Source organism: Hylobates moloch, unplaced genomic scaffold (genome assembly GCF_009828535.3).
Source record: "Hylobates moloch isolate HMO894 unplaced genomic scaffold, HMol_V3 SCAFFOLD_22, whole genome shotgun sequence".
Lineage (NCBI taxonomy): Eukaryota > Metazoa > Chordata > Mammalia > Primates > Hylobatidae > Hylobates > Hylobates moloch.
This window is the reverse complement of record NW_026652297.1, coordinates 42,942,521-43,013,898: the sequence shown is the minus strand read 5'-3', so window position 1 is coordinate 43,013,898 and position 71,378 is coordinate 42,942,521. Positions and strand designations below refer to the sequence as shown.

Here is a 71,378-nt window from a genome sequence, read left to right as displayed (position 1 = left end):
GCGGCGGGCTGCTGGCGGCTGAGGTCTAACTGCGGGGGAGAGTTTCGAGTGTCCGTGGCGGAATGGGCTTCGAGATCAGTTTCTAGTATCCGTGACGGAAGGGGCTTCGAGATCAGTTTCGAGTGTCCGTGGCGGAAGAGGCTTTGAGGCGGCCCCTCACGTACGCGGCGGGAAAGTCGGACTGATCCTCGGGATAAGCTGCAGACCCTACTAGTGCGCCAGGGGCGGCGCGGTGACCACTGGACGCAGGGACGCCGCGGCCCCGGGATCAGCGGACTAGGGCGGAGGGCGCAGCCACAGCCGCCCCACTCCTGGCCTCTGTTTCTGGGTGCTGAGAACGGGTGTCACTGGCATTTGCCAGGAAAAAAGGCTTTGGCCCCTCCTCCGTGCATTTATTATGATTTAGAGGTTACCAAAGAGGTATCCCTAAAAAATGTAGAGGTGTCGGGCGTGGTGACGGCGCCTGGATCTGAGCTACTCAGGAGGCTGAGGCTGAAGGATCGCCCCAGCCCATTGGTGCCAGCTGCATGAGCCCAGATGGCGCCAGTGCACTCCAGCCTGGGTAACACTGCGACACTAGTCTCTAAACAAACAATAAAATTTATATATATATATATATATATATATATTTTTTTTTTTTTTTGTAGAGGTAACCTTAACAGGATTTAAAAGATGCCAGGGAGGTTGGAGATGAGATACTGCCGTCCAAACAGGAAGACATAACTGAGGTGAAAAGTTGAAAGGGGCTGGACGCAGTGGCTCACGCCTGTAATCCCAACACTTTGGGAGGCCAGGAGTTCAAGACCAGCCTGGCCAACGTGGTGAAACGCCATCTCTACTAAAAATATAAAAGTTAGCCGGTGGTGGTGGCTCGCGCCTGTAATTACAGCTGCTTGGGAGGCTGAGGTGGGAGGATCACTTGAACCCGGGAGGCGGAGGTTGCAGTGAGCCAAGATCGCAGCCACTGCACTCCAGCCTGGGCAACAGAGGGAGACTTCATCTCAAAAAAAGAAAAAAAGAGAGAAATTTCCCGCAGTCATGAGGTCGAGTACAGGCCCTGCCCGACTCTCCTTAGTATTTTATTTTAATACCTTTTGGTATTTAAAAAGATATTTTCCTATATTCTAACTATAGGGCAATGAATTCGGGAATTTTTTTTCAGTTTTTGTTTTTTGTTTTTTTTTGTTTACTTGTATTTTTTTTTTTTTTTTTTTTTTTGTTTTGTAGATGAGATTTTTGTATGTCACCCGGCTGGAGTGCAGTGGCACGATCTCGGCTCACTGCAACCTCCGCCTCCCGGATTCAAGCGATTCTCCTGCCTCAGCCTCCGGAATAGCTGGGATTATAGGCATGCGCCACCACGCCCAGCTAATTTTTGTATTTTTAGTAGAGACAGGGTTTCATCGTGTTGGCCAGGATGGTCTCGATCTCTTGACCTCGTGATCCACCTGCCTCGGCCTCCCAAAGTGCTGGGATTACAGGCATGAGCCACCTTGCCTGGCCTATTTCAGTTTTGTTATTTCTTCACAAACAGAAAAAGAAAACAAATTTTTGTAACACATTTATTCTCTTTACAAATTAACAGCCACACACAAATATCCCCAAGTTAACACCTTCCCTTCAAATTTATTACACTTAGAATAGCTTCTGCAAGGCCGGGCACGGCGGCTCACGCCTGTTAATCTCAGCACTTTGGGAGACCCAGGCAGGCCGATTTAGCAAGGGGTGGAGCTAAAATCACGAACCCACACAGTGTGACTTCAGAGTCTGCACCTAAGTAACTTGTGTAAAATCAGTCAGGTCTAAGTGACAGAACTGGAACTTGAATTTAGGTTTTCTATCTTCAAATCCTGTGGTAGCCTCTATACCAGCTGTTCTCAAATTTGGAGGGCTGTCTCAAAAAAAAAAGAAAGTGGATTGCAATGTGTAGTTTGAAAATATATCAGTAAACTTTTCATATTCTGATACTATTAAAATCCATTGGTCTGTCTTGCACTTTGTTTTATTTTTGTTGTTTTGAGTAAAGTGAAAGCAAGTTTATTAAGAAAGTAAAGGAATAAAAGAATGGCTACTCCATAGGCAAAGCAGCCTATCTTGCACTTTGAATGGATCTTTTACCCATGTGTGACTTAAGACATGTATTGTTCATTTGGCAAAATAACAGTTCACTGAGCTATGTAGATCTTCCAAATGTTAATGTATTTTATTATACATTTTTAAAAAAATTACCGATCTCATCAGAAAAGTCTTTAATATTGGTAAGCTGTCAAGCTCAGAGTAGCAGGTACAAGTTTTCCAATATTCTGCTTTTTTCTTGAAAGGTCAAATTTTATCATTGGCAACAAATGATAAATTGTCTTCCTTGAAGTGACAAGTCTCCTTTGTTTTCAAATACATTTCTGCTAAATACTTACATACAAATAGCTATAGTTTGTCCCTTGTACTTTCTTTTTTTTTTTTTTGAGACAGAGTCTCGCTCTGTCGCCCAGGCTGGAGTTCAGTGGCACGATCTCAGCTCACTGCAATCTCCGCCTCCCGAGTTCACGCCATTCTCCTGCCTCAGCCTCCCGAGTAGCTGGGACTACAGGCACCCGCCAACGCGCCCAGGTAATTTTTTGTATTTTCAGTAGAGATGGGGTTTCACCGTGGTCTGGATCTCCTGACCTCGTGATCTGCCCACCGCAGCCTCCCAAAGTGCTGGGATTACAGGCATGAGCCACCGCGCCCGGCCTGTCCCTTGTACTTTCAAATAAAAATGATGTTGCATGAAAAAAGAGCTTCTAGTTCAGCTTCCAATTGAAATAGTCACTCAAGTTCTTTTTCTTCAAGACACCACCATCTTACTTTTGGTATGCAACAAAATGGTTTTATGGGCCACAGTGACTCATGCCTGTAATCAAGCACTTTGGGAGGCTGAGGCTGGCGGATTGCATGAGTCCAGAAGTTTGAGACCATCCTGAGTAACATGACGAAAGCCATCTCTAAAAAAAAAAAAAAAAATTAGCTGAGCATGGTGGCACAGACCTGTAGTCCCAACTACTCAGAAGGCTGAGGCAGGAGAATGGCTTGAGCCCAGGAAGGGGAGGTTGCAGTGAGCTGTAATCACCATATCTGGTTAATTTTTAAATTTTTCTTAGAGACAGGGTCTCAGTACATTGCCCAGTCTGGTCTTGAACTCCAGGCTCAAGTGATCCTCCCACTTCGGCCTCCTAAAGTGCCCAGCAGGAATCTGCATTTTAAATAGTTACCACACATTATCTGGATGCAAGTGTTTGGGATCCACATAGTATAAATTTTAGTTTCCCCAAAAGTCTGCATACATAGGTAGTTTCAGGCAAATAGAATATCTTACTGTGCCCCTTAAAAACCCATGGCCAGGCGCGGTGGCTCATGCATGTAAAAACTTTGGGAGGCTGAGGTGGGTGGATCACGAAGTCAGGAGATCGAGACCATCCTGGCCAACGTGGTGAAACCCTGTTTCTACTAAAAATACAAAAAGTTAGCCAGGCTTAGTGGCGCGCTCCTGTAGTCCCAGCTACTCAAGAGGCTGAGGCAGGAGAATGGTGTGAACCCAGGAGGTGGAGCTTGCAGTGAGCCGAGATCGTGCCACTGCACTCCAGCCTGGGCAACAGAGTGAGACTCTGTCTTAAAATAAATAATAAAAAATAAAAACACAGGCCGGGCGCGGTGGCTCACGCTTGTAATCCCAGCACTTTGGGAGGCCGAGGCGGGCGGATCACGAGGTCAGGAGATCGAGACCACGGTGAAACCCCGTCTCTACTAAAAATACAAAAAATTAGCCGGGCGTGGTGGCGGGCGCCTGTAGTCCCAGCTACTCGGAGAGGCTGAGGCAGGAGAATGGCGTGAACCCGGGAGGCGGAGCTTGCAGTGAGCCGAGATTGCGCCACTGCACTCCAGCCTGGGCGACAGAGCGAGACTCCGTCTCAAATAAATAAATAAATAAATAAATAAATAAATAAATAAATAAAAACACACTTAATGTTACTGGCTGTTGTTTGTGGTTGTGTATCAGCCTTTTACCAGACAAGCCTTAACAGGTAAAATGTAAAACAATCTCTACTTTCTCCCTTTCAATGTTGTAGTGCAAGAGGCAGCAAACTTTTTTTCTGTAAAGGGCCAGATAAATTCTTTAGGTTCTCCTGGCCATAAGGCTCTGTCACAACTAATCACTTCTCCTGTTGCAGCACTAAAGCAACCAGAGAGGAGATGTAAACTGATAAGTGTGGCTGTGTCCCAGTAAAGCGCAGGCAGGGGTTTAATTTGATCTCAGGTAGTAGCTTGCTGACCCCATGCTCCTAGTGCAGAAGATAATGCTAATGGCCAGTAAGTTGTCTAAAGAGCAAAACCAAGAATGTAGGGGTCATAAACAACTGGATCTTACATCCAAAGCTGGAATAATTGTTTTTAGAGGCAGAAGTCCTCAATCCCAGATTGACATCCAGAGTGAAGAAAACTTCACAGTTGCCTCTGATGCTGACTATAAAATAACAAGACCAGGGCTTTGGGCTCTGACAGTGATTTTCAAACTTTCACCGCTCACTGCAGCTTCAACCTCCCAGACTCAGATGATCCTCCCACCTCAGCCTTCCAAGTAGCTGAGACCACAGGTGTGCACCACCACATCCTGCGAATTTTTTTATTATTTGTAGAGACAGGGTCTTACTATGTTGCCCAGGTTGGTCTCAAACTCCTGGGCTCAAGCGATCCTCCCACTTTGGCCTCCCAAAGTGCTGGGATTACAGGCATGAGCCACCATGCCCAACCCTAAGTAGGTTCTTAAAATGTAGATTTTCAGATCCAACACGATCTTAAATGTAGATTCAGAAACATAGATTAAAACGTAGATTTTCAGAATCCAACAAGATTCTGATTTGACTAGAACATTTAATCAGAGGGGTCCATATTGTGACGGTTAATTTTAGGTGTCAGCTTGACTAGATTAAGGAATACCTAGAGAACTGGTAAAACATTACTTCTGGGTGTGTCTGTGATGTGTCTGTGAGGGTGTTTCCAGAAGAGATTGGCACGTGAGGTGGTGAACAGACCTCTCTGAGGGGGCAGAAGGTGTGAAGATAAATTTGTGTCCCATGTGAATGCTCATCAAAGGGTGACCTCAGCAGAAGAGAACTTTAATAACCAAGTAGATAGGATGATCTATTCTGTGGATACTAGTCAGCCTCTGGCCCCTGCCACCCCTGTCATTGCCCAGTCACCCCTGTCATTGCTCATGAAGAAATTGGCCGTGGTAGCAGGCATAAATGTTTTTGCATGGCTCAGCAACATGGACTCCCACTCACCAAGGCTGACCTGGCTATGGCTACCTCTGAGTGCTCAATCTGACAGCAACAGAGACCAGCACTGAGCCCCTGATTGTGGCACCATTACCTGGGGTGATCAGCCAGCCACCTGGTGGCAGGCTGATTACACTGGATGGCTTCCATCAGGGAAGGGGCAATGTTTTGCTCTTACTAGAATAGACACTGGATAGGATTTGCATTCCCTGCCCATAAGGCTTCTGCCAAAATCATCATCCCTAGATTTACAGAAAGCCTTATCCACTGTCATAGTATTCCATACAGCAGTGCTCTGACCCAGCAGTGCTCTCACTCACTTCACAGCCAAGAAAGTGTGAAAATGGGCTCACGCTCATGGAATTCACTAGTCTTACCATGTTGCCCACCATCCTGAAGCAGCTGGCTTGACAGAGTGGTGAAATGGTCTTTTGAAATCACAGTTACAGCACCAGCTATCTGGTAATACTTGGCAGGACAGGGACAACCTATAGGTGCTCTGAATCGGCATCCAATATATGGAACTGTTTCTCCCATAGCCAGGATTCATACGTCCAGGAATCAAGGGGCGGAAATGGGAGTGGCACCACTGACCATTATCCCTAGTGACCCACTAGCAAAATTTTTGCTGCCTATTCCCAAGACTTTATGCTCTGCTGGCCTAAAGGTCTTAGTTCCACAGAGAGGAATGCTGCTACCAGGAACCACAACGATTCCACTGAACTGGAAATTCAGACTGATACCCAGCCACTTTGGGCTCCTCATGCATCTGAGTCAAAAGGCCAAGAAGGGAATTACTATGTTGCTGGGGTGACTGATCCAGACTACCAAGGGGAAACTGGCCTACTACTCCCTAGTGAAGGTAAGGAAGAGTAAGTGTGGAATACGGGAAGTGCCTTAGGGCGTCTCTCAGTATTACCATGCTCCGAGATTAAGGTCTGTGGGAAACTACAACAACCCAATCTAGGCAGGACTACAAATGGCCCAGACTCTTCAGGAATGAAGGTTTGGGTCACTCTGCCAGGTAAAGAACCACAACAGCCAGCTAAGGTGCTTGCTGAAGGCAAAGAGAATACAGAATAAGGGTTTTCGCTGGTATTTATAACTAACTTATTCTACAAATGGGCAGTAGTAGTTATAAATACCAGCTAAAACCATGTTACAGAAACATGAAACAGTCACATACAGGCTGGGTGTGGTGGCTCATGCCTGTAATCCCAACACTTTGGAAGGCCGAGCTGAGCAGATCACTTAAGGCCAGGAGTTTGAGACCAGCCCGGCCAACATGGTGAAGCCCCGTCTCTACAAAAAAAAAATAATAATAAAATAAGAACAAAAATTAGCCAGGTGTGGTGGCACACACCTGTAATCCCAGCTACTTGGGAGGCTGAGGCAAGAGAATCGCTGGAACCTGGGAGGTGGAGGTTGCAGTCAGCCAAGATCATGCCACTGCACTCCAGCCTGGGCGATAGAGTGAGACCCTGTGTATTATCCTGTTTTCACACTGCTAATAAAGACATACCCGAGACTGGGTAATTTATAAAGGAAAGCAGTTTAATTGACTCACAGTTCAGCATAGTGGCAGAGGCCTCAGTAAACTTCCCATCGTGGCAGAAGGGGAAGCAAATACATCCTTCTTCACATGGCAGCAGCAAGAAGTGCCAAGCAAAAGGAGTAAAAGCCCCTTACAAAACCATCAGATCTCATGAGAACTCACTATCATGAGAACAGCAGCATGGGGGTAACAGCCTCCATGATTCAATTACCTCCCACCGGGTCCCTCTCATGACACATGAGGATTATGGGAACTACAATTGAAGATGAGATTTGGGTGAGTACACAGCCAAACTATATCACTCTGTCTGAAAAAAAAGTCACATGTGTATATTTATTTATACACACACACACACACACACACACACATACTTTTTTTTGAGACAGGATCTCCCTGTCACCCAGGCTGCAGTGTAGAGCTGCATGATCACAGCTCACTGCAGTCTCGACCTCCCGGGCTCGAGTGATCCTCCCACCTGAGACTCCCAAAGTGCTGGGAGTACAGGCATGAGCCACAGTACCCAGCCATATGCATATATTGAGCAAATATCTGTTTTTATTCCTTCTTTATAATACAACATAAGACATATTGACTTTACATCAATATGTAAGTACTGTTAATTTTACATCATAGTATTTAAGTTATGGGATATCAGGAAAAGAGTAAACATCACCCAAGAACTTCACCTTCTCTTCTCGGGATGGGATTAATGCATTTCTCATTGTACATATGATAGTTGCGTCATGGTAGGCAGAAATAATACCCTGCTATTATCTTTATTTTGAGATTAAATATAGTTTAAGGAGAAGCACATGGGTGCCAAGTTCATAAGAGGTGGACTTGTGATGCTTAATTTTAGGTGTCAATTTGACTGGATTAAGGAATACCTATAGAACTGGTGAAGCATCACTTCTGGGTGTGTCCATGAGGGTGTTTCTAGAGGAGACTGGAATATGAGTCTGTGGATTGAGTGGGGGAGATCAGTGTAGGAAGGCACCATCCAATCAGCTGGGGTCTCAGAACAAAGAAGACAGAGAAAAGGGCCGGGCGTGGTGACTCATGCCTGTAATCCCAGCACTTTGGGAGGTGAGATGGACGGATCACGAGGTCAGGAGTTTGAGACCAGCCTGACCAACATGATGAAACCCCATCTCTACTAAAAATACAAAAATTAGCCGGGTGTGATGGCGCGTGCCTGTAATCCTAGCTACTCAGGAGGCTGAGGCAGGAGAATCATTTGAACCCAGGAGGCAGAGGTTGCAGTGAGCCGAGATCAGTCACTGCACTCCAGCCTGGGTGACAGAGCGAGACTCCATCAAAAAAAAGAAAGAAAAGAAAGAGAAAAGGCAATTTCTTCTCTCTCTCTCTCCCCTGGAGCTTGAGACACTCTTCTGACCTTGGACATTAGAACTCCAGGACTTGCACCAGCAGCCTCACATGTTCTCAGGCCTTTGGCCTCAGACAGAATTACACTATTGGCTTCCCTGGTTCTGAGGCTTTCACACTTGGACCGAGCCATGCTACTGGCATCCCAGGGTCTCCAGCTTGCAGATGGCATGTCCTGGGACTTCTCAGCCTCCATAATCACATGAGCTAATTCCCTAATAAATCCCCTGTCATCTATCTGTCTATACTATCAGTCCTGTCTCTGGAGAACTCTAAGAAAATGAATCTATACTTTAATCAAGAATATGCAGGCTACAGCTGTGAGGCAAGATGCTTTGAATCAGGAAACAAGAAGACTTGAGCTTTCAGCTGTACCACTTACTGATAAAGTAAGAATGTTAGAATTAGAAGAAACATTAGAGACAACAGAATGATGTTATCTTCCAGCCCAAAGTCAGTGGTTTTTATAAGCTCATAAACCAGTCATGAAAATGCATTTTATTACTTTACAGCAACAACTGAAAAGTTCCTGCCCTCAACGTGAATAATTTCTCTTAGATATTTCGCTTTGAGGAAGGTGATTTATATTTATGATTTCTCTGTCTTACATAAATGAGGGCCAAATTTGTTTTGAGAGCAAGTAATAGCTTCAGTTTAAGCTGTGCAGCAAGGTGGCTCTCCTCTAGCCCTGGGAGGTTTCCAACAAGCCAAGGTTTCTTCTCAGCTAGGGTTGCCAGACTGAGCAAATGTAAATGTAGCAAATGGAAATATAAAATGTAAAATGTTTAGAAAAAAATAGGAGAAAATCTCCAGGAACTATGGGTAAACAATGAGTTCTTAGAGACTTGACATCAAAATCTCCATCCTTTAAAGGAAAAAATGATAAACTGGACATCATCAGAATTAAAAACTTTACTCTGTGAAAGACCCTCTTAAGAGTATGAAAAGACAAGCTACAGACTGGGATAAAATATTTGCAAACTACGTATCTGACAAAGGTCTAGTATCTAGAAAACAAAGAACTCTCAAAACTCACTAATGAAAAGACAAAAAAAAATGTGAGCTAAATCTTGGTTTCTACTACCAATCTTCAATTAGAGGACACAGGACTCCTTGGAGAAATAACTGATTCTTGGACTGGAATAGGAAAAATACAGGATGAGCCTGGAGCATCTCACAGTAGCAGAAAGTTTAGAAGGGCTTAAAAAAAACCCCACAAAACGATGGGTGTATGTCAGAAGGGTAATGGAATCAATGGAAAGAGCCGGCCAAAGTGGAACAATTTGAGCAACAAAATGAATAAGGTAGCATTAGAGCATAACCCAAAGTATAAAATAAATATCCATGAGTCCATACTCAATAAATAAGAGATTAGGTCAATCTTCCTTGTAGAGAAATTCAAAATAATGTATATAGATATTCCACTCCCAAGGAGATGAAGAATAAGTTCCACACTCCTTAAGTGTACAGCTGTGTATAGTGACTTTCTTCCAGCGTATAGTGTGAAAAATGGACAAAAAAGAGTAACCGTATAGTGAAGAAGTGTGACCAACACTACCTCAGCCAGGTGATTAAGGTTAATGTTAACAGTACAAGTCATGTTGATAGCATATGCCCTTGATATGACTGATAAGAAGGGTAAGTCGCCTCTGTGGTCTTCCTCCCCAAAACCCACAGCCCCCGTCTAATTATGAGAAAAACAGACAAATCCCAATAGAGGGATGTCCTAAAAAAATACTTTGCCAGTACTCGGCAAAACTGTCAAAGTCATCAAAAACAAGGAAAGCCTAAGAAAATGTCAAAGCCAAGAGGCCCCTAATGAGACATGATGACCAAATGTAAGGTGGTATCCTGGATGGAATCTCAGAAGAGAAAAGGGATATTAGGTAAAAACTGAGAAAACTAAATAAAGTATGGCCTTTTGTTAGTAAGAATCAGTATTGATCCATTATGACCGATGCACAACACTGAGTTAAGGTGTTAATAGGGGAAACTGGGTGAGGGGCGTATGGGAATTCTCTGTAGCATCAAGTATCATCAAGTATCATCACAGGTTTTCTGTAAGACTAAACTATCCTAAAATTAAAAGTTTATTAAAATAAACCTAATTAGAAAATAGGCAAAATACTTGCAATATACTTCACAGAAGAGAATATACAGATGGCAAATTAGCACATGAAAAGATATTCAACATCATTAGCCATTAGATAAATGCAAGTTAAACAACAATGACATATCAAAACACACCTATCATTATGGCCAAAATAAAAAATAGTGATAATACCAACTACTGGCAAGGATACAGAGAAACTCATACATTGCCCGTGAGAATGTAAAATGATATAGCCACTCCAGAAAAATATGGCAGTTTCTTTTTTTTTTTTTTTTTTTTGAGACGGAGTCTCGCTCTGTCACCCAGGCTGGAGTGCAGTGTTGCGATCTCCGCTCGCTGCAAGCTCCGCCTCCCGGGCTCACGCCATTCTCCTGCCTCAGCCTCCGGAGTAGCTGGGACTACAGTTTCTTTAAAGATTATATGAACAACTAAAATAGGACCCAGAATTGCACTCCTAGGCATTATTTCATCTCATAAGAAATAAAAACTCTTTTTTTTAGACGGAGTCTCGCTGTGTTGTCAGGCTGGAGTGCAGTGGTGCAATCTCAGCTCACTCCAACCTCTGACTCCCTGGTTCAAGCAATTCTTCCAAGTAGCTGGAATTACACGCACGCGCTGCCACACCCAGCTAATTTTTGTATTTTTAGTAGAGACGGGGTTTCACCATGTTGGCCAGGATGGTCTTGATCTCCTGACCTCGTGATCTGCCCACCTCAGCCTCCCAAAGTGCTGGGATTACAGGCGTGAGCCACCGCGCCTGGCCAATAAATAAAAACTTGTATCTACACAAAAACCTGTACAAGAATGTACACAGAAGCTTCATTCAACAGCCAAAACCTGGAAACAACCCAGATGTCCTTCAATAGGTGGATGCTTAAACTACAGCATATCCATACTACAGATAACTACTTAGGAATAAAGAACAATTGGCTGGGCACAGTTGCTCATGTCTGTAATCCCAGTATATTGGGAGGCCAGGATGGGAGGATCCCTTGAGCCCAGGGGTTCGAGACCAGCCTGGGCAACATAGTGAGACCCCAAATCTATAAAAAATTAGCCAGGAGTTGGCTGGGTGTGGTGGCTCATGCCTGTAATCCCAGTACTTTGGGAGGCTGAGGCGGGCAGATCACCTGAGGTGGGGGTTTGAGATCAGCCTGACCAACATGGAGAAACCCCGTCTCTACTAAAAATACAAAAAATTAGCTGGGCATGGTGGTGCATGCCTCTAACTCCAGCTACTTAGGAGGCTGAGGCAGAAGAATCGCTTGAACTCGGGAGGCGGAGGTTGTGGTGAGCCGAGATCGTGCCATTGCACTCCAGCCTGGGCAACACGAGTGAAACTCCATCTCAAAAAAAAATTAGCCAGGAGTAGTGGTGCACACCTGTAGTCCCAGCTACTCAGGACGCTGAGGTGGGAGGTGGGAGGGTCACTTGAGCCCAGGAGTTTAAGACCACCCTGGGCAACATGGTGAGATCTCAAATCCACAAAAAAATGTTAAAAATTAGCCAGGAGTGGTGGTGCACGCCGGTAGTCCTACCTACTCAGGAGGCTAGGGTGGGAGGACCGCTTGACCCCAGGCGGTTGAGTCTGTGGTGAGCTGAAATCACACCATGGCACTCCAGCCAGGGTGACAGAGCAAGACTCTGTCTCAAAAATAAATAAACAAATAATGATTTATACAGAAAACAATTGAGATGAATCTCAAGATAATTATTCTGATCAAAAAAAAAAAAAGCCAGTCTCTAAAGGCTTACATTCTGTATGATTTTACTTACATAACATTCCTGAAATGACAAAATTTAGAAATGAAGAACAGACTAGTAGTTGCCAGGGTTTTAGTGTAGGGGGAGAGGGGAATCATGTAGTTATAAAAAGGTCAACAGGAGGGATAAACAGCAGTGATGCAACTGTTTTGTATCTTTATATCAATTTCAGTATCCCAGTTGTAACTTTGCAGTAAAGTTTTACATTTTACTCACCAAGGGAAACTGGGTAAAGGGTACATGAAATCTCTGTAGTACTTTTTCTTTCTTTTTTTTTTTTTTTTTTTTAGAGACAGTTGCCCAGGCTGGAGGGCAGTGGCACCATCATGACTCACTGTAACCTTGCAGTCCTGGGCTTAAGTGATCCTCCTGCCTCGGTCTCCTGAGTAGCTGGAACTACAGGCACATGCCACATAACGCCTGGCTAATTTTTAAATTTTTTTGTACAGACGGGGTCTCACTATGCTGCTCACACATGTAAGCCACTGTGCCTAGCCTCTGTATTATTTCTTAAACTGCATGTAAATCTACAAGTACCTCAAAATAGAAACTATAATTTAAAAAATACAGCGAAGTGCAGTGGCTCACACCTGTAATCCCAGCACTTTGGGAGGCTGAGGTGAGCGAATTGCTTGAGCTCAGGAATTCGAGACCAGCCTGGGCAACATGGCAAAACCCCCATCTCTAAAAAACAATACAAAAATTAGCCAGACGTGGTGGCATGCACTTGTAGTCCCAGCCATTTGAGAGGCTGAGGTGGGAGGATTGCCTGAGCCTGAGAGGCAGAGCTTGCAGTGAGCTGAGATCATGCCACTGCACTACAGCCTGGGTAACAGAGTGAGATTCTGTCTCAACCAACCAACCAACCAAACCAAAAACAGTACTCCTAGTTAAATTTGAATTTCAGATAACAAATCATCTTTTAGTGTAAGTATTTCCCAAACATTGCATGGGTCATATTGATATTAAAAATGATTCATTGTTTGTCTGAAATTCAAATTTAACTGGGAATTCTGTATTTCATCTGTCAATTCTACTCTTGGTCTTAGCCAATTTTGCAAACATATATTTCAAAATAAAAGGACATTTAGGGGTTGGCTGAGAGAAAATGTGTCATGATCCCAGAAGCACCTAAATCCTCACTCGCAGCTGGTCCATACTCTGCCTTCCACTTATCATGACAAATGTGGTCATTACTCCCCATGAGAAAAGCCAGAATGTAAAACCTTCCTGTTTTCACATAAGGGTGAAAATCATGCAGCTAGCTTCCTCTTCCCAATTTCAGACTTAAAATAGCTATCCGCTCCAAGAAAGATTATAAAAAAGTAATTAAGCAGAATAGTCAAGAAACATTTTCTAAAGGTAATGTTGGCACCTGTAATCCCACAACTTTGGGAGGCCGAGGTGGGAGAATCATTTGAAGCCAGGAGTTCGAGACCAGCCCGACCAATATGGCAAAACCCCATCTCTACTAAAAATACAAAAATTCACTGGGCGCAATGTCACATGCCTGTAATCCCAGCTACAAGGGAGGCTGAGGCACAAGAATCACTTGAACCCAGGAGGCAGAGGTTGCAGTGAGCCAAGATTTCACTACTACATTCCAGCCCGGATGACACAGCAGGACTGCGTCTCAAAAAAATAATAATAAAAATAATTTTGGGTCTCCAGAGTAATAAAACCATACTCCAAAGAATAGAAGGCCAGGCATGGTGGTTTATGCCTGGAATCCCAGCATTTTGGGAGGCTGAGATGGGTAGATTGCTTAAGCCCAGGAGTTCAAGACCAGCCTGGGCCACATGGCAAAACCTTATCTCTATAAAAAATACAAAAATTAGCCAAGTGTGGTGACGCATGGCTGTAGTCCCAGGTACTTGGCAGGCTAGGATGCAATCAATTGAGCCTGGGAGGTTGAGGCTGCAGTGAGCTAGGATTACACCATTGCACTCTAGCCTGGGCTATGGTATAAAACCCTGTCTCCAAAATAAAATAAAATAAATACACACACACACACAAAAAAAAAAAACCCTGTCTCCAAAATAAAATAAAATAAATACACACACACACACACACACACACACACACACACACACACACACACATACACATACACGAACACACAAGGAAGAACAGATAATGGCCAGGCGTGGTGGCTCATGCCTGTAATCCCAGCACTTTGGGAGGCCGAGGCGGGGGGATCACCTGAGGTCAGGAATTTGAGACCAGCTGACCAACATGGAGAAACCATGTCTCTACTAAAAATACAAAATTAGCCGGGTGTGGTGGCACATGCCTGTAATCCCAGCTACTGAGGAGGCTGAGACAGGAGAATCTCTTGAACCCGGAAGGCAGAGGTTGCAGTGAGCAGAGATCATGCCATTGCACTCCAGCCTGGGCATCAAGAGTGAAACTCCATCTCGAAAAAAAAAAAAAGAACGGATATCTGAGAAATACCTCTAACATGATGACGAAGACTAAAAGAAAAAAGCAATTTTGAGGAAATCCATTATTCGCAAGAAGAGAACACCAAGAAATCATCATTAATATCCTCAGAGATACAAGATGCTCCAACTGTATAAACAAAAGCAGAAATTCATAAAGGAACCCAGCAAACAAAAATATCCTTAGAAGTTAAAAATATGATAGGGCCAGGTGCAGTGGCTCATGTCTGTAATCCTAACACTTTTGGAGACTGAGGCAGGAGGATCACTTGAGGCTAGGAATTCAGGACGAGGACCAGCCTGGGCAACAATAGTCAGATCCTGTCTCTAAAAAAATGGTGTGTGTGTGTGTGTGTGTGTGTGTGTTTTGAGACGGACTCTCGCTTTGTCGCCAGGCTGGAGTGCAGTGGTGCGATCTCAGCTCACTGCAACCTCCGCCTCCTGGGTTCAAGCGATTCTCGTGCCTCAGCCTGAGTAGCTGGGATTACAGGCATGTGCCACCACACCCAGCTAATTTTTATATTTTTAGTAGAGACGGGGTTTCACCATGTTGGCCAGGCTGGTCTGGAACCCCTGACCTCATAATCCACCCACCTCAGCCTCCTAAAGTGCTGGGATTACAGGCGTGAGCCGCTGCAACCGGCCAAAAGTTTGTTTTTTTGTTTGTTTGTTTTGAGACGGTGTCTCGCTCTGTCGCCCAGGCTGGAGTGCAGTGGTGCGATTTCAGCTCACTGCAAGCCCCCCTCCCGGGTTCACATCATTCTCCTGCCTCAGCCTCCCAAGTAGCTGGGACTACAGGTGTCTGCCATCACACCTGGCTAATTTTTTGTATTTTTAGTAGAGGTGGGGTTTCACCGTGTTAGCCAGGATGGTCTCGATCTCCTGACCTCATGATCCGCCCGCCTCGGCCTCCCAAAGTGCTGGGATTACAGGCGTGAGCCATCGGGCCCAGCCAAGTTTTTTTTTTTTTTAATGATAGAAGAGGCTGGGCATGGTGGCTCATGCCTATAATCCCAGCACTTTGGGAGGTGGAGGTGGGTGGATCACTTGAGGTCAGGAGTTCAAGATCAGCCTGGAGAACAGGGTGAAACCACATCTCTACTAAAAATATAAATAATTAGCCAGCGTAGTGGTGGGTCCCCATAGTCCCAGCTACTCAGGAGTCCAAGGCAGAAGAACTGCTTGAACCTGGGAGGCGGAGGTTGCAGTGAGCTGAGATCACACCACTGCACTCCAGCCTGGGTGACCGAGTGACAGTCTTTCTAAAAAAAAAAAAAAAAAAAAAAAAAAAGATGGAAGAAATGTAAGACACAATGTTTTAGAAGTCAGAAGAAAAAGTTCGCCGGGCATGGTAGCTCATGACTGTAATCTTAGCACTTTGGGAAGCCAAGGTGGGTATATCGCTTGAGCTCAGGAGTTCAAAACCAGCGTGGGCAACTTAGCAAAACTCTGTCTCTACAAAAAAATACAAAAAAAATTAGCCAGTTGTGACAGTGTGCACCTGTATCCCAGCTACTCAGGAGGCTGAGGTAGGATGATCAATTGAACCAGGAAGGCAGAGGTTGCAGTGAGCAGAGATTGTGCCCCTGAACTCCAGCCTGGATGACAGAATGAGACCCTGTCACACAAAAAATAAAAATAAAAAGAGATAAAGTTGTATAAATCTCCTACAAAGTACCACAAAAAGGCAAAACATTAAAAAAAAAAAAACAGCAAACATAAGAAAATTAAAGAACCAGTCTATGAGGCCTACAGTCAAAACAGTAGTAATTCTAGAAAGTATTAACAGAGAAGACTGGGATGGAGGAAAGAGGGAAATTAACAAACAAACAAAAAATCAAAAATATTTCACAGGACTTAATGGTATGAGTTGCCAGAATGAAATGGCCCCAGCAAAATAATAAAAATGGACCTACACCAAAGCTACTCTTAGGAAATTTCAGAACAGATGGGCCCCCCCCAAAATTCTATAAGCTTCTAGAGAAAAATATCAGGTTTTATACAAAGAATCTTGAATCAGAATGGCATATGCTTCTCAACAGCAATTCTGGAATCTACAAGACAATATAACAATGCCTTCAAAATCCTTAAGATAATCATTTCCTAGAATTGTATACCCAGCCAAACTATCAATCCATTGGCTAGGTGGAACAGACATTTTCAAATATGCAAGATCAAAATAAATTATTTCCCATGCACCCTTTTCCAGGAAGCACCTGGAGAATATGCTCCACCAAATGAGGGAATAAACAAAAAGAGAAAGACATAGGATACAAAAAACAGAAAACCAAAAGAAGAGACAAAAAGAATCCCCAGGATGACCCTATGTACTATGCCAGGAACATACTAGTTTTCCAGTCAGAAGGGTTCAGGATAGACTCTTCAGAAGTTTGAAATTGATAAAATATTTATATATATACATACATATATATGTGTATATATATATATTTTAAATATATATTAAATATATATTACATCTTTAATATTTTAATATATATTTAAATATATATTTATATTTAAATTATATATATGTTTAAATATATATTTATATTATATATATTTTAAATATATAATATATATATATATATATTTTTTTTTTTTGAGACAGAATCTCGCTGTTGCCCAGGCTGGAGTGCAGTGGCACGATCTCAGCTCACTGTAACCTCCACCTCCTGAGTTCAAGCGATTCTCCTGCCTCAGTCTCCCAGGTGGCTGGAATTACAGGCATGCACCACCACACCCAGCTAATTTTTGTATTTTTAGTAGAGACGGGGTTTTGCCATACTGGCCAGGGTGATCTCCTGACCTCAAGTCATCTACCCACCTCAGCCTCTCAAAGTGCTAGGATGACAGGTGTGAGCCACCACACCCGGCCAATATTAATAATTTTTAATCATTTTGTATTTATCTTAATTTTTTATTTTTATTTTTTAAATAGAGACGAGGTCTCACTATGTTGCCCAGGCTGGTCTTGAACTCTTGGGCTCAAGCGATCCTCCCGCCTTGGCCTTCCAAAGTGCTGGGCATACAGGCATGAGCCACCATGCCCGGCCTTGTCTGAGCATCTTGAGAGACTCAGACAACTGAGAGAAGGTCAAATCAGTCTTAGGTAGATAAGCAAACAAAACAAATATGACAGATGATTAATCCCAGGGAAAACAAGTTGTTAGGAAAGGAAAAGTAATCAGGTTACTATATAGCTAAACTCTGCTTAGCATTTACATAGGATAACGTACAATGAAACTACCAAATAAGTATATTGAGGACAGGTGTGGTAGCTCACATCTGTAATCCCAGCACTTGGGAAGCCAAGGAGGGAGGATCACTTGAGCCCAACCAGGCATTTGAGAGCAGCGTGGGTAACATGGCAAGATTCCATCTCTACAAAAAATTACAAAATTAGCCAGGTGCCGTAATGCATGCCTCCCAGCTACTGGGGAGGCTGAGGTGGAAGGATCCCTTGGACCCAGGAATTTCAGGCAACAGTGAGCCGAGATTGTGCCACTGCACTCCATCCTGGGTGACAGAGCAAGACTCTTGTCTCAAAAAAAAAAAAAAAAAAAAAAAAGAAAGAAAAAGAAAACATATAGATAGATAGAGAAACCTGGCCAGGCATGGTGGCTCACACCTGTGATTCCAGCACTTTGGGAGGCCAAGGTGGGCAGATCGCCTGAGGTCAGGAGTTCGAGACCAGCCTGGCCAACATGGTGAGAAACCCTGCCTCTACTCAAAATACAAAAATTAGCTGGACGTGGTGGTACGTGTCTGCAATCCCAGCTACTCAGGAGGCTGAGGCAGGAGAATGGCTTGAACCTGGGAGGTGGGGGTTGCAGTGAGCTGAGATTGTGCCACTGCACTCCCACCTGGGCGACAGAGCAAGACTCCATCTCAAAAAAAACTTAAAAACTCAACTGAAGCTGGTTGAGGTGGTCCATGCCTGTAGTCCCAGCTACCCAGGAGGCTGAGGCAGGAGGATCACTTGAGCCCAGAAGTTTAAGACCAGCACAGCAAGACTCTTGTCTCTAAAAACAAAATTTTTTGATTAACAAAAGAAAAACTCAGTTGAAAGTGGTTGCCTTTAGAGAAGGAAAAATGGGGGTGGGATCAGGAGAATGCTGCCTTTCATAGAACTGACTTTTTAAACTCGTACCTTCTACGAATTGAGGTAAACTCCTTACTTTTTAAAAAAAAGAAGTAAAAAAAAGTAAAGTTGTAAAAGAAAAGCTCCATCAACTATCCATCCCCCAAAAACTTTTTTTATGCCTATTTAATCTACATTCCTCAATTTTTTTTTAACCTGCCTAGCTTTGATGGTATTATTTACATTAACCAACTGAAAAACGGTTTTTAAAACTCCATTTTTAAAAGCATTTAAAAGAATTCTGCACCAACATGTGGAGACACATATAATCCAACCCTTGTATACTTCATTAGGGCTTATTTGTTTAAACAATTACATTGGCATTCATACTTGGAACAACAGAGGGTTATTATAAAAAAAAAAAAAACATAGTTGTGTTTATCATGCCAGGACTGGGTAACTTTATTCAAGACTTTGACAAAATGATCCCCAAAGTAATATAAACGTAGACACTTTAAAAAGTCCAGATGTGAAATTTCAAGAAAACTTTGAATTCAGTCCAAAGTCAGTATTAAGTTGAACCAATTCTACAAATCATAAATACTATTTTCCTTCTTAAGTTCATTTATTTTCTGAGATAGATTACCAACTTAGTTTTCTTTGATATTGGTATTTGGAATAATTTTAACATGATTTAACATCTTTAAGTTCTAAATCTATACTTATCCTGAATATCTTATTATAGTTAAAAATATAAATCCAGAAGTGACAACTCTTCCTTACAGAAGAATTCCAATAATAAATGTAGAAGGATTGAGAGAAATAGAAAATCACCATTAGAACACCACAGTAGTAACTGCCACAAGCAAGATCTGCCAATGGATAGTAAAATAAGCAAAAGTTTAAGCAGAAACAGGACATTTGCATAGTCTCCGGGTATCTCCAGCAAATAGTCAATAATTACAAGGAAAACACAGTAAGTTTACAGTAGCGAATCCTAGCAGACACCACCTTAGCATAGTGATCGAGGTTAACAACACCGGAAATACATTACAACATCAGGTATCCCCTGTTGTGATACACTGTCACAGACTGGAAGACAGGACATAGACATGATAGCTAAATGCAAGGCTGGGTCTTGGAACAGTAAAAGGAAATTAGTGAAAAGATTAAAATCTCTACTTTTTAAACTTTCTACTTTAGTTAGTATTTTATCAAGGTTAATTTCTTAATTTTGACAAATGTTCTATTGTTACGTAAGATGTTAACATAAGGGCAAGGTGGGTGCAGAGTATACAAGAACTCTACTATTTTTACAACTCTTCTATAAGTCTAAAATTATCTCAAAAGCTTAAAAAATAACTGTTAGAAAACAAACACATATATGTGCATAACATGTGTACATATATATAAATCAACACTTCATGGAAATTGGCATCTTGGGCACTCAGTCAGTAAAAGAGTAGTGTTCTCTTCTGAATTATTCATTGTCTTACTGGTAGCTTAGCTTTAAGGTCCTCCCCCTTCTAGACTTTTAATTTCAAGTATAAATTTCTAATTTTCATAGAAAAGCCTTTTTTAAACATTCCTATATTAGGCCAAAAATAAAATCCTAGAATAAAATTATCACCATATTATCTTATAAAATCATTCATCCCAACCATAAGACCCAGCTAGTATTTTTACTACATTTCCTCTCCTCATCTAATGTGTTTGTACTGGTTTGGTTTGGTTTATGAGTGGAGACAGCTAATAGATTTAGTATTTACTCATAAGCCTGACAGTCTAGGGGAAAAAAATTATCACTTGGGTATCTTATGAAGAAACAGCTGTTTTTCCAAGAACCAATATTGTATACTCACCTCAGACAAAAATTTATTTACCTAAGTCTCTTCTATCTAACACCATAGAGCTACCCAAACAAGGCCAACAAAGACCCTTTCAATATCCTTTTCTTAAATTTGGCTCTAAAAAGACTGTTAATAATGGTAATAAATGTCTTTTTATTAAACAGACAATTTTATCTTATGCAATTTAGGGAAATAAAAATAAAATCTACTTTAAATGAAGAAAATAATAATTTCCCACTCTAACTATGGCTGATTCATTCCCTGAGCATGAATCCCCTTTTACCCTCATTGTTTCTAACTATAAACTGAGCTGAAATCTGCTCACAGGTGAAACTAATATTTTAGATGGAGAATGATATTACCAAGTAATCATATTTATTACTTTTTGTAGTCATTATTTCTACTCACTGTGGCATTTAATGTTTCATCTGTATCTCTCTATCACAATGCCCTCTATAGAAGCAGCAATAGTGAAAACATAATTACACTTTGGGGAAAAAAAAAAAAAAACAGGTAATTTTTAAGTGGATCTTTATCCAAATACAATAAAAAAGCAAAAAAGTGTCCATAAACATTTTCATTTTATGTCAATGCCATTTCCAAATTCACCTTCCACTACTACCATGAACGGCAGAAGTGGTAAAAAAAAAAAAAAAAAAAAAAAAGAAAAAACTCTAATCTAACGATCTATACAAAAAGGGAAACAATTTACTCACTACATGTTGCAGTATATTCAAGTGGTGAAAAGATATAAATTTTTTCCGAACTGCCATACTATCTGGCTGTCAATATAGTCTCTTGAATAATTATATTAAACATATTACTACAAAATGTACCAAGAAGTAGAGAATAATACTATATTTGTAAACTGTAAATAACAAAACAAAACAGAAGTCCAAGAAGGCTAAAGTCTAAGCTATAATTACACATGAAGTATATGTTGAAAGCAGTCACAATGTACAAAAATGTGACAAGATATCCAGATGTTTAAAAAAACACATCCTGTTTGTCTCAATTATATCCAGTTTCATCTGGTAGGTTTCTGATAAGCCTGTTACGTGAAGTGTGTTTCCCTCCTGCTGATAAGAAGCAGCTTGTAGATATCCATAAATTTTTTAAGAAGGAGTGAGTCTACTTGGCCATATTGGTAACTCCATAGTTTCCTATTACATTCATTCGTCTGAAAACTGAAAACTCATGACTAAAATATTCTTCCATTCCTTTGCCAGTTTTTCAAGTATAAAATCAAAGGAAAGTTGGAATGTATTGCCTCTTGTCATCAACAGGCATTTCAAAAAGAGGGTAATTAACCAAATCAAGTGTTCTTTGGTCAAGTTAGTAACAGGCTTCCACTTTGTTCTAAATCCTTTCATAATCCTTTTTTTTCTAATTTTTCCAGTATGGCCTGAATCTTACAAACAGCCTCTTTTCTGGCCTGCCGTACAGAGTCCTGGCCCCCAGTTTCTACTGAATCCAGTTCCAAAAGTTCCTTGGTTAGCATTTCTTCCAGAAGCCAGTATGCTTTGTCTGTCTTTTTTCCTACAAATTCTTCTACTTCTTGTTCAAGATACTGGACCTTCTCCAGCACATGTATGATTTTTTTAATACTCGGAGGAGTACTTTCATCTGAAGGTACACATTCTTCAGGAAGACTGCTACTTTGATCTTGATTGTTGGGATGGTCACTGGTGGCATTACCATACAGCTGAGGCTCAGCACTATACTGGACTTGGGAATCCAAAAGATCTGAATCATCATTGTTCACTGTCCCCGAGGATTCGTACTGATGGACACTGCAAGGAAAGTTGTGCCGGTTCATGCTTTGATCTGATTGGCTATAGGGGTATGAAGAATCCTTGGAGTGGGAGAGCAAAAAGAGGAAAAGAGCTGTTTTAATGGGAATCCATCAACATCAAATTTGCTAGCCCACATCTTTCATTTGACCAGAAAGGTACATGAAAAGATTCCCTAACAATAAAATTGGACCCCTCTCCTTAATCATTTGCAAAAAAACACAGTCCTAAGAAGATAAAAGGGAGTGCCCTGTCAGACAAAAGGCACAGAATTTTCGAGTTATAATGGCTGGAACCTGCCCTGTGGCAGGTCCATCACCATGAGCACCTCATAATCCATCCTGTGACCTAATTAATAAGAATCAGTTTTTCCCCTAAAAGGTTAAAAACCTCAAGCAAGGTCTTGAAAAGGAACACAGCCACAAGTGATAATGTTCAAGTCTGTGGTTGAAACACAAGCTCATGCTGCAGATATTTCACATTGGTTTTGTCTTCTGTTCATAGATTATTTGAAGTAGTAAAACGCAGTCTTTGCATTTAATGTTTAGAAGAATTACAACAAACAGAAAATGTGTATCTTTCTGTCTTTTACAAAAACGATGTGAATCTAAATCTTCTCTAAATATAAAGTCTATTAAAAAAAAAAAGGAAACCAAGCTGAGGTAAAGCTATAGATTAGTCACCAACTTTTTGCAATTAGTCCCCATTTAACACAAACCAGTACAGAAACTATATAAACCATGTTATGTTCTCTTAATTACACACACATTAAAGGAACAACGTTTAGGTCTCCTACCTTGGGCTGCTGGAGTGGGGGTGAAGGGAGTGACTGGGGAGAGCCACTGCTAGGCCACGGTGAAGTACTTTCGGTCATGTAGAGATTGCCGGGTGGTGCTGAGGGTGCTGACGAAGGCCAGGGATAACGGCCACCCATTCCATAAGCACCAGGAGAAGCCCATGCATCTTCTTGTGGTCGTACAGTTGGTCCTGATTGTGGAACACTACGATTACCATCTCCATAGGGATAATGGGGCAGGGTCATTCCAGGGTTCTAGATTGAGAGGAAGAAATATACCAGTTATTGTGAAAAACTTATAATAAAAATATTCTGCTACAGGCAGATTCTGAGATGCTTCCTCTCTTCTTAACAGAGTACACATTAGCTGCTACTGGACTAAACTGTAGTAAATCTAATTAATCAGCTGCAGTAATTTCTCCAAGCCTCAAAAAGTTGGTTCCAAAGATACCAGGGGTAGATTTAATAACAATAAAACTCAGAAGGAATAAGACCTAAAAATTCAGTGGATGAAGCCCAAGTCTGTCCCATAGATACTATAAACAAACGGACCCATATGCTATAAGGAAGCACAAATAAAGACATGTTAGAACTCCTCTTGAAGTGAACAGAGAAATAAACATAGTTATTCGCAGAATATTAAAAAATGTGAACCTGGCCAGGCGCAGTGGCTCACACCTGTAATCCCAGCACTTTGGGAGGCTGAGGCGGGCAGATCACAAGGTCAGGAGATCAAGCCCATCCTGGCAAACAAGGTGAAACCCCGTCTCTACTAAAAACACACAAAAAAATTAGTTGGGTGCAGTGGCGGGCGCCTGTAGTCCCAGCTACTCCGGAGGCTGAGGCCGGAGAATGGCATGAACCCGGGAGGTGGAGCTTGCAGTGAGCCTAGACTGCACCACTACACTCCAGCCTGGGCGACAGAGCGGGACTCCGTCTCAAAAAAAAAAAAAAAAAGAACCTAACAAGGCGCTAAAAAAGGCTAAGATTTGCCTGGCACAGTGGCTCATGCCTGTAATCCCAGCACTTTGGGAGGCCGAGGCGGGCAGATCACGAGGTCAGGAGATCAAGACCATCCTGGCCAACATGGTGAAACCCCATCTCTACTAAAAATACAAAAATGAGCTGGGCGTGGTGGCAGGTGCTTGTAATCCCAGCTACTTGGGAGGCTGAGGCAGGAGAATCGCTTGAACCCAGGAGGTAGAGGTTGCAGTGAGCCGAGGTCATGCCACAAAAAAAAAAAAAAATGCTAAGACAGGGAAACTTTCAAGCAGCAACTCTCTAGAGATTACTTTCAGTATAAAAATTTATGATTATGACATCTAAGGTACCTTCAGCCAAAGTCCATTTACTGCAATAGCTGCTACAAATAAGAAAGGCATCAATATAAAAGCCTTCCCAATCTAGAAGTGTCTTATTAAATCAGCACTAGTATGAAGTGGAAGATGCTCTTCCACTGTTTACAAGAGGCAGAGACTTTGAATTCATTTTTTTCCCCAACAGAAAACAACTCACCTGTGAAGGCGGATATCCTGAAACCTGCCCCCTAAGAGGGGGTGCTTCAGTCTGACAGTCCTGCTGGGGATAGATCCAACGAGAGACTGGAGTTGGGCTGTTGCCAGATGAACGGTAAGTACTTGGAACTTCTGTGGAGTAACTGGTCTGAGTATAACCAGGTGCATAATAAGCCCCTGAGTATGAGGCAGTATTTGCCCCAGGGCCTGGGGGGTATGTTGGACCATATGCTCCATTTGTGTAAGAATTCAAACTCTGAAAAAAAGCAAGTTGAGAGAAAAAAAGATGAATTACTAGAAGAGCTGAAATGCCCTGACTTAATGCCTAAACTTGAAAACTTTGAGAAGATGTTAATCACTAATGCAGGCCAGGCACAGTGGCTCATGCCTGTAATCCCAGCGGCTCATGCCTGTAATCCCAGCACTTTGGGAGCCTAAGGTGGGAGAATCATTTGAGGTCAGGAGTTTTAGACCAGCCTGGACAACATAGTGAGACTCTGTTTCTACAAAAATAAAATAAAACAATTAGCCAGGCATTGCCGGGCACAGTGGCTCAAGCCTGTAATCCTAGCACTTTGGGAGGCAGAGGTGGGTGGATCACCTGAGGTCAGGAGTTCTAGACTAGCCTGGCCAAAATGGTGAAACCCCATCTCTACTAAAAATACAAAAATTAGCCAAGCATGGTGGCAGACGCCTGTAATCCCAGCTATTCGGTGGTGGTGGGTGGGGGGCCGAGGCAGGAAAATCGCTTGAACCCAGGAGGCGGAGGTTGCAGTGAGCCGAGATCACGCCATCGCACTCCAGCCTGGGGGACAAGAGTAAGACTTCGTCTCAAAAAATAAATAAATAAACAATAAAAATAAAAATTAGCCAGGCATCATGGCACACATCTGTAGTCTCAGCTACTCAGGAGGCTGAGGTGAGAGGATTGCTTGAACCCAGGAGGTCAAGGCTGCAGTGAGTCATGGTTGTACCACTGCACTCCAGCCTGGGCAACAGAGTGAGACTGTCTCAAAAAGTATATGAAAACAAAAAAATTATTTAAAAAGACTATAGAGACAGACCTAGCTCTGCCATAGGCTTTGTATTTAACCTCCCCTAACTTCAGTTTCTCCATCCGGAAAATGAAGATCATAAATGTATCTTTGAGGATTACTGTCAAAATTAAATAAAATGACATATATAAAAGGTTTAGCATAGTGTCTGGCATATAGTATGCTCAATAAATGGTAATTATTTGTATTATCACTGTTGTTAGTATTATCATGGCTGGGTCATGACATGAACCCAGATCTGACTCTGAAGTCCAGTTCTTTGCATTATACCATCACTCTGCATCCCAAATGATACCAACAACAAACTCCTCATATATTGCTCACTGTAGTTTTAAATAACCTACTCAGACTCTTATCCACACCCAGAATCCTCAGTTTAATAATCCAAACAAGAGTCAAACTAGGCAGGAGCACTGGCTCATGCCTGTAATCCCAGCACTTTGGGAGGCTGAGATCTCAGCTCACTGCAACCTCCACCCCCCAGATTCAAGGGATTCTCCTGCCTCAGCCTCCCGAGTAGCTGGGATTACAGGTGTGCTGTAATTTTTGTACTTTTAGTAGAGATGGGGTTTCACCATCTTGGCCAGACTGGTCTTGAACTCCTGACCTCATATCCACCCGCCTCAGCCTCCCAAAGTGCTGGGATTACAGGCATGAGCCACCGCGCCCAGCCTAGAAGGGAGGATCACTTGAGCTCAGGAGTTACAGACCAGCCTTGGGAATATAGTCAAACCCCATCTATTAAAAAAAAAAGTAATTTTTAAAAAAAGATTCAAGCTTAATGCTAAATTTAAATGATCACCTCAATGTGTTCTACTAATTTCTACTTTACCCTTTAAAAACAGTGAAAACACAGAATCAAGTTTTCTTATACTCATCTCTATCTAAGACTATATAATCTTTCCCACTTTAGGTATGAGGATTCCCATGACCAAAGAATTCCATGCAGGATGAGGTGTAATAAACAGTCAGCAATGCATTCCCTGAGCAGAAGACCATGAACCACCACTTTGTTAAAACTACTAGAGGCTGTTAAGGTCTTTGGGCATAAACAAAGAACTCTGTAATACATCATACACACAATTGGAGACTTAATAAAACATTATGTGACTTTTTGTACTGCTATTCAACTTCTAGAAATCCTAAGGAAATGATTCAACTAGAGAAAAAATTATAGACATGAAGTTCTTCATCGCAGCATTATTTACAATCACACAAAATTGTAAACTACCTAAGTGTCCTATAATAATGGAATCTTTAAGTAGATTAAAGACTATTCATTGAAAAAATTGTATTCAGTCTTCAAATTTTACTGTTATGGCCAGGCGCGGGGACTCATGCCTGTAAAAATCCCAGCGTTTTGGGAAACCAAGGCGGGAGGATTGTTTGAGCCCAGGAGTCTGAGACCAGCCTGGGCAAACAGCAAGACCTCATCTCTACAAAAAAAAAAAAAAAAATTTAATTAGCTGGGCATGGTATAGCACAGCTATAGTCCTTAGCTACACGGGAGGCTGAGGCAGGAGGATTGTTTGAGCCTGGGAGTTCAATGTTACAGTGAGCTATAATCAAGCCACTGTTCTCTAGCCTGGGTGACAGTAAGACCCTGTCTTCAACTAGCTAACTAACGAAATAAATATCTTACTGTTAGAACTGACCAGATATTTAATGATATTAAATAATTATTTTTAAGATTTTTTTTTTCCTTTTAAGTTTTAATAATGACATTGTGGTTATGTTTTTAAAACTTCCTTATATTTTAAAGAAATATACTTAGGTATTTATAAGGATAAAATGATATCTGAAATTGCTTCAAAATACTCCAAGGAAATACTCCAAGAATAAAATACAAGATGGCCATGTACTGATACCCACTGAAACCAATAGATGGGTTCATGTTAGTTTAGTGTGCTATTCTCATTGCTTTTATGTGGCTTTTGTTGTTTATTTATTTCTTTTTCCCTTCTCACAGGTGTTGTTTTTGTTTTTTTTGGTTGTTGTTGTTTTTCTTTAAATAGAAATGAGGTCACGCTATGTTGCCAGGCTAGTCTCAAACTTTTGGGCTGAAGTGATCCTGGCACCTCAGCCTCCTGAAGTGCTGGGATTATACCACGCCTGGCCATTACTTTTTTTCCCCCCCAAGACACCCAGGGTAGAATGCAGTGGCACAATCACGGCTCACTGTAGCCTCCAACTCCTGGGCTCAAGCAATCCTCCCACCTTAGCATCCTAAGTAGCTGGGACCACAGGCATGCACCACCATGCCTAGCAAATTTTTGTATTTTTTGTAGAGACAGGGTTTGGCCACGTTGCCCAGGCTGATCTCGAACTCCTGGGCTCAAGCAATCCACTTGCCTCAGCTTCCCAAAGTGCTGGGATTACAGGTGTGAGCCACCACACCTGGCCAGCCATTACTTTTGATGCTTGAAAATTTCCTTGATTCCTGGAATTACTTCCTGGTTTTGAGATGTCTTCATGAGTTCATTGCTTCTTTTCCCAAATAACCACTGTCCTGACAGATCACAAAGCTGTCACATGCATGTTTACAAAAGAACACAGAATCAGATTATATAACAGCCTTGCAGTTGCTAAAGATGTTTGTTAAGGATGAGCTAAAGATCCTATTTCAGAAACGTGGCAAAGTTTTTAAGTCTTCGTCTGAAAAGCAGCTTGTGTGAAAGTTGCCAATGCCAAGATGGAGTCACTTACATCAGACCCAAAATGGAGAGGGGAGGTCATGAAGGAGGGGATCTCACGCACACATGTCTGAGATAAGTATTATCACGAGGCCTTTTTCTTTTTTGAGACAGGGTCTCACTCTGTCACCCAGGCTAGAGTACAGTGGCACCATCATAGCTCACTGCAGCCTAGATCTCCCAGGCTCAAGTTATCCTCCTGCCTCAGCCTCCCGAGTAGCTTGAACTATAGGCATGAGCCACTGCACCCAGGCTATCATAGGGCTTTCTAAAAACTCACAAGAAATCCTTGTAGGCTCTACTCATCTTGCTGGTCCTACATATGTCTGTAACAGGACTTATCATAAAAAATTCCCCAACTGGGCGCAGTGGCTCACACCTGTAATCCGAGCACTTTGGGAGGCCAAGGCGGGAGGATCACGAGGTCAGGAGATCGAGACCAACCTGGCTAACATGGTGAAACCCCCGTCTCTACTAAAAATACAAAAAAATTAGCCAGGCGTGGTGGCAGGCGGCTGTAGTCCCAGCTACTCGGGAGGCTGAGGCAGGAGAATGGTGTGAGCTCGGGAGGCGGAGCTTGCAGTGAGCCGAGACTGCGCCACGGCACTCCAGCCTGGACGACAGAGTGAAACTCTGTCTCAAAAAAAAAAAAAAAAAAAAAAATCCTCAAGACTGCAGTTTCACATAAGCCATCTTCATAAGAACACTCGCTTAGCAATGAGTTTCCAGTTAACACCAGCTCTTACAACAGGCCCCTGTGACCAATGATGTTTGTCTCAAAACAGCTTATATGGACTTCTCCTCTTTCCCTTTAAAAGTTTCCCCTTACTACAATGTCTCCAGATATATAGGGGATGATTATCTATGGTATACGCATCTGAAATTGTAATTCCCTGTTTATTTCCAAACAGATTCATTTCTTTGAAGAGTCCTTCTCTCAGTTGTTATTTTAGGTTGACACTTGGAGCACAGCAAAGAAAATACAGGAGTTCCTTGCCCCATTTAGAGTCATAATACAGAGTCCAAAAAAGGAAGAAAATGCTTCTAGGGCTTCAGAACAGATTTCTGTTACCTATTGAAGTATGTGATAAAAATGAAGGACTTGGCCAGGAGTGGTAGCTGACTCCTGTAATCCTAGCACTTTGGGAGACCAAGGCGGGCGGATCGCTTGAGGTCAGGAGTTCCAGACCAGCCTGGGCAACAAAGTGAGACCCTATCTCTACAAAAAATACAAAAAGTAGCCAGGTGTAGTGGCATATGCCTATGGTCCCAGCCACTCGAGCAGTTAAGGTGGGAGGATCACCTGAGCCAGAGGAGATTGAGGCTGCAGTGAGCTGTGATCATGCCATTGCACTCCAGCCTGAGAAATAGAAAAAAAAAAAGGGGGGGAGGGGGGTGCCGAGCACAGTGGCTCATGCCTGTAATCCCAGCACTTTGGGAGGCCAAGGCAGGCGGACTGCTTAAACTCAAAGAGTTTAAGATAAATGGGGGCAACCCCCTCTCTACAAAAAATACAAAAATTAGCTGGGAATGGTGGCATGTGCCTGTAGTCCCAGCTACTCAGGAGGCTGCAGTGGGAGGATCGCTTGAGCCCAGGAGGTGGAGGTTGCAGTGAGCCGATATCATACCAAGAAAGAAAAGAAAAAGAAAAAGAAGGACTTAAGAACAAAGTAGAAGCAACTCAACTGAGTTTGAATAACACTGAGAAAACCTCACGAACTTTATTAACAGTTGGGTGAGACAATATCTTCTGCTTCCAGAGATATAGCCTGAGATTGTGAACTTCCGTGCTGTTCACACCCTACTTCATGAATCACCCTCCATGCTCCTCTCAAGAGTCCACACTATTAGTTCAAGAATGAAGTTCTGAAAAATGAGGAAAGCTTTAGTTCAAATGCTGCCCTAATACTTGCATAGCACATAAAACTGCACCTGGCACATGGCAGGCTAATCAACTTGGTAGACTGGTCAGACACCTTAGCAACATTAACAGCTTCTGAAAAAAAAAAAAAAGATAAAAATTCCACACTCAGAATAAATATATGAAATTACATATTCTTGGCTTATTATAGCTACTTTTGAATGAGAATTTTAAAGATTTATATAACCAACCAAACAGAAGAATGACCATGTGGCAAGGCTAACCCAAGGAGGTAGCCAGAAGGTAAAGGCATAATACTGCTTAATTTTTTAAAAAGGAAACCAGTCATATCTATATACCACTTTAGGAGTCTATTTTGGATAGAAGCTAGACCAAGTGCAATGGCTCAGGCCTGTAATCCCAACACTTTGGGACACTGAGGTAGAAGGATCACCTGAGCCCAGGAGTTCAAGACCAGCCTAGGCAACATAGTGAGACCCCATCTCTACAAACTACTTAAAAATTAACCAGGTGTGGTTGCACGCACCTGTACCTAGGACACTGAGACAGGAGGATCACTTAAGTCCAGGAGTTCAAGGTTACAGTGAGCTATGATTATGCCACTACAATGAACTGGGTGATACAGCAAGACTATCTATCTCAAGAAACAAACAAAAAAAAGATGATGATATATGTATTAATCCCCATGTGATGTTTTGCCAGAAAATACACATGTGCTCACCTCAAAAAGATGTATATCTAGACACCTTTGGGTTATTTTAAATCCAACAACTTGTATGTTGTATCTAAAAACATTTGCACGTTATTACTGTTGATTTTAAAAAGTTACTACTAAATTATAAGTTAATCTTTTTTGAACCTACATATGAATGTAATAAATACTTTTACCTAAGGAGGAAAATGTTATGAGAAAAAGCAATCTTTATCAGTAAGATCAATCAGTGAAATCAGAAAAATTAACATTAACTTATAATTCATGACTTTGAGTTTTGTCTCCCTCTTACATTAACTATAAAAGTACACATGCTTCTCTCCAAACTGATCTATGATGCGATCTCAATGAAAATCTCAGCTGCCTGGCCAGGCGTGGTGGCTCACACCTGTAATCCCAGCACTTTGGGAGGCCAAGGCAGGAAGATCACCTGAGTTCCGGAGTTTGAGACTAGCCTGACCAACATGGAGAAACCCCGTCTGTACTAAAAACACAAAATTAGCCGGGCGTGGTGGCGCATGCCTGTAATCCCAGCTACTCCAGAGGCTGAGGCAGGAGAATGGCTTGAACTCGGGAGGTGGAGGTTGCTGTGAGCCGAGATCATGCCATTGCACTCCAGCCTGGGCAACAAGAGCAAAACCCCAGCTCAAAAAAAAAAAAAAAGAAAAAGAAAAAAAGAAAATCTCAGCTCCCTTTTTTTACATAAGTTGAAAAGCTGATCCTAAAATTCATATGAAAATGTAAGCAACCCATAATAGCCAAAACCATATGGAAGAAGAAAAAGAAAAAAGAGAGAGAGTCCATCTCTTTGGAGAGACTCACACTTCCTGATTTCAAATTTTACTTCAGAGCCACAGTAATCAAAACAGTTTGGTATTGGCTTAAGGAAGACATATAGATTAATGGAACAGAATTGAGAGTCTGGAAATAAACCCTTACATTTATGATTTTTAAGAAGGGTACCAAGGCTGGGCACAGTGGCTCATGTCTTTAATTCCAGCACTTTGGGAGGCCGAGGCAGGTGGATCACTAGAAGTCAGGTGATCTAGATCAGCCTGTGCAACATGGTAATACCCTGTCTCTACTAACAATACAAAAAAAATTAGCCCGGCATGGTGGCAGGCACCTGTAATCCTAGCTACTCGGGAGGCTGAGGCAAGAATCACTTGAACCTGGGAGGCAGAGGTTTCAGTGAGTGGAGATTGCACCACTCCATCCTGGGCGACAGTGCAAGACTCGGTCTCAAAAAAAAAAAAAAAAAAAAAAAAAAAAAAAAAAAAAAAAGAAATCACAGGAGTAAATCTTTGTGATCTTTGGTTAGTCAAAGTCTTCTTGGATAAGACATCAAAAGCAGGAGCAACAAAATAAAAAACAAAAAAATTGCACTTCATCAAAATTAAAAGCTTTTGTGTTTCAAAGGACACCATCAAGAGTGTGAAAAGCCAACCCACAGAATGGAAGAAACTATTTGCAAATCATATACAGTCATGCACTGCATAACTATGTTTCAGTCAGCAGTGGACTGCATACATAACAGTGGTCCCATAGGATTATAATGGAGCCGAATAATTGTATTGCCTTGCAACAGTGTAGCTGTCATATGTGATAGCATAATGCATTACTCACCTGTTTATGGTGATGCTGGTGTAAACAAACTTGCTGTGTGCCAGTTGTATATAAGTATAACACATACAATTATATGTAATACATAATACTTGACAATGATAATTGACTATGTTACTGGTTTATGTATTTACTACATACTACACTTGTTATCATTATCTTAGCATGTACTCCTTCTACTTGTACATTTTTTAAAGGTTAACCGGAAAACAGACACAAAGAGGTCCTTCGGGAGGTATTCCAGAACCAGGCATTATCATAGGAGATGACAGTTCCCATGCGTCTTATTGCCCCAAGATGCGGAGGTGAAAGACAGTGATACTGATGATCCTGACCCTAGGTTGGCCTATGCTAATGTATGTTTGCATTTTCCTTTTTAACAAAAACAGTTTTAAAAATACAAAAACAGCCACACGTGGTGGCTCACGCCTTTAATCCCAGCACTTTGGGAGGCCAAGGAGGGCAGATCACGAGGTTGGGAGATCAAGACCATCCTGGCTAACATGGTGAAACCCCATCTCCACTAAAAATACAAAAAATTAGCTGGGCGTGGTGGCACGCACCTGTAGTCCCAGCTACTCAGGAGGCTGAGGTGGCAGGATCGCTTGAACCCGGGAGGTGGAGGTTGCAGTGAGCTGAGATCGTGCTACTGCACTGCAGCCTGGGGGACAGAGTGAGACCCTGGCTGAGGTGGACAGATCACTTGAGGTCAGGAGTTCGCGACCAGCCTGGCCAACATGATGAAATCCTGCCTCTACTAAAAATACAAAAATTAGCCAGGTGTGGTGGCACACGCCTGTAGTCCCAGCTACTAGGGAGGCTGAGGTGGCAGGATCGCTTGAACCCGGGAGGTGGAGGTTGCAGTGAGCTGAGATCACGCCACTGCACTCCAGTCTGGGGGACAGAGTGAGACCCTGTCTCAAAAAAATAACTTAAAATAATAAGAAAAAGAAAACTTTTTTTTTTTTTTTTTTTGCGATGGAGTCTCGCTCTGTCGCCCAGGCTGGAGTGCAGCGGTGTGATCTTGGCTCATTGCAAGCTCCGCCTCCCGGATTCACACCATTCTCCTGCCTCAGCCTCCCGAGTAGCTGGAACTACAGGCGCCTGCCATCTCGCCCAGCTAATTTTTTGTATTTTTAGCAGAGACGGGGTTTCACCGTATTGGCCAGGATGGTCTTGATCTCCTGACCTCGTGATCTGCCCGCCTCGGCCTCCCAAAGAGCTGGGATTACAGGAGTGAGCCACCGTGCCCGGCCCCAAGAAAACATTTTTGTACAGCTGTACAGTATGTTTGTATTTTAAGCTAAGTATTACTATAAAAGAATCAAAGCTTTTTAAAATTTAAAAGTTTATAAGGCCAGGTGCAATGGCTCACTCAGGCCTATAATCCCGGCACTTTGGGAGGCTGAGGTGGACAGATCACTTGAGGTCAGGAGTTCGAGACCAGCCTGGCCAACATGATGAAATCCTGCCTCTACTAAAAATACAAAAATTAGCCAGGCGTGGTGGCACACGCCTGTAGTCCCAGCTACTAGGGAGGCTGAGGTGGCAGGATTGCTTGAACCCGGGAGGTGGAGGTTGCAGTGAGCTGAGATCACGCCACTGCACTCCACTCTGGGGGACAGAGTGAGACCCTGTCTCAAAAAAATAACTTAAAATAATAAAACAAAATAAAGTTTATAAAGTAAAAAAGTTACAGTATTTATTGAAGAAAGAAAAGTATTGTTATACAAATTTATGATAAACTAAGTATACAATGTTTATAAAGCCTACAACAGTGCACAGTAATATCCTAGACCTTCACATTCACTCACCACTCACTCACTGACTCACCCAGAGCAACTTCCAGTCCTGCAAGTTCCATTCATGGCAAGTGCCCTGTACAGGCGTGATATAATATTTTGTTATCTTTTATCTGTATTTTTACTGTATCTTTTCTATGTTTAGATGTGTTTAGATACACCAATACTAACCACGGCGTTACAATTGCTTATAGTATTCAGTACAGTAACATGCTGTACAGGTTTATAGCCCAGAAGCCATAGGCTATACCATATAGCCTAGGTATATAGTAAGCTGTACCATCTAGACTTGTGAAAGTACACTCTATGATGTTTGCACAATGACAAAATTGCCTCTTGATGCATTTCTCAGAAAATATCCCCATTATTAAGCAATGCATGACTATATTTGATAAGAAACTTGTATCTAGAATGTATAAAGAATGCTTAAAACTCAACAATAAAAAGACAACCCAATTTTAAAATGGTCAAATAATCTTTTCTTTTTTGAGACAGAGTCTCGCTCTGTCACACAGACTGCAGTGCAATGGCGTGATCTCATCTCGGCTCACTGTAACCTCTGCCTCCTGGGTTCAAGCAATTCTCCTGCCTCAGACTCCCAAGTAGCTGGGATTACAAGCGCCTGCCACCACACCCAGCTAACTTTTGTATTTTTAGTAGTGAAGGGGTTTCACCATGTTGGCCAGGCTGGTCTCGAACTCCATACCTCAAGTGATCCACCCACCTTGGCCTCCCAAAGTGCTGAGATTACAGGTGTGAGCCACCGCACCAGGCCCGAAGAATCTGAATAGACATTTCTCCAAACAAGATATACAAATGGCTAACAAGCACACGAAAAGATGCTCAAATCATTAGTCATCAGAGAACTGCAAATGAAAACCACTCTGCACCCACTAAGATGGCTATAATTTTTTTTTTTTTTTTTGAGACAGAGTCTCGCTCTGTCGCCCAGGCTGCAGTGCAGTGGCGCAATCTCAGCTCACTGCAAGCCGCCTCCTGGGTTCATGCCATTCTCCTACCTCAGCATCCCAAGTAGCTGGGACTACAGGCGCCCGCCACCACACACGGCTAATTTTTTTGCATTTTTAGTAGAGACGGGGTTTCACCATGTTAGCCAGGATGGTCTCTATCTCCTGACCTTGTGATCTGCCTGCCTCGGCCTCCCAAAGTGCTGGGATTACAGGTGTGAGCCACCGCGCCTGGCCTATAATAATTTTTTTAAAGGAAAATAAGTATTGGTAATGATGTGGAGAAATCAGAGCCCTCATACATTGCTGATGGGAATATAAAATGGTGCAATCCCTTTGGAAAACCATTTGCCAGTTCCTCAAATTGATACATATAGGGTTACTCTATGACCAAGCAATTCCATTTCTAGGTATAGACCCAAGATAACTAAAAACATATTTCCACATAAAAACTTGTACATGAAGGTTGTAGCAGCATCATTTATAATAGACAAAAATGAAAGACAAACCAAATATCTATCAGTTGATGAAATTTGGTATATCCTGAGAACATGGAGAGGGTTGAAAACATTACATAGTGATAGAAGCCAGAAACAAAAGGCCACATACTGTATGATTCCATACAAAATGTCTGGTTAGAAAAATCCTGAGAGATAAAAAAGTAGATTACAGGTTGCCAAGGGCTGAGGGGAGGGAGTAATGACATTTTAAGTTCAAGGTTTCTATTCGGGGTGATGACAGTGTTCCAGAATTAGACAGTGATAATGGGTAAACTTTGTGAATATACTAAAAACCAACTGAATTGTACACTTTGAAGGGTGGATTTTATAGCACGTGGCCAAACCACAACTATGTAACATTTAGCAATAACAACGTCTACTTCTCAATTTCAATCACAGGGGTGAGGCTGACACAAGTAAAATGATGAAAGTTTGTGGTAAGTACTAACATGATCTTTATTTTACATTCCATTATCTCTGATCAACCTCATCCTGAAGTTCATGTATACATGATTATAGGCTAGGCACAGGGGCTCACACCTGTAATCCCAGTGCTTTGAGAGGCCAATTTGGGAGGATAGCTTGAGGCTAGGGGTTTGAAACCAGCCTAGGCAACACAGCAAGACTCTGTCTCTACAAAAAAACAAAAGAATTAGCAAGGCATGGTGATGTGCACCTGTAGTCCTAGCTACTCAGGAGGCTGAAGTGGGAGGATCTCTTGAGCCCAGGATTGGGAGACCAGCCTGGGTAACATGGCGAAACCCTAACTCTACAGAAAAAATTTTAAAAATTAGCTGGGCATAGTAATGTGCACCTGTAGTCCCAGCTACTCAGGAGGCTGAAGTGGGAAGATCACTTGAGGCCAGGAGGTCGAGGATGCAGTGAGCTGTCATCATGCCACTGTACTCCAGCCTGGGCTATAGAGCAACACCCTGTGTCAAAAAAACAAACAAAAGCCAGGGGCAGTGGCTCATGCCTGTAATCCCAGCACTTTGGGAGGCCAAGACGGGCGGATCACGAGGTCAGGAGATTGAGACCATCCTGGCTAACACAGTGAAACCCCGTGTCTACTAAAAATACAAAAAATTAGCTGGGCGTGGTGGCGGGCGCCTGTAGTCCCAGCTACTCGGGAGGCTGAGGCAGGAGAATGGCATGAACCCGGGAGGCAGAGCTTGCAGTGAGCCGAGGTCGCGCCACTGCACTCCAGCCTGGGTGACAGAGCGAGACTCGGCCAAAAAAAAAAAAAAAACTCAGAAATATGGCTAGATAAAAAAATATAATGGAAATATGCAAATATGACAATTACTCCTTTGTTAGTACAACCACTTTGAAAAGTAATTTGGCGGTATCTAATAAAAATGTACACACCTGGCCGGGCATGGTGGCTCATGCCTGTAATCCCAGCACTTTGGGAGGCCAAGGCAGGCAGACCACGAGGTCAGGAGTTCGAGACCAGCCTGGCCAAAACAGTGAAACCCCGTCTCTACTAAAAATACAAAAATTAGCCAGGCATGGTGGCAGGCACCTGTAATCCCAGCTACTCGGCAGGCTGAGGCAGGAAAATCATCTGAACCCGAGCAGTGGAGGTTGCAGTGAGCCAAGATCGCACTATTGCACTCCAGCCTGGGTGACAGGGTGAGACTATCTCAAAAAAAAAAAAAATGTACACACCTAAACCCAACAATTCCATACCCTAGGGAAATTCTTATCTCATATTTATGTAACAGAAAGATGAAAACCAACGATCAGCAAAAGAAGCAAGCTGCAGGAGTGTGTTTGTTAGTATGAAATCACACATCTCAAGTTTAAAAATATGTAAAATAAAAGTATATAAAGTTTATGGATACATAGGCAAGTGGTAAAGGCATAAAAACACAAATGGGATAATAAATATAACTTCAGGCCGAGCACGATGGCTCATGCTTGTAAACCCAGCACTTTGGGAGGCCAAGGTGGGTGGATCACTTGAGGTCAGGAGTTTGAGACCAGCCTGGCCAACACGGTGAAACCCTATCTCTACTAAAAATCCAAAAACTGGCCGGGTGTGGTGGCTCCTGCCTATAATCCCAGCACTTTGAAAGGCCAAGGCAGGCAGATCACGAGGTCAAGCGAACGAGACCACACTGGCCAACATGGTGAAACCCCATCTCTACTAAAAATACAAAAATTAGCTAGGCGTGGTGGCACATGCCTGTAGTCCCAGCTACTTGGGAGGCTGAGGCAGGAGAATCACTTGAACCCAGGAGGCGGAGGTTGCAGTGAACAAAGATCACGCCAGTGCACTCCAGCCTGGCGACAGAGCAAGACTCCATCTCAAAAAAAAAAAAAAATCAAAAAATTAGCTGGGCATGGTGGCGCGTGCCTGTAGTCCCAGCTACTCAGGAGGCTGAGGCAGGAGAATCACTTGAACCTGTGAGGAGGAGGGTGCAGTGAGCTGAGATCACACCACTGCACTCCAGCCTGGGCAACAGAAAATGACCCTGTTTCAAATAAATAAATAAATAAAATTTCAGTAAATGAAGTGTCATTGGGCTTCAATTATATTTGGTTTACTTCTTTCTTAAAAATCTGAAACAAATGTGGCAAACAGAAATTGACAAATCTGCATGCTAGATTTTTGTGGGGTTTTTCTGTTTTTTTGTTTTGAGATGGAGTCTCACTCGTCGCCCAGGCTGGAGTGTAATGGTGTGATCTCAGCTCACTGCAACCTCCGTCTCCGGGGTTCAGGCGATTCTCCTGCCTCAGCTTCCCGAGTAGCTGGGAGTACAGGCGCCCACCACCACACCCAGCTAATTTTTGTATTTTCAGTAGAGATGGAGTTTCACCATGTTGGCCAGGCTGGTCTTGAACTCCTGACCTCAGGTGATCTGCCACCTTGGTCTCCCAAAGTGCTGGGATTACAGCTGTGAGCCACTGCACCTGGCCCTGTATGCTAGATTTAAAATGTATATAATTTCTGTACTTTTTTAAGTTTAAAATATTTTAAATGTCTGTAATAAGTCAAATTTTCAAAAATAAGTATATTTTATGTTTGTTGCTTCTGGATCCTGAAAAATAATTATGCCTCAAGCTATAGGTATATTTGCCTAGATATTTCCTTATCTCTGAGCTAAAAACATTAAGATGATGGAACCCATTAAAGCAAAGAAAAAAACACACACTCATCACTGCTCTGAAATCTGCACAGGTTTTAAAAATAAATCTATTCATTAAGAAAAAGTTCAGAAAGTCTCTGTTTTTAAACCATACCTGGCTTTGCAATTCTGGTCTTACAGGATATGTACTTGGGTAAGGAGCCCTAGATCTCACAGTAGAATTCCAATAGTTAGAATTGTAGCTAGGATATGGTGGCTGCTCCTAAGAAAAAAAGAAAAATAAATTCACTCTTAATAACATTCATACATCATTTTAAGATAGATTGATAGAGGCAGGTTATAAGGATTAAAAAAAAAAAGCAACAGACAAAAAGCAATAAGCTGGGCACAGTGGCACACGCTTCTTGTCCTGCTACTGCAGAGGCTGAGGTGGGTGGATCACTTGAGCTCAGGTGATTGAGTCTAGAATGGTCAACAGAGACACCGTCTCTTAAAAACAAAAAATAAAAGAAAAAAGGCAATAGGACCCCACTATAAAACTACTAATTATTCAGTACATGGTAAATCAAATGCTCTAGGACAAAACAATTATTAGCTAGTAAAAAGCTGTTCTTATCCGTTTCGCCAATGCCACCACACCAAATGCTATATAAAGGAATTCTACTACATCAAGATGATTAGCAAAATCAGAGACATTAGATCACCTCTATCCTTCTCCAATAACTAATCCTCATACTACTAATTTAATTAGTGCAACAAAATGGTTCTTTACTACTGTTATATTTCCAATAACTTTGGAACACAAAGACATTACTACTAGAGTTTAGCTCAAGCACATACAACTTCAATCTCCAACTTCTTTGCCTTGACACACCCTAGTTTTTCACATTCTACTCTGTGCTATGGCTAAGCTTTCCGCTGGCAGCCTCAGTGTCAGGCATCGATGCAGAACGTTTACCAATCCAAAGAGAAAAATCTAGCTACGACAATAATTTCATCAGCCTTTCTCTCCAACTCAGAAAGTTAATGCAATGATTTGCAATAAGCCAATAAAGTTTGATAAAAGACTAAATAGACTCAAAACTTCTCAGAGCACCTATTATCTGGTTTATTACATACATTTATTATCCTATGAGTTATTTTGCTTTCAACTATATAGATTTAGGGTTTTTTTGTTTTTTTTTTTGAGACAGAGTTTTGCTCTTGTTGCCCAGGCTGGAGTGCAATGGCACGATCTCGGCTCACTGCAACCTCTGCCTCCCAGGTTCAAGCAATTCTGCCTCAGCCTCCCAAGTAGCTGGGATTACAGGCACCTGCCACCACGCCCAGCTAATTTTTTGTACTTTTAGTAGAGACAGGGTTTCACTATGTTGGCCAGGCTGGTCTTGAACTCCTGACCTCAGGAGATCCACCTGCCTTGGCCTCCCAAAGTGCTGGAATTACAGGCATGAGCCACTGTGCCCGGCCCAAGTATAGTTTTAAGCTTGAACAGGACCTTTGACATTTTTTCTAAAACTTTGAATATAATTTCACAAAGAAATTCATTGGCAGCTGAAATAACTGAGAGATTATCACTATTAGCTTCACTGCACTACTTGTCCATTTCATAATACTTTGTTTTCAGTAATACTTTGAATTTTTTTCAGTAATCATAATTATCAACACTGTTGGTACTGTTGGTACTGTTATGCGGGTATTATAGTTGCAAATGAATACTTACATTGGTATTGTTGGGAATCAGTATTTTCACAATGGGAGATAGGAGACACAGATTTAAGACTAATGAAACTTAAAACCTTATCATCCTTAATTTGAATTGTAAATATCAGTATGAATTCAAACTGTATTTTATCTTCTTAAGAAAACCACCAACTTGGCCAGGCACAGTGGCTCACGCCTATAATCCCACCATTTTGGGAGGCCTGACGCGGGTGGATCACCTGAGGTCAGGAGTTCGAGACCAGCCTGGCCAACATGATGAAACCCCGTCTCTACTAAAAATACAAAAATTAGCTGGGTGTGGTGGTGGGTGCCTGTAATCTCAGCTACTCAGGAAGCTGAGGCATGAGAATAGCTTGAACCTAGGAGGCGGAAGTTGCAGTGAGCTGAGATCACGCCACTGCACTCCAGCCTAGGCCACAGAGCAGAGACTCCGTCTCAAAAAAAAAAAAAAACCACCAACTTGGGCAGGGCGCAGTGGCTCAATCTGTAATCCCAGCACTTTGGGTAGCTGAGGCAAGGGATTGCTTGAGGCCAGAGACCAGGAGTTCAAGACCAGCCTGGAAAATAATGAGACTCAGTCTCTACACACACACAAAAAAATGTCAGGTGGGCATAATGATGGGTGCCTATAGTCCCAGCTACTCAGGAGGCTGAGAGGTGAAGTCCAGGAATTCCAGGTTATGGTGAGTTATGATCTATGACTGTGCTACTGCACTCCAGCCTGGGGAACAGAGTAAGACCCCATCTTTAAAAAGAAAAAACCTACCAACTTGATAACCACACACAGAATATAATTCAAATAATTCTTGAACAGTTTTCTGAATGGACATCCTTAGTGGTACCTTTCTAAAAGCAAAAGAAATTTAAAAATATCTTAAACTCTTCATATAATGTTATTAGTACTGATATTACTATCTTAATTTTTAAACTATTTTGTATGTATTGTAGAATAGAATAAATACATACAGTAGTGTGATTGGGAACCGATATTGTCACGAGGACAAGGAAAGATAAAATATGGAATGGGGCAAGATGAGGAAGAACTGGGGGATAGTGAATGTGGTGGTGTCAATACAAACTCACATAAGTAAAAAACATAATTTGGCTAGGTGCAGCGGCTCACACCTGTAATCCCAGCACTTTGGGAGGCCAAGGCAGGTGGATCACGAGGTCAGGAGATCGAGACCATCCTAACTAACACAGTGAAACCCCGTCTCTACTAAAAATACAAAAAATTAGCCGAGTGTGGCGGTGGGCGCCTGTAGTCCCAGCTACTTGGGAGGCTGAGGCAGGAGAATGACGTGAACCTGGGAGGTGGAGCTTGCAGTGAGCCTAGATCACGCCACTGCACTCTAGCCTGGGCAACAGAGGGAGACTCCGTCTCAAAAAAAAACAAACAAACAAACAACAAAAAATGTAATTTAATCTTTTATGCAAAACAAATACGGATAAAAGTGACAGTGTGCCAGTCCACACAAAGGATTTAGGAGTCACTGCAAATTCTAGCAACCCTCTTGTGTTCCCATGCCCTCCACAAGACCTATATTATCTTACATGGGAGCTGTGTTTTCAATTGAAGTCTCAGGATGAGAAGACACACAGGTAGACCTGAATTAAACCTGGGGCCTAGAGAAGAACCACTAGAGTGGACTCACAGAACCTGAGCAAGAAATAAATGTTTATCATTATAAGCTACTAAAATTCTGGAATTGTTGTTTCAGTATAGGAAAAGTCAATTAATGCAATAACTAACAATCAAGTTGGTAACATAACCATACAGAAAAAAGAATTACTTCAAATGACTTTTAGCTCACATTATTTTGACGTACGTCCTCAGTGGAATTTATTCTCTAAGGACAAGCTGAACTGCAAAGAAACCTAAACTGCATCCATTAGTTGTTACTCATAAAACTGGTATTCTTATTTTCGAGTTTTACTCACTACCATCCAATTCACCTATTTAAAGTACACAATTCAGGCCTGGCATGGTGGCTCATGCCTGTAATCCCAGCACTTTGGGAGGCCGAGGTGGGTGGGTCACTTGAGGTCAGGAGTTCAAGACAGACCTGGCCCACATGGCGAAACTTCATCTCTAATAAAATACAAAAATTAGCTGGGTGTGGTGGTGGGCACCTGTAATCCCAGCTACTCAGGAGGCTGAGGCACGAGAATTGCTTGAACCCAGGAGGCAGAGGTTGTAGTGAACTGAGATTGCACCACTGCAGTCCAGCCTGGGCAACAACAACAAAAAAATTAGCCGGGCATGGTGGCACATGCCGGTAATCCTAGCTACTTGGGAGGCTGAGGCAGGAAAATTGCTTGAACCTGGGAGGCGGAGGTTGTAGTGAGCCAAGATCGTGCCACTGCACTCCAGCCTGGGTGACAGAGCAAGGCTCCATCTCAAAAATAAATAAATAAATAAAAAGTAAATAAAGTCTAATTGGTCTGATATTAATGTTAGCCACTCCAGCTTTCTCATAGTTGCCGTTTGCTTATTTCTTTTATATATATATATATAGTATACACGTATATATATATATGTATTTATATGTGTACATATGTAATTTTTAATTAATAAAAGTAGTACATATTTTTGGGATACATGTGATATTCTGATAAATGTATATAAAGTGTAATGATCAAAACAGGGTAACTGGCATATCTGACACCTCATTTATCTTTTATTGCATTATATTTCTTTTTCCATCCATTTACTCTCAAATTATTTGTATCTTTAAACCTTAAGTGTGCCACCTTTAGACACCATATAATTGGATCTTGTTTTTTTTTAAATCCAGTCTGTCTTCTGACTAGATTGTTTAATCCATGCACATTTAATGTTATTGATATAGCTGGATTTACATGTTTCATTTTTACTTTTTGTCATCTACTTTTACTTTTTGTTTTTTATATGTCTCATGTGTTTCTGTCCTTTATTCCACCTTTACCGCTTTCTTTTGCATTAAGTGAATATTTTCAAATGCAGCATTATAACTTAATGATTATACATTTTTTTTTTCTTTAGAGGTTACTCTTGGGCTAACAATATACTTCCTTTACTTCTTTTTTTTTTTTTTTTGAGACGGAGTCTCACTCTGTCACCCAGGCTGGAGTGCAGTGGCATGGTCTCGGCTCACTGCAAGCTCCGCCTCCCAGGTTCATGCCATTCTCCTGCCTCAGCCTCCCAAGTAGCTGGGACTACAGGTGCCTGCCACCATGCCCGGCTAATTTTTTTTTTTTTTTTTTTGTATTTTTAGTACAGACGAGGTTTCACCATGTTAGCCAGGATGGTCTCGATCTCCTGACCTTGTGATCCGCCCACCTCGGCCTCCCAAAGTGGTGGGATTACAGGCCTGAGCCACAGCACCCAGCCGGGCTAACAATATGCTTCTCATCAGAATCAGCTTCTGATTTATACCAACTTAATTCCAGTGAGATACAGGAATGTTATTCCTATATAAGTCTGTTCCTTTTCCCCGTTTTCGTGATTTTATTGTTATCCACATTATGTCTACAAATGTTACAAACTCAACATTATATTGTTATACTTATTACTTTCTATAATGTCTTTTAAAGAATCTGAGAGAAGAAAAGAGCATATTTGTATCTTTTGTTATATTAACCTTGTTATTAATCATTTCTGATATGCTGGTGTGTTCAATGGTTTCTGACATTTCTCCAACACGTCAGTCTTTTTTCTCTCCTTCATATTGCATAATCTGTATTGATCTATCTTCAAATTCATGAATTCTTTCTTCTGTCAGTTCTAGCCTATTGAACTCCTCTAGTTAATTTTTCATTTTGGTTATTGTACTTTTCAACTCCAGGATTTCTATTTGGTTCTTTTTTAATATATAATTGCTATCTCTTTATTGATATTCCCTATTTGACATGACATTATCATACACCTTTCTTTGCTTCTTTAATAATAGTTTTTTAGTTATTTGAACATATATAATGGCTATTTCGAAGTCTTTGTCTATTAAATGTGACATCTGGTCACTTTCACAATCAGTTTCTGTTATCTGCTTTTTTTCCAGTGTATAGGTCATACTTTCCTGTGTCTTTGCATAGCTCATAATTTTTTGTTGGAAATTAGACATTTTAGCAACTCTCAGTACTACTGGTCCCACCTTTTCCACCTTCAGCTTGTTATTGTCATTTGCTCGTTTGTTTAGTAACTAGCTGGATTATTTTTGTAAAGTCTGTTTGCCCTCAAACTTCAAGTATGAAGTATGTGATATTGCTCATTAGAAGGCACAGCCTTGGGTATGCCCACAGTCATCCTGGATGACAAAGATTTTCGTAAGACTTTCTTTGAGTGTATCTTTCCTTGACCACATCTAGTTGTTAAAGCGTCACTAATTTCCAGCTGATTGCTCTACTGGTTTTAATAACACCCTGGGGCATAAACTGCTCCACAGACTGAGTAGATCAAATTTGGGTCCCTCTAAAGGGACGGTTAGTTCCCAAGGTCAGTGTTTGAGAGTTGTTCTGATACCAAAGGGCTCCTCCTAGCTTCTTCTTTTCCTGGTTCTCTCCAGCAAACTAGCTGGCCTATAGTTTATCCTACATCTCCAGTGAATTTAACCAGTCTCTTCCCTATTGCTTTGCACAACAACCTCCGCAGTTTTTTTGAGTTTCTCCACACTCCTGAGCTTCTCCATACTTTGTTCCTTTAGGAAAAGATTAGGAGCTACCTGTTTTACAGCCTACTTCTGCTTCCAGATAAAACATCTGAGCCACTCTCTACAGCTAGAGTGGGGACAATGGTGTGTTTATCTGAATGGCATCCCTGCTTTACGAAGTGGAGTACCCAGGGGGAAGGGAGGCTATAGACTTAGGTCTTCTCGGCTTGAAAAGCAAGGGTAAAGGTGATCAGAGCCCCAGTATTTTCAGCAGTGCCTTGCCCAAGGTCAAGTCTCCATCCCAGGAGTAGGGACTGGGTGAAAGAAAGGAACTACCACCACTCAGCCACAATTACCTAGAATTTTGCTTCAGTGACAGGCACCTGGGGCAAAATGAGAAATGTTGGTACACTACCCCTCCTCCTAGGATGAAAACCTTCTGACTGAGGCAATGAGGTGGAATACATGGAGCTGGAGCCCTGTGTTCTTGGCTACACCCTCTAGAGTGAAGTTTCTATCTCACTAGCTGCAAAAAAGGAGGGATGGAGGAGGTTTTAGTTCAAATATCACAGACCCAATGTTCTTACTGAGTTTTGTAGATTTTCTTGAACAAATGTTTCTTCATGGCCAGGCGCAGTGGCTCATGCCTATAATCCCAGAACTCTGGGAGGCCAAGGCAGGTGGATCACAAGGTCAGGAGTTCAAGACCAACCTGGCCAACATGGTGAAACCCTGTCTCTACTAAAAATACAAAAATTAGCTGGGTGTGGTGACACACACCTGTAACCCCAGCCACTCAGGAGGCTGAGGCAAGAGAATCGCTTGAACCCGGGAGGTGGAGGTTGCAGTAAGCCGAGATCGCCAAGATGGCGCCATTGCACTCCAGCCTGGGTGACAGAGCGAGACTGTCAAAAAAAAAAAAAAAAAAGGTATTTCTTCATTTGCTATACTCCCTAGGACCATTTCCAGAAACTGTAATTTGTTGTTTTTTAAAATTAATGTTCACCAGTTTCACTGGGGACTAGGTCCACAGAATTCTTCATGCTGTCATGCCAGAACTGGAACCTGGCATTATTTTGAACTTATTTTATACATTATTGTTAGATTGTGCAAATATTTGTAATTAAGTTAGGAATCAAGATTTTTTCATATAAAATATACAAAGAAGTTAAAATTCCTATAACGTTAAATTTGAATTAATATAAGTATGAACTCATTTATTTTTCTATTTTAAAATACTTATTTTATAATTCTGCCCTTTGGAAAGGTCTAGACACAATGACAACATAATAACAATTAGTATATATGCCAGGCACCCAACTGTAATTTCTGTACCAAGTATTAAGGTATTGCCCCTTGCCCCTCAGGTCCAAACACAGCATTCTTTTTTTTTTTTTTTTTTTGAGACAGAGTCTCGCTCTTGTTGCCCAGGCTGGAATGCAGTGGTGCGATCTCGGCTCAGTGCAATCTCTGCCTCCCAGGTTCAAACCATTCTCTTGCCTCAGCCTCCCGAGTAGCTGGGATTACAGGCATGCGCCACAATGCCCAGCTAATTTTTGTATTTTTAGTAGAGACAGGGTTTCACCATGTTGGCTAGGATGTTCTCGATCTCCTGACATCATGATCCACCCACCTCAGCCTCCCAAAGTGCTGGGATTACAGGCGTGAGCCACTGCGCCCGGCCGCAAGCACAGCATTCTATACTTGGCTCTGTGATGCAAGGCTGGAAGTCTACAAACATTTCTCCCTCCCAGCTTGTTTGCTTTCTGGTTCTGCCAACACACTATGCTAGGCTAGAGGAGGAGACAGTGGACTTGCTTCTTCCTGTCTGCTGTTTCTGTCAGTGTCAACCCCGCAATGCCATTCAACCTGTATGCAGCAGTCAGTCAACAACACTCTCCAACCCGAACGTCCTCAGAGGTACCTGCACCAGGTAGGAGGCGCCACCTCCTGGCCACTCTTCCAAGTTTCCAGGTTCTTTTTATATTTTTATTTTATTTTATTTTATTTTATTTTAATTTATTTGAGACAGGGTCTCACTCCACCACCCAGGCTGCAGTGCAGTGGCACAATCACAGCTGACCACACCCTCGGCCTCCTGGGCTCAGGTGATCCTCCCACCTCAGCCTCCTGAGTAGCTAGGAATACAGGGGCCCACCACCATGCCTGGCTAATTTTTGTATTTTTTGTAGAGACAGGATTTTGCCATGTTGCCCAGGCTGGTCTTGAACTCCTGGGCTCAAGCAATCCACCTGCCTCAGCCTCCCAAAGTGCTAGGATTACAAGCGTGAGCCACTGCGCCCAGCCATTCTTCCAAGTTTCCTGGCTCTAATCACCCCAACCTCTTCCCTTTATTCCCCAGCCCTAGGAATTGTAGCTGCTTCCTCCACTTACTATTTTCTGTTACTTCTGTGTTCTCTTTTTCCCTTTTCAGAACTCCAATAACCTGTTTAGCTAATTTCCTAAATCAAATTCTAACTAGTGTGGTTTCTGTTTTCCTGCTCAGATCCTGACTTAATGGTTTCTAAATGTAATTCTCCAATTGGGAGAAAAATACAACCAAGTTCTTAAGGAATGGCTGATTATGTGTCTCGGGACAAAATATATACAAAGCCTGAGACATCTTGTTGTACCAGAAATCAAGGAAGCTATCAAAAATCAATGGGTCATGCCAGACATGGTAGCTCACGCCTGTAATCCCAGCACTTAGGGAGGCAGAGGCGAGAGGATAGCTTGAGCCCAGGAGTTTGAGACCTCCCTAGCGAGACCCTGTTCTCCACAAAAAGAAAAAGAAAAAGAAAAAGAAAAAATCAGTGGGTTATGTCCAAAGGAATCAGAAGCCAAGAAAAAGGGACTCCCATTGACATAATATGGTATCATTTAAGCACCAAAAAGAATGACTGCTATCTGCTGCTAAGGTTTCCAGTACAGATGCAAGGAAAAAAGTGTCCTTATGCTTTCCATCTGTCTGACTGTGGCAGCTGAGATTAAATAGAAGAATACAGGGAAACTGGAATAACCTTGAAAACAGTGAAGAGCCTGTTTTACTCCGAAGAACCTAACTTTTGAGTCGGCAGGAGAAGTTTTGGGAAATAGCCCTTACCACCCTTACCTGGTTGATTACACTTGCAAAAGCTTAAAGGTGGCCAGGCACAGTGGCTCACGCCTGTAATCCCAGAACTGTGGGAGGCCGAGGCAGGCGGATCACAAGGTCAGGAAATCGACACCATCCTGGCTAACATGGGGAAACCCCATCTCTACTAAAAATACAAAAAAAAAATTAGCCGGGCGTGCTGGCAGGCGCCTGTGGTCCCAGCTACTCGGGAGGCTGAAGCGGGAGAATGGCATGAACCCGGGAGGCGGAGCTTGCAGTGAGCCGAGATTGCGCCACTGCACGCCAGCCTGGGCGACAGAGCGAGACTCCGTCTCAAAAAAAAAAAAAAAAAGATGGGTCGGTACGTATAGCTCAGTTGTGGTGGTGGTGGTTACATAATTGTATGCATTTATCAAAACTCACAGAACTATGCCCTAAAGACAGTGAAATTTACTTTATGTAAATTATGCCATAATTTTTAATGAAAAAAAGAATGTCCTCAATGAAGCACTAAAAAGTATATTTTTATTGTCTTAATGAAAAAAAAAGTCTTTGTCTTTTTTTTCCTCCTTTTGGACAAAATGGGACAAATCTAAAAATATCCCTAGTAACAGTGAAAGTCTGTAGCTCATGGCCCTCCCAACATGACACTAATTCTATGAAATAGCATTTGGTTTCACAGGAAACTGGCTGAAGCTGAACTCTATTCTATAAACTAAGTTACCAATTTTATCATGTGCCTAACTCTTTCCAAACTTTTTATTTGTTGAATGAAATACAAACTAAAACAAAGGTAATAAAATGTTTTCACAAGCCACAATAATGTGAATTAAAGTTCTATGCCAAAGAAAATTTGATCAAAATTATGCAAGATAACTAATTTATTTCTTCTCTTTTGAGAAATAAATAATCCCAGCTGAAGACTGGAGTCAATTCCTTTAAAGTGGATATGTGATTACATTTTCCAAAATGACTTACCAACATTTCCCCCAAACTGAAACCCCAGCCCAAGCAAATCTAACAGCAGAGGAATCAGTAGCACTCGTGCTACATAAATTCCATTTACAGATTTGCTTACATTTTTCATAATTAGACAAAAATTATTTGTAAAGTACATGATAAATTATTTGTATAGCTATATAGTTCATAATCCCTAATAAATCACCTATGCTGCTATACTGACCATCATAATTTTTTAACTTTTCAAACTCATTTGGATCTCTTCCAAATGCTTCTCTGTGTTGTCCCACTTGCCCTAGCATCTGGTTCAAACATTTACCACATAAATTTCGCAGAGCATCCCATTCCACTTCCCTTACTGTCAGATGACCTAGCCTCCTACTCCACCACGAAAGGAGACCAATAGCTGTCAATGCCCCTCTGCTCCAACTCCAAACTTGTTACTTTTCTCCCTTTAGCTCAAAAGAGGTTTCTCAACTCTCTTTTCCCTTACTTCCTTTTTTTTTTTTTTTTTTTTTTGAGACAGTCTCGCTAGGTAGCCCAGGCTGGAGTGCGGTGGCATGATCTCGACTCACTGCAACCGCCGCCTCCCTGGTTTGAGCAATTCCCAGAGTAGCTGCAATTACAGGCACCTGCCACCACGCCCGGCTAATTTTTGTTTTTTGTTTTCTGTTTTCTGGGACAAGGTCTTGCTCTGTTGCCCAGGCTGGAGTGCAGTGCTGTGATCTCGGCTCACTACAACCTCCATCTCCCCAGGTTCAAGTGGTTCTCCTGCCTCAGCCTCCCAAGTAGCTGGGATTACAGGTGCGAGCCACCACACCCGGCTAGTTTTTGTATTTTTAGTAGAGACAGGGTTTCACCACGTTGGCCAGGCTGGTCTCAAACTCCTGACCTCAGGTGATCTGCCCGCCTCAGCCTCCCAAAGTGCTGGGATTACAGGCGTGAGACACCGTGCCCAGCCTAAAGTTTTACTCTAAAGAAACATAGGGAGTGGCCAGGTACTAAAAATACAAAAGTAGCCAGGCATGGCGAGGGGTGCCTGTAATCCCAGCTACTTGGGAGCCTGAGGCAGGAGAATTGCTTGAACCTGGGAGATGGAGGTTGCAGTGAGCCAAGATGACGCCATTGAACTCCAGCCTGGGCAAAAAGAGCAAAACTCCGTCTCAAAAAAAGGAAATTAAAAAAAAAAAAAGGCCGGGCGCCGTGGCTCACGCCTGTAATCCCAGCACTTTGGGAGGCTGAGGCGGGCGGATCACAAGGTCAGGAGATCAATACCATCCTGACTAACACGGTGAAACCCTGTCTCTACTAAAAATACAAAAAAATTGGCCGGGCGTGGTGGCGGGCGCCTGTAATCCCAGCTACTCGGGAGGCTGAGGCAGGAGAATGGCGTGAACCCAGGAGGCAGAGCTTGCAGTGAGCCAAGATCAGGCCACTGCACTCCAGCCTGGGCAACAGAGCGAGACTCCATCTCAAAAAAAAAAAAAAATAGAGAGTGATAGATTTCTAATTTTTTCCCTGCCATACTTAAATGTGTTAATATAGTCAAGTCTGTGTTGTAGTTCAGTACATCATCTAAATATAATCAGTTCTATAGAGCAATGCTTCTCAAATATTAATGTGCATATGAATCACCTGGGGATCTTAATAAATTGCAGCAGTAAGTCTGGAAGAGGAGAGATTTCGCATTTCTATCAACCTCACAAGTGACACCAAGGCTTCTAGTCCAGGGAACACACTTTCTGAGTAGCAAGGTTATAAAAGGTTCCTATACTGTTTGTTTTTTTAATTTGACAGATTTAATACTATAGAAATGCAAAACATAAAAAAAGTCAAAAGAACAAATCTGGAAAAAACACTGCAACATCTGTGACAACATGCATATCCTTTTTTTTTTTTTTTTTTTTTGAGACGGAGTCTTGCTTTGCTGCCCAGGCTGGGATGCAGTGGCATGATCTCGGCTCACTGCAAGCTCTGCCTTCCGGGTTCAAATGATCCTCCTGCCTCAGCCCCCCTAGTAGCTGGGATTACAAGCATGCGCCACCATGCCTGGCTAATTTTTGTGTTTTTAGTGGAGGTGGGGTTTCGCCATGTTGACCAGGCTGGTCTCGAACTCCTGACCTCAGGTGATCCACCTGCCTCAGCCTCCCAAAGTGCTGGGTTTACAGGCCAACATACATATCTTTGGTATGAGTTTTCTATTGATACAGAAAAATTACCATCCTATACTTTTAAAGTTTCAGAATCATCAATCTGAAAGATAGTACAAACTCTTACAATGGTTTACAAATGCCCATTACACATTTCCACCTTTATCTCCAACTACTTCAGCACCATCACCCACCCTATGGGCACTCAAACCACACCTGACAACTCCTTACACACTGCTGAAATCTTAACTTCTTTAGTCTACCCAACCCTCCCTAACTGTATCCCAGAAAACAGACTTTGGTTTTGATAATAGAGCAGGCCCAGCAAAAGTCAGTCATCAGTTTAGAGGTCCTCTCCCCTTTCCCCACTTCAACTGATGTTTGGTCTAATTTGGCCAAGCATTTCACCATTCTATAGTCCCATGACCTACATATGAGAAAATATGGATCTTTCTTTTTTTTTTTTTTTGATGGAGTTTCGCTCTTGTCTCCCAGGCTAGAGTGGAATGGTGTGATCTTGGCTCACTGCAACCTCCGCCTCCTGGGTTCAAGCGATTCTCCTGCCTCAGCCTCTCGAATAGCTGGGATTACAGGCGCCCACCACCATGCCCAGCTAATTTTTGTATTTTTAGTAGAGACGGGGTTTTGCCATGTGGGCCAGGCTGGTCTCAAACTCCTGACCTCAGGCGATCTGCCTTCCTTGGCCTCCCAAAGTGCTGGGATTACAGGCATGTCACCACACCCAGCTGGATCTTTCTTTAATTTATAATTAATCTTGGCCGGGCACTGTGGCTCACACCTGTAATCCCAGCACTTTTGGAGGCCGAGGCAGGAGGATACCCTGAGATCAGGAGTTCAAGACCAACCTGGCCCACATGCCAAAACCCCATCTCTACTTAAAATACAAAATTTAGCCGGGTGTGGTGGCAGGCGCCTGTAATCCCAGCTACTAGGAAGGCTGAAGCAGGAGACTTTGACCCCGGGAGGCGGAGGTTGCAGTGAGCTGAGATTGTGCCACTGGACTCCAGCCTGTGCAACAGAGCAAGACTGCGTCCCAAAAATAAAAAATAAAAATAAAAAATAATTTATCACTGCTACATGTTTTTCTCATACAATTGTTTACACTGATATAATCAACATACTATAAACTCTACCCTTTTAAAATGTACAATTCAGCAGTTTTTAGTATATTCAGAGTTGTACAACCATCACCACTGATTTTAGAACATTTCTTATTTTTTGTTTTTTATTTTTATTTATTTTTTTTTTTAGAGACAAGGTCTCACTATGTTGCCCAGGCTGGTCTCAAACTCCTGGACTCAAGCAATCCTCCAGCCTCGGCAACTCAAAGTGCTGAGATTACAAGTGTGAGCCATCTCACCAGGCCCTGATTTTAGAACATTTCATCATCCCAAAAAGAATATTCTCACCTACACCGCCAGTCCCCCAACCTCTGGCAACCATTAAGCTTTCTGTCTCTAGATTTACCTACTCTGGCCATTTCATATAAATGGAATCACACAATATGCAGTCTTTCTGACTGACTTAGCTCACGTAGTGTGATGTTTTCAAGGTTCATTCATATTGTAGCACGCGTCAGTAGTTCATTCCTATGGCCAAATAATATTCCATTGTATGAATATATTAACACCGTATTTTGTTTATCAATGCATCAGTCGTTACGTCCTTACAACATTCCTGTATTCGAATAAAGAACCAGGGCTCCGAGAGGTTCACTCACTTTATAACTCAAATAATAAAATGACATTTGGGGCCGAGCGCAGTGGCTCACGCCTGTAATCCCAACACTTCGGGAGGCCGAGGGGCAGGGAAAAGGGGGATCACTTGAGGTCAGGAGTTCAAGAACATCCTGGCCAACATGGCGAAACCCCGTCTCTACTAAAAATACAAAAATTAGCCGGGTGTGGTGGCCGGCGCCTGTAATCCTAGCTACTCGGGAGGCTGAGGCAGGAGAATCGCTTAAACACGGGAGGCGGAGGTTGCAGTGAGCCGAGATGGCACCACTGCACTCTAGCCTGGGCAACAGAGCGAGACTCCATCTCAAAAAAAAAAAAAAATGACATTTCTACTTTTTGGCGATTATGAATAATGATGCTATGAACATGGGCGGACAAGCTTTATGTGAACATATGTTTTCAGTTTTCTTGGGTATATAGCCAGGAGTGGGCTTGCTGGGTCATATACTAATTCTAATGCTTAATGTTCTGAGGAACTACCAAACTATTTTCCACCATTTTACATCCCCACCAGCAATGTACGAGAATTTCACTATTACATTTTCAACAAATGAGGATAATTCTTGAACGAATAGAGAGGTATGCCGCCACCGTAGAACGACAACCCACTACCCAGAAGACTGCATTAACGAAGCAGAAGTATATGTCCGGCAGGGAAACAGAGAATAAAATGTTACAGGTCCAAGTGTATTAGGCAAGTGAGTTAACCTAGCAGAGCCACGGTTCCTTATTCGAAAAAAAAAAAAAAAGGGCCGCTGTAATGCCATTTTACCTTGCAGTCGCCGTGAAAATTAAATCAGTCAATCCGCGTAAAGGTACTTTACAACACTGATTATTCATGATTCGATCTCAGGCAAGGCATTAGGGGGGCAAACAGCTAAATGCCCAGATCCCTCCACCTCGCAAAGGTTCCTTCCCCTCGGGAGGGTCCCTGAGCGACATCAGGGGCTGCAGCCACTTCCTTTCCCCGGGAGAGCCGGCCTGCCAGCCACGCAGGATAAATTGCTAGAGCTGGAGCAGCAGATCCGTGCCACCCCTACCCAGCACCGCTCCCAGGAGAGAGATCTGCAGCCTGCTGCTAAGCTTAGTAAGTCCGCGAAGAATCTTTCTTTTTTAAATGGTAATAAACATATTTTTTGGGGTCGAAGCAGAAAAGGAGGGGCAAAGGGAACACAAGCATATCCCCCCAACCTCTGATCCCAGTCTCGGTCTCTCCAACACCCCCCCCCCACACCCTCCTCCACATAAGGAAAACAAGTATGAAACCCGATCCTTTACGAACCCCAGCCCCAAGGGCCCTCACCTCCCCTCAAGGACAGAGGTTGCAAAGCTTACCTGGTGGCTTCCTCCGGCTCGACCAGCCTCTGGCCAGGCGCCTCCAGAGGGATAGTAGCCATCGCCTCCTCCGCCTTCTCCCAGCCAGGTGGTCTCCGCCGGGCCGCCCCCGCGCACCCGCCAGGAAATGGGAGGCTGGGGAGGTTCAGGGCGAAGAGGATATAAAGGTGGAGGTGGGTGCACCGGCACATCTCCACCCCCAGGCCCGTAGTAGCGGCCGTAGGACGGACCATCACTGGGGCCGTAGCCCGAGCGCCTCAGGGCCGACATGGGATCCGCTGCCCTGAAGCGCTTCCCGCCCCCCACCCCCCCACCGACGGCCGACGCATCGCGCAGGCGCCCGCGGGCGATTGCGAATGGAGAGCAGCGAAGGGAGTCGGTCGACGCCAGCCAATCCCAGGCCCGGGCCCGCCCCTTCTGCTGCCGAGCCCCGAAAGCTGAGGGACGGAGGTCAGTGACTCTGAGGTCTCGGGAACCCGCAGACGAGGGAAGACACCGTGTTCCTTAAGAGGAAGTATACGTTTCCTCGCCATTTATCCAATGGAGATTTCTCTTCCCTACTTAACAGGAACAGGGAAAGGGTGTTCCCCAACGGTACGGCTGCCCCGCCTCTTCCTGGGGGCCCGCACGTGTTACAGGAAGTGGGTGAGGGTAATATGGAGGCGCTTCCGGCAGGCCCCGGCGGCTGAAAGCTGGGGCAGAAGTGCTGGTCTCGGTCGGGATTCCGGGCTCGGTCCTGCCGAGGCGGCGACTGCGGTAGGAGGCAGGAGGTTTTGGAGGCGCTGGCCCCCCGCCGCTGTGCACTGCAGCATTATTTCAGTTCAAAATGAACTATATGCCCGGCACCGCCAGCCTCATCGAGGACATTGACAGTGAGTTGTTCATCTCCTCCCGGTGGACCCTGGGGTGAGACCCTTCCTCCCGGGCGAGCGCCTCTTCCGAAGAAGCTTGTAGAATGAGTCCCGGGCGGGGCCGGTGTGTTCTGAGCTCAATCCGGGCGTTCCGCGTCGATGTCCTCCACAGCTGCGGTACACACCGCTTGCCCACCCAGTAGCCTGCTAGTTCTTCTGCCCCTCGCAGCATCCGCCAGCCCTCTAGCTGGTGAGCCACAAGCGATGGAACTCATTTTTGCTTCCGTGGGTCGCGGCAGCAGAGGCCCGAACACGAAAGAGGCCCGAACACGAAAGAAGCCCGGGGGGGAGGGGGCGGGGCTTCTCCCCCGTCCACTCCTGCCTGCAGTATTTCGAAGTATCAGCGTGTTACCGGTGGATGGATTGGAATACCTAGAGAGAGGATTCATTAAAAAGCGAAAATATTAAGACAGCGGCAGTTGGACTTAATTGGCAGTAAATGTAGGCGCTCTACGGTGTGGCCATTTGCTAGCTTATTTTACTGTGAGGGTTATTGGCACCTTCAGGTTATTGTAGTAGAGACCACTGTTAGACATGGTATTGACTTTTCTGGAAAGACCAAATGACTTGCAACCTTTTTTTTTTTTAAAGACAATTTGCTTTTGCTTTTACTAAGACGACCTCCCTTATTCCTAGTTTTTGTCCGGAAGAGGAGCTCAGTCCTATGCAAAAGCGAAAAGAACCGCCTGCAGTTGTCCTGGCTTTCCTTTTTTCTAAATTCCGTCTGTGCATCATTCCTCAAGCAACATTTTTTATTGTTTTAATCATGTGATCTTTCTCATTAACTTATTGTTTCAAGATGATTTACACATAGTTTTAAACAAGTTGCAATCGTCTCAGTTACTCCGTGAATATGCAATTTAGAATCTATGGTTAAAATTTCATTTTATGGGCCTGGCGCGGTGGCTCACGCCTGTAATCCCAGCACTTTGGGAGGCCGAGGCGGGCAGATCGCGTGAGGTCGGGAGTTCAAGACCAGCCTAGCCAACATGGTGAAACCCCGCCCCTACAATTAGCTGGGCACTATGGCGGGTGCCTGTAATCCCAGCTACTCGGGAGGCTGAGGCGGGAGAATCGCTTGAACCCGGGAGGAGAAGGTTGCAGTGAGCCGAGATCGCACCATTGCACTCCAGCCTGAGCGACAGAGCAAGACTCCGTCTCAGAAAAAAAAAAAAAAAAAAAAAAAAAATTCATTTTATGGTTGACAGGTCTTTTTTCTTTTTCTTTTTCTTTTCTTTTTTTTTTTGAGACGGAGTCTTGCTCTGTCGCCCAGGCTGTAGTGCAGTAGCGCGATCTCGACTCACTGGAACCTCCACCTCCCGGGTTTAAACAATTCTTGTGCCTCAGCCTCCCGAGTAATTGGGATTACAGGCGCCTGCCAGCACGCCCAGCTAATTTTTGCATTTTTTGGTAGAGACGAGGTTTCGCCATGCTGGGCAGGCTGGTCTCCAACTCCTGATCTCAGGTGATCCACCCACCTCGGCCTCCCAGAGTGCTGGGATTACAGGCATGAGCCACCACCTCCGGCTGACAGATCATTTTTTTAAACCCAAATTACTTATTGCGTTATGTAAGGGAAATGTAGTGTAATTGGACTAAATATGTATTAACATCTCTATGAACCTGTTATGTGTAACAGGATGTTTAGTTGCTTGAGGATGCTCTTTTGCCCTCATCTCTCCTTATATATCCTCTAACACATCCTGCCATTTTACTAAAAATCAGTTTTACTCTTTGGGCCTCTAACCCCTACCTCTTTGTAGATTCCAGACCCCCTAGTTTATGAAAACTTTGAAGTCATTTGATATGCACCGTTTGCTCCCCAACCCGAACACACAGTTTCCTCCCTGTCTTTCTGTATTTTCACCTGTCCTCTAATTTGCATAGGAAGGATTCCTCCCTTTTTGTCTGTCTGTTATTACTGTCTCCTCTCACTGCTTCTGGAACCTTTTTTCGTTGTAATCCTTTTTCTTTTATATCCTCTGTCTCCCCAACCCCTGCGTTCTTCCCCTCATATGTGTTACTGTCTATCCATCTCAAATATTTTCTCCGTTTTCTTCATCATATTCCCATCCCTTTTTTCCATATCTTTATCCCCAAACCTCGAGTCATTTTCATTTTGTCTGTTTCTTGATCACCTTCAATAGACTACTTACATTACTCCTGCAATCTAATTTTTATCCTGAACACATTACTCGAGCTGCATTCTTCAAAGTTATTCATCTAAGGTCTTCTGTGTTCTCTCCCCTTTGCAGCACTGTGATACTCTCCCCACCAGATTCTTTAATTCTCTTCTCTTGATTTCTCTAACAGCTGGTACTTGGTGATTTTCTTACCTCTCTGGCTCTTATTGTTCTCCAAAATAGATGGTCACTTGGATTACATGTGGCCTACTTCTTTTAATCTTTCGTAGATCTCCTGTACTTTAGTAATTTTATATCACCTCTTTGTAGATTTATCCAAAATTGCTTTCTCTAATCTTGATGTCTTTGGTTTTCCAGTCTTATTGTTTCCAACTATCTGCGTATGTTTCTATGTAAGTGTCCTGATAGCACTTTAGAATCACAAAGAGCTAATAACCTTCACCCTGAGCTTGCTGCTTTTATTCCCAACTCTTGGTAAATAGTTTTGTGATGTCTCATAAAACTCCTACATCTTTACCTCACATCTTCAGCACACCACCCTCTCACACATACCCACTTATACAAACTCAGTTAACAGACTCCATCACTTAGTTTTCTTGTTCCCTATGAAGTCAAATCCAGATGCAGCCTGCCCCCAGTACTTTTCTGACTTTATCTACTGTTCTTTCCCTTCACACCCTCAGCTTTTAGCTAAACATGGATGTATAGCCCTTTTTTCCTCCTCTTTAATTTACAGATTTCCTTCTCCCTCCGCCCCCTTCCTATCACTCTTCCCGTGCCCTAAAATTATCTACCTTTTAAGGTCCAACTCTGATACCTCCTTCAGAAATACAGCTTCTCTCTCTGTAGTCTCATATAATTAAGATTTGCTTTCTGTGGTACTTATTTATTATAGCACAAGGAAGAGTATTAATTCCTTCAGGGCAGAGTCACTGTCTTTTTCCTCTGTTCTGCATCTAGAAATTAGGCATGGAATGAAAGAAATTTTGCTGGGTGTGCTAGTAACTGGCTTATTTTCATTCTTCAGTGTCAGCTCAAAGTCACCTCTTCAGAGAGGCTTTCCCTTGCCACCCTTCCTTCTGTAACTACTTCTCTCCCTTCATCATACTGCCTTGCTAGTTTATTATTCCATTGTCCTAATCACAATAGGTTATTTTCTTATTTATTTGTCCTCCTCCAACATGAATATAAATTCATAAGGTTGGTGACTTTCTAAGTCTCATTCTCTACTATATATCTAGACCCCAGAACAGCACATGCCCTCTCAGTAAACATTGAATTTCTGCTCTGGCTTATTATTAGTCTTCATTTTAAATGCCTGAAGCATTGTGTTTTTATTTAAAGCATTCCCTGGTTACAAACAAAATGTGAGATAGAAGCTCGTCTTTTGAGGACAAAATAATTCTACAAATAAGATAATAAGAGTCATCTAGACTAAATTTGTCAATTTACAGATAAAAAAACTGACGTGACACTGAGATGGTTTAAGTGTCAAACATAAGGGTCTTTGGCTAGGCACCATGGCTCACGCCTGTAATCCCAGCACTTTGGGAGGCCGAGGTGGATGGATCATCTGAAGTCAGGAGTTCAAGACCAGCCTGGCCAACATGGTGATACCCCATCTCTGCTAAAAATACGAAAATTAGCCAGGCATTGTGGCGAACTCCTGTAGTCCCAGCTACTAAGGAGGCTGAGGCGGGAGGATCACTTGAACCTGGGAGGCAGAGGTTGTAGTAAGCTGAGATTGTGCCACTGCACTGCACTGCAGCCTGGGTGACAGAGTGAGACTCTGTCTCAAAAAAAAAAAAAAAAAAAAACCAACATAAGGGTCTAGAGCCAGCTAGTCAGGCTTCCTGGTGCCACACCCTGTCCTTTTCCCACTCTGCCACACTGCTCTGATTCTTTTCACTACTGATGTTATCTAAATCAGCAGCTTTCTTCAGTTTTCCAATGAACTTGAACTTCACGTTAAATGCATTGGCCGAGGAAGTGGTACAGCTTGAACTGTTAATTATTATCCTAAATACTCGCTGAACTTGTCAGTTTTCATTTAAAAGATTTTTTCCTCTCTCCCCAGAAAAGCACTTGGTTCTGCTCCGAGATGGAAGGACACTTATAGGCTTTTTAAGAAGCATTGATCAATTTGGTATGTATTAATTTATGGACATCTCTTATACTCTGGATAATAACAGCTGCCATTGCATTTTTTGTTATTTAATATTGAAATTTATCTGCAACTTTTTCACATGTGTGACATAGTTTTAGTGAGTACATCATTGTTTTCTATACATTCAGATTAGGTGGTTCAAAGCTTATATATATATTTCCAAGCTCGTTTCTAAAACTGGCTTTCACTAGAATCCCCAGTAGGGGGAGCCAAATGATAGAAATAAACTCAGTCCGCTGAAGAGGCTTGTTTTGTGTTGTGTTGTGTTGTGTTGTTTTGTTTTGTTTTGGCGGACTCCCACTCAGTCGCCCAGGCTGGAGTGCAGTGGCACAATCTCAGCTCACTGCAACCTCCGCCTCCTGGGTTCAAGCGATTCTTGTGCCTCAGCCTCCCAAGTAGCTGGGATTATAGCCTCCAGCCACCACACCCAGCTAATTTTTGTATTTTTAGTAGAGACGGGGTTTCGCCATGTTGGCCAGGCTGGTTTCGAACTCCTGACCTTAGGTGATCCACCCACCCAGCTGAGCTGGGCAGTCGTTCTGCTCCTCATGGCTTTAGGACAGTCCCTTGGTGTCTAGAAGGTGAGTTGGCTGGTTTGAAGGAGCTTCACTCACATGTCTGGTGCATCGGTAGGGACAGCTGGAAGGCTGTGTTAGCTCCCATAGTGCTGGGATTACAGGCGTGAGCCATTGTGCCCGGCTCAAGGCTGGCAGAGTATAATGACTTAAGAGCAGTTCCAGAAGTGAAGGTAATCCCTCCCTAGCCAATGAAAATTGGGTAGAAGGCATTTCCTGTATTTTAAGGACCCCAACGTTAAGCTTAATACTTTACATATAGGGATACATTGGAATAAGAGGCTTCTTGTCTTTGTTTTGCATCCTGCATTTTTCTTAAGTTAAAAGATTATGTTTCTGGGCCAGGCGCTGTGGCTCACGCCTGTAATCCCAGCACTTTGGGAGGCCGAGACGGGCGGATCACGAGGTCAGGAGATCGAGACCATCCTGGCTAACACGGTGAAACCCCGTCTCTACTAAAAATACAAAAAATTAGCCGGGCGCGGCGGCAGGCGCCTGTAGTCCCAGCTACTCGGGAGGCTGAGGCGGGAGAATGGCGTGAACCCGGGAGGCGGAGCTTGCAGTGAGCCGAGATCGCGCCACTGCACTCCAGCCTGGGGGAAAGAGCGAGACTCCATCTCAAAAAAAAAAAAAAAAAAAAAAAAAAAAAAAAAAAAAAAAAAAAAAAAGATTATGTTTCCTTCTGTTTCAAGGAACTTCATGTTCATGCTAACGTTTATTGGATATCTGTGAAATCACTGGATTTGAGCATGAGGAAGAAACGTAATTAAAACACTTACAAGGATTATGGAAGATATGAACATAGATTTCTCCTTTACTTCAAATAGGACAAGTAGTACTAATTGAAAGAGGAAAAACAATTATTGTTAACAAATTGGAGTCCTGATTCTTAAGTCTGATTCATCAGAGTACTTTGAGGGAAAGGTAGTGAATATTAATTTGACTTTTAGATCACAAATATAGTTATCTGTCAAGGTGAAAAATAGGTTTTTGCTGTATCATAACCCATGGATACCTGCATTGGGTTAAATGAATCCTAATTACTAAAACAAAGTTGAATCTTCAGCAGATCATCACATACACACCCACACAAAAAGAAAAGCTGCTTCTTTCCAGAAAACAAAGTTTTGATCTCTGTGGTTGTTTAGGCCCAAGTTTTCCAAGTTACTTATTCATTTATATTTTCCTGTGGTTTTTTTCAGTATTAGCAATTAACTGATAAAGGAATTTATTTCTCTTATTTCTGCCATCATTCATGTATTAGCCCAACATAATCCCAGATGTCTCCTAACTCAATGAAATAGGAGAAGATTATTTGAAATTTTAGCCTTCCCCAGAATTAGAAAGATTGGGGGCCCGGCACTGTGGCTCACCCTGTAATCTCAGCACTTTGGAAGGCCGAGGCGGGCGGATCACAAGGTCAGGAGTTCAAGACCAGCCTGGCCAATATGGTGATCCCTGTCTCTACTAAAAATACAAGAATTAGCTGGGAGTGGTGGCAGGTGCCTATAGTCCCAGCTACTCCGGAGTCTGAGGCAGAAGAATTGCTTGAACCAGGAGGCAGAGGTTGCAGTGAGCTGAGATCGCGCCACTGCATTCCGGCCTGGGTGACAAAGCGAGACTCAGTCTCAAAAAATAAATAAATAAAAATAATTAGAAAGCTTGGAAATCATGTTTACCTAAATCTTTTCTATTCAAAATAACTGATTATTGAGTTACGGACCTTTACCCAATAGTTTAAACTGAATATCTTTGTTTTTTCCCCATACACTTATAGCAAACTTAGTGCTACATCAGACTGTGGAGCGTATTCATGTGGGCAAAAAATACGGTGATATTCCTCGAGGGATTTTTGTGGTCAGAGGAGAAAATGTGGTCCTACTAGGAGAAATAGTAAGTGAAAACTATTAAGCTGCTGTAGATCTTCATATTCATGCTAGTTAGACTTCTTTTTTTGTCTTTTCAAAAGAGAATAAAAATATTTTCCACATTTTATCTGGCATCTCACAGGCAACTACCAAATTAGTTTAGGGAAGCTACAGAGAATACTTAACTTTGTTTCAGTACCTTTTGGCATTTTAAAGATTTTTGATCCCACTGGCAGCAAAGTATCTTTTTACCTGATACCATAAAAAAATACTATTCTGTAGCAAATGTGTTCATTAATATGTTTGTTTAATAGCAGAAAATTGACAAGGCTTGATTTATATATGCTGGGGAAGGCGTGACTTATATACGTTGGAATATTTTGCAGCCATTTAAACAATTGGTTACAAGTAGTTTTTCATGGCATAAAGCTAATGCACAGTATCTGAGGGAAGCACATATTGCATGTACAGTACAATGTGATATCCATATTAGTAAAGGAGGAAAGGGAAAGAGTGGCTATAGGAAAAGCTTTTCCGTTACCTATCCCGAGAATGGAGTTCAGTCTTACTTGGATCCTTAGCTCACAGCCAGGGAGAGGGTATTTTGGTATCTGTGCCAGAAAGACCAGCTGGCAGGTGAAAGGTTAAATCAGATTTTCTGAGGTGGTGTTGTTGCTGTAGGTTTTTGTGTGTGCAGACATACACACACACACACCCCTACTAGAAGTACTCATATTGTTTTAAGTATCTTATTTAAAACCTTTGATTTCATCTTGCTATTTCTGATACTGGGCTTGCAAGGAAAATAAAAATAAAAATCTCTTCAAGAGTAGTTGAAATTAAGGGTTGAGCCAGCACTGTCTTCTTTTTTTCTTACCAAAAACTTTGGTGTTTGCTTAATTTTTAAAGTTTTTAATACTGTTTTCTAAATACCTAGCCATGTCTTAAATCAATTTGCAGAAATCTTTAGAGTGGTTTGGTTTGTAGCCATTTTTAACAGCCATTTGAGAAAGCAAGGAGATAATTCTGCCAGGGTTGGGTTGGTTCAGAGACCTCATATTGGAAATAGCTAGAAATGACTAATCCATACTATCAATGCTGCCCAAGTGCTGCTGTGAAATATATGAAATATCTTTTTCTTACTTATAAAATATTTTTATAGTTTGTACTTTTAGTTCAGTGTATCATTTCTTGCATGTTTAAGCAGCAGAAATTGATTTTTGTTTTTTGGGTTTTTGTGGGTTTTTTTTTTGAGACAGAGTTTTGCTCCTGTTGCCCAGGCTGGAGTGCAATGGCATGATCTCAGCTCACTTCAGCCTCCGCCTCCCAGGTTCAAGCGATTCTCCTGCCTCAGCCTCCCAAGTAGCTGGGATTACAGGTGCCTGCAACCACGCCCAGCTAATTTTTGTATTTTTAGTAGAGACAGGGTTTCACTATGTTGGCCAGGCTGGTCTCGAACTCCTGACCTCAGGCGATCTACCCGCCTCGGCCTCCCAGTGTGCTGGGATTACAGGCATGAGCCACCGCACCCAGCCAAGCAGCAGAAATTGTTATCTTCTTGTGTCACATAAAGGCTGAAACAAGGCCAGGCGCGGTGGTTCACGCCTGTAATCCCAGCACTTTGGGAGGCTGAGACAGGCGGATCACAAGGTCAGGAGATCAAGACCATCCTGGCTAACACAGTGAAACCCTGTCCTTACTAAAATACAAAAAAGTTAGCCAGGAGTGATGGCGGGCGCCTGTAATCCCAGCTACCGGGAGGCTGAGGTAGGAGAATGGCGTGAACCCGGGAGGCGGAGCTTGCAGTGAACCGAGATCGCGCCACTGCACTCCAGCCTGGGCGACAGAGCAAGATTCTGTTTCAAAAAAAAAAAAAAAAAAGTCTGAAAGCACCTAGTACCCATGGTACCCATGGGGAGATACTAAATGACTGTAAAGTAGTCTGCCAGTATTTTTTCTCTTCCAGAGATGGGGTCTCACTATGTTGTCCAGGCTAGATTCAAACTCCTAGCTTAGGCAATCCTCCTGTCTCAGCCTCCCAGGTAGCTGGGACTATAGGTACATGCCACTATGCTTGATACTGCCAGTATATAGGGGAGCTGACCCATCTCTGCATGGTGGGGGTTATAGATGATTTTTAAAAATACTTTTCTGAATTTAATTTTGAAGAGGCAACATATCAGAGGAAAAGACTTAAAATACTGGGGTGGGTGCAGTGGCTCTCATCTGTAATCCCAGTACTTTGGGAGACCGAGGCAGGCAGATCGCTTAAGCCCCAAGAGACCAGCCTGGGCAATGTGGCCAAACTCTGTCTTTACAAAAAAATACAAAAATTAGCCAAGGGTGATGGTGCACATCACCAGTCCCAGCTACTTGGGAGGCTGAGGTGGGAGATTCACCTGAGCTCAGGGAGGTCGAGGCTACAGTGAGCCATGATTGTACCACTGCACTCCAACCTGGGTAACAGAGCAAGACCCTGTCTCAAAAAATAGTCACAGATATGCTTCTGTTTTATAGTAGTAAATGTAGCAGACATGCTTTTTATACTGGTTACATTGGCACAAAGTTACATCTAAGTAGATGTTTGTGTTTGTGCAGAGAAAGAAGTGAACGTGTTTGTTCTTGGAGTTCCGTTGTTTCCTTGGATCCCTTTTGTGAGGAAAAGTTCCCTTTTTAAAAAAAATATGTTATGGTTTGGATGCTGCAGAAATTTTACAGGGGTACCACTAGAGAAACATGGTTCCAGGAATGCCTGCATGGTTATATGAATCAGCAGTCAGGAGAAATTATGTACCAACCCCAGAGGAATTCATACATAGAAATCAGTTTCTATAAACACTATATTGGTTAAGAAATCCCTGAATTCTGCCTCAAGGACAATGATGATGACAGCATTAAGTAATAAGACTATTGGGAAGAAGCAGCAACAGCAGCATGAATTGCTCAGCAAGTCTGAAAAGCCAAAGAGGCAGTGCATTAGGCTGAGAACACTGTCCTCTTTTTTTTTTTTTTTTTTTTTTGTTGAGACGGAGTCTGGCTCTGTCACCCAGGCTGGAGTGCAGTGGCGCAATCTCAGCTCACTGCAAGCTCTGCCTCCCGGGTTCACGCCATTCTCCTGCCTCAGCCTCCTGAGTAGCTGGGACTACAGGTGCCCGCCACCACGTCTGGCTAATTTTTTGTATTTTTAGTAGAGACAGGGTTTCACCATGTTACCCAGGATGGTCTCGATTTCCTGACCTTGTGATCCGCCCGCCTCGGCCTCCCAAAGTGCTGGGATTACAGGCGTGAGCCACCACACCTGGCGTGGCCTCTCTTTAGCTGCTACTCATGGGTTGGGAGGGCAGGTGGTAATATATACTTTGCTGAGTGCTGTTAACTTTGGACCCAGAGCAGGGCTTGCTTATGTAATCTGTGTGGCTTTCATTGTAACTTCTGTGGTGAGAGTCCTCTCTCTGTCTGATAATGCCACTGGCTGTGGGTTCTGAAACCTTGGCAGCATGTGGTGATAGTATGCAGGCCAGAGCATCTGGAGAAGTTGTGTGTCAATACCGTTCCAAACTTTATCATTGAAAGTCATAGAGGAGGATAAGAAACAGGAATACTTTGTATTCCTATTTGTATAGGCTTTCCATCTTACAAAAACACCAGATAATACCTGTACATTCATTATAAGGACAATAAACTGAATCTGTGGATAGTGAGATACTTTTTTAGCAAGGTTCTTCTGCATTATGACATTGGTTAGCAAATGTTTATAAGGGCCAGGCACAGTGGCTCACACTTTGGGCGGCCAAGGCAAGAGGATGCTTGAGGCCAGAAGTTTGAGACCAGCCTGGGCAACATAGCAAGACCCCATCTCTACAAAAAGAAAAAAGATTTAGCCAGATGTGGTGGCACATGCCTGTAGTTCCAGCTACTTAGGAGGCTGAGGCAGGAGGATCACTTCAGCCCAAGAGTTTCAGATCATGGTGAGCTATGATCGTGCCACTGCACTCCACCCTGGGCAACAGAGCAAGATCCTGTCTCTAAAAAAATGAAAAATGTGCTCGCATTGGCAGCACATATACTAAAATTGGAACAACACAGAGAAGATTAGCATGGTCCCTGCATAAGGGTGACACACAAATTCATGAAGTCTTCTATATCTTTAAAAATAAATTAATGAAAAATGTTTATAAAGCGTTCAAAAATAAAAATATTAAGCATACTATGCCACATTTAAGTGAAAAGAAAACGAATTACAGTCAACATTTGCATTGTGGGTTTTTGGGAGGTGTTTGTTTTTGAGGCAGGGTCTCACTTTGTTATCTAGGCAGACTGCAGTGGTGTGATCACGGCTCACTGCAGCCTCAAACTCCTGGGCTCAAGTGATCCTCCCCACTCAGCCTTCTGAGTAGCTGGGACTATAGGTACATGTCACCACACCCAGCTAGTTTTTTATTTTTTTTATTTTATTTTATTTTTCCTTTTGAGACAGAGTCTCACTCTGTTGCCCAGGCTAGAGTGTAGTGGTGTGATCTTGGCTCACTGCAATCTCTGCCTCCTGGATTCAAGTGATTCTCGTGCCTCAGCTTCCCGAGTAGCTGGGATTACAAGTGTGAGCCACCACGCCTGGCTGGGTTGTTTTTTTTTTTTAAGTCAGTATATATGTAGGAAAATTGTAGGGATATTATCAAAATGTTAATCCTCCATACTGGAATTATGGATAATTTTTAAATTTTCCTTGTTTGTCTATTTTCCATATTATCTACAATGAGCATGTATTTTTTAAATAAGGAATTTTTTATTAGGCAACAATTTTGTTTTTGTTTTTGTTTTTGTTTTTGAGATGGAGTTTTGCTCTTGTCACTCAGGCTGGAGTGCAATGGCGTGATCTCTGCTCACTGCAACCTCCGCCTCCCAGGTTCAAGTGATTCTCCTGCCTCAGCCTCCCAGTAGCTGGGATTACAGGCACCTGCCACCACGCCCGGCTAATTTTTTTTGTATTTTTAGTAGAGACAGGGTTTTGCCAGGCTGGTCTCGAACTCCTGGCCTCAAGTGATCCGCCCGCCTCGGCCTCCCAATGTGCTGGGATTACAAGCATGAGCCACCACGCCCAACCTAAGCAGCAATTTTTTAAATAGTGGAGAAAAATATTGGGACCAAATTGGCTTAGTAACCTAAATGGTCTGCCGAGGTTCTCCCTAGAAGACTTGTTGCCATAAAGGGAAAAAGAGTCTTGATATAGTTTAGAGACTACAGAGCTGGTACAGTGGCGCACACCTGTAGCCCCAGCTACTTAGGAGGTGAAGGCAAGAGGTTCCCTTTTATTTTTGTCTTTTTACTTTTTTTGAGATGGTCTTGCTCTGTTGCTGAGGCTGGAGTACAGTGACATGTTCATGGCTCACTGCAGCCTTGACCTTCAACCTCCCAGGCTCAAGCAGTCCTTCCACCTCAGCCTCCTGAGTAGCTGGAACTGTAGGTGAACACCACCACACCAGCTTTTTTTTTTTTTTTTTTTTTTTTTTTTGGTGGAGTTAGGGTCTCACTGTGTTGCCCAGGCTGGTCTCGAACTCCTAGGCCCAAGTGATCCTTCCACCTCAGCCTCCCAAAGTGCTGGGATTACAACTGTGAGCCACTCCACCCATCCTTAAAATAATTAAAAATAAAAAAGTCTAAGGCCACGTTGCCTCAATAACCTCCCTCTTGGATTCTCTACAGTGGGGGAGATAGCTATCTATAAGCAGCCCTAATTTTTTTTAAAGGAAATTAATCCTGGGCTAATAGAAAATTAATCCTGACTAATATGGGATTTTGGATCACATAAAGCTCTGTTATACAAATACTTATCACTGCCTATAATCCCAGCACTTTGAGAGGCCAAGGCAGGCAGATCCTGAGGTCAGGTTTCCAGACCAGCCTGACCAACATGGTGAAACCCTGTCTCTACTTAAAATACAAAAATTAGCTGGGCGTGGTGGCACGTGCCTGTAATCACAGCTACTCAGGAAGCTGAGGCAGGATAATCTTTTGAACCCAGGAGGCAGAGGTTGCAGTGAGCCCAGATTGCGCCACTGCACTTCAGCCTGGGTGACAGAGAGGCTCCATCTTGAAAAAAAAAAAAAAATACTGATCACTATTAACCACATTCATTGTAGGTATGTGTCCTATAGTAGTGTCAGGCATTTCTTTGAAAAACTTATTGGTCCCTAGGAGAAAGATATTTCAGTCCTGTCACAGTTATGAAAAATAATCCGAGCCTGATAGAGGAATCCATTTGCCTTGAGATCTATGCTTTCTATTCTTGGTCTTCAGGTGAAGTTTTCAAACCTGTCTCTTTTGTAGGACTTGGAAAAGGAGAGTGACACACCCCTCCAGCAAGTATCCATTGAAGAAATTCTAGAAGAGCAAAGGGTGGAACAGCAGACCAAGCTGGAAGCAGAGAAGTTGAAAGTGCAGGCCCTGAAGGACCGAGGTCTTTCCATTCCTCGAGCAGATACTCTTGATGAGTACTAAGTCTTTTGCCCAGAGGCTGTTGGCTCTTGAAGAGTAGGGGCTGTCACTGAGTGAAAGTGACATCCTGGCCACCTCACACATTTGATCAGAGACTGTAGAGTTTTGAAAAGTCACTTTTATTTTTAATTATTTTACATATGCAACATGAAGAAATCGTGTAGGTGGGTTTTTTTTTTAATAACAAAATCATTGTTTAAAGAAACAGTGGCATAGACTTCTTCACACGTCACTGTGGCACCAGCAACTACTTCTTTATATTGTTCTTCGTATCCCAAATTAGAGTTTACAGGGACAGTGTTCATTTACTTGTAAATAAAATATGAATCTCAAGTGTCATGTTATTTCCAAGTTTGAGTTGCCTGTAATGAATAGATGAAATTAAGTTTCTGCTCTCAAAGGTATAAGCCGTCCACATACTGGGATTTCCCCCTTCAGTCACAGTTTCAAGTAGCTGGCTACTTAGGAAGGAATATTTTTATTCCTGTCATCTCAGGGGTCCTCTCTTGTTCCCATGTTTGTATCTGTTAAGAAATACAAATGTTCGGCGGGGGCGGTGGCTCATGCCTGTAATCCCAGCACTTTGGGAGGCCGAGGCAGGCGGATCACCTGAGGTCGGGAGTTGAAGACCAGCCTGACCAACATGGAGAAACCCTGTCTCTACTAAAAATACAAAATTACCTGGGCGTGGTGGCGCATGTCTGTAATCCCAGCTACTTGGGAGGCTGAGGCAGGAGAATCACTTGAACCTGGAAGGCAGAGGTTGCGGTGAGCCGAGATTGCACCATTGCGCTCCAGCCTGGGCAACGAGCGAAACTCTGTCTCAAAAAAAAAAAGAGATACAAATGTTCAGGTGTGAGGAGGGAGCTTTCAGCTGTTTCCCAGTTACTGGTTACTGCAGAAGACTCATGTTTGAGAAACGACACACGGTTGCTCTTGCTGCTGCTTCGCCCATGGCTATTCCAAACTAAGTCCCCACGAGACCCAACGTGTTCTTACGGTGGCTTGTTCTCCAGGTTTTCTGCTAATTTAATTAGGTGTTCTAGTCTTTTGAATTGAGTCTTGAGTATCTTACGTTCTCATCAAAAAGGAACATAAATGGTATTGTAGTGACTGAAAGCCCATAGTGATGGCACTTTGTGTGATTGTTGAAGAGTAAGGATTGCATAAAAAGCTTAACAGATTTGTACTTGAAGAAGGAAGCATGAGCGGGGTGCGGTGGCTCACAACTGTAATCCCAGCACCTTGGGAGGCAGAGGCAGGTGGTTCACCTGAGGTCAGGAGTTCAAGGCCAGTCTGGCCAACATGGTGAAACGCCATCTCTACTAAAAATACAAAAATTAGCATGGTGGTTCATGCCTGTAATCTCAGCTACTCAGGAGGCTGAGGCAGGAGAATCGCTTGAACCCAGGAGGCAGAGGTTGCAGTGAGCTGAGATTGTACCACTGTAGTCCATCCTGGGCAACAGAGTGAGACTGCATCTCTAAATAAATAATAAATGAAAGAAAGGAATCGTGGTTTAGTAGACAGTGGGCTCAACTAGGAGTTAGTTAAGAGACGTCGTGTAAAATTGGCAATTATTGGCAGATTAGGCTTGAGTAAGTCATCCTCTGATTCTCAGTAATTTTAACTATGATTATTCCAGGTAGTTCCTTTTTATATTCTGTTAAGCAAAGATGTTATTTTCATAAATTTTATATCTAATTTGTGTGTGTGTGATTTTTTATTTATTATTTTTTTTGAGACAGAGTCTTGCTCTGTCGCCCAGGCTGAAGTGCAGAGGTGCGATCTTGGCTCGCTGCAACCTGCGCCTCCCAGGTTCCCCGAGTAGCTGAGATTATAGGCATGCACCACCACACCCCTGTTTAATTTTTGTGCTTTTAGTAGGGACGGGGTTTCATCATGTTGGTGTGGCGGGTTCCCGAACTCCTGACCTCAAGTGATACTCTGGCCTTGGCCTCCCAAAGTGCTGGGATTACAGGCATGAGCCACCACACTTGGCCTGTATGTGTGTGAATTATTTTATAGTATTAACATCTTATGAGCTCAGGGGTTTTTAAAACTGCCCAAAAGGCCTACAAACCATTTGACTTCTGAACTGTTCATCATTGGGCTGATTTTATAGTAGACAATTTATGAGGAAACTATTGCACTTAATGGCTTATCTAATGTTTTGCCCATAATCTTACTGTTTAATAGAATGTATTATTAACTACCCACATAAAGAGAATAAATAAATACCAACTTTTGAAAAACATGTCTGACTACAGTAAGATACTCTGAATTTCAGCAGAATGACAGCATTTGTTTTTCAGAGCCCCACTGCTTCAAAACGTGACACCTCCAAGAAATGTGAATTCGTTACAGTTATCTTGTGTTTTCAACATCCATCAATTCCCACTGTAATGGCAAGAGTTATGATTTACTCTTAACGTTAAATTCCAAGAATTTCCAAGCCATGGCAAGGTTTCAGTCATTGTGTGTAATGTCTTGCTGTAGACCTTTATCATACAACCAACAGCCAAGACTTGGACCTAAAGGATGAAACTCTCCGGACCATCTGCAGCATTCTCAGTTCCTCGACTGCCCAGTGCGATGGTTTGCCCTCACCTTACCCAAGCCAGTCTTTGCAGATACTGA

At 42.8% G+C, this 71,378-nt stretch overlaps 2 protein-coding genes and 1 non-coding gene across 5 annotated transcripts; 2 read left to right on the top strand and 1 right to left on the bottom strand.

Moving 5' to 3' along the window:
• Positions 1-18,224: 18,224 nt before the first annotated feature.
• On the bottom strand, positions 18,225-54,894 carry BAG4 (BAG cochaperone 4). 2 transcript variants are annotated; one of them, XM_032144198.2, is made up of 5 exons: positions 54,582-54,894; positions 39,090-39,197; positions 24,607-24,861; positions 23,092-23,346; positions 18,225-22,357 (listed from the first exon to the last, which is right to left on the bottom strand). In XM_032144198.2, exons 1-5 carry the CDS (start codon positions 54,849-54,851, stop codon positions 21,872-21,874), a joined length of 1,374 nt encoding a protein of 457 aa, XP_032000089.1. In that variant the 5' UTR covers positions 54,852-54,894; the 3' UTR covers positions 18,225-21,871. The 2 variants fall into 2 exon arrangements, with proteins under 2 accessions (XP_032000089.1, XP_032000090.1); XM_032144199.2 differs by lacking the exon at positions 39,090-39,197.
• Positions 54,895-55,214: 320 nt separating this feature from the next.
• LSM1 (LSM1 homolog, mRNA degradation associated) lies at positions 55,215-69,077 on the top strand. 2 transcript variants are annotated; one of them, XM_032144201.2, is made up of 4 exons: positions 55,215-55,453; positions 59,714-59,782; positions 62,156-62,271; positions 68,571-69,077. In XM_032144201.2, exons 1-4 carry the CDS (start codon positions 55,408-55,410, stop codon positions 68,739-68,741), a joined length of 402 nt encoding a protein of 133 aa, XP_032000092.1. In that variant the 5' UTR covers positions 55,215-55,407; the 3' UTR covers positions 68,742-69,077. The 2 variants fall into 2 exon arrangements, with proteins under 2 accessions (XP_032000092.1, XP_032000091.1); XM_032144200.2 differs by lacking the exon at positions 55,215-55,453 and adding an exon at positions 55,471-55,682.
• On the top strand, positions 66,289-66,395 carry LOC116462192 (U6 spliceosomal RNA). Its single transcript, XR_004246281.1, has one exon. It is a non-coding gene; the product is annotated as a U6 spliceosomal RNA (small nuclear RNA).
• Positions 69,078-71,378: the final 2,301 nt, after the last annotated feature.

Bases quoted from the DNA above. Each gene is read 5' to 3' on its own strand.
- BAG4 (XM_032144198.2), bottom strand. From the start codon at position 54,851: ATGTCGGCCCTGAGGCGCTCGGGCTACGGCCCCAGTGATGGTCCGTCC. The intron at 39,198-54,581 runs GTAAGCTTTGCA...TTTTTTTCTTAG, and splicing joins GAGCCGGAGGAAGCCACCAG to GAGCAGCCACCATATCCTAG. The intron at 23,347-24,606 runs GTGAGTTGTTTT...CTCTCAATCTAG, and splicing joins CAGGATATCCGCCTTCACAG to AACCCTGGAATGACCCTGCC.
- LSM1 (XM_032144200.2), top strand. From the start codon at position 55,592: ATGTCCTCCACAGCTGCGGTACACACCGCTTGCCCACCCAGTAGCCTG. The intron at 59,783-62,155 runs GTATGTATTAAT...ATACACTTATAG, and splicing joins AAGAAGCATTGATCAATTTG to CAAACTTAGTGCTACATCAG. The intron at 62,272-68,570 runs GTAAGTGAAAAC...TCTCTTTTGTAG, and splicing joins TGGTCCTACTAGGAGAAATA to GACTTGGAAAAGGAGAGTGA.